Source organism: Bubalus bubalis, chromosome 9 (genome assembly GCF_019923935.1).
Source record: "Bubalus bubalis isolate 160015118507 breed Murrah chromosome 9, NDDB_SH_1, whole genome shotgun sequence".
NCBI classification, from domain to species: domain Eukaryota; kingdom Metazoa; phylum Chordata; class Mammalia; order Artiodactyla; family Bovidae; genus Bubalus; species Bubalus bubalis.
The window spans coordinates 13,872,001-13,944,089 of NC_059165.1; positions in this window are offsets into that span (position 1 = coordinate 13,872,001).

Consider the following 72,089-nt stretch of genomic DNA (forward strand, 5'->3'; position numbering starts at 1 on the left):
TAGTCATCATCAGTCAGTAGGTATTCAACTTGAAGTAATATATAAATTTATTCCAAATATCCAAACAAGAAAATGAAAAAATTACTTTGGCACCTGGATTATCCTACAGTTAATTTATTTACAGTTTATTTCGTTTATTTACAGTTTATTTCCTATCAAGACAGCATTTACCATAAATAAAGTAGTCCCAGCTATACAAACTGTAACAGATAATTTATCATCTAAAGTCTAGCTCATATACAGGCAAAAGATTTAGCACATATGTAACAAACTAATGGGTCCTAAGTCTCAGGAGGTCCTAGAAATGTTAATACTATAAGGATGGGTTCTGATATACATAACTTGGACACTCAGAGCTGTCTCTTAAGAGCGTTTTACACACATCTCTTCCCAACATCACTTTCAGTGACATCATATTATTGGTAACATGAATTAGGCCATGGTGAGATCTGCCCAGATGGCTCTTATTAAAGTGGTGAAATAATGTAAGTAATGACATACTAAAAAGTGATAGGAATATGAAGTAGATCCCATGTTAGAAACATGTTTGGTGACTTATTTTTGTGTTTGTTGTCCATGGCTGCTGCTCTTGACCAGTTCACTATCTTATTTAATGGCATCTCCAACTTTCTGGATGCTCAGGAAAAAAAAAAAAATACCTTAGAATCACCCCTCTCTTTATCTCATGCCCCTTTATCACATCTATCAGGAAATTCAGTAGATGCTACTTTCAAAAGACCTCCAAAATCCAACTACTTCCGGCTCTGTCAGTTACTGCCCTGAACCAAATCTCCAACAGCTCTTCCCTGCTCTTAACTGCTGCCAGTCTCTCTCCCTGCTGTCTACTCTTAGAGCAGCAGCCCCAGGGACACATCATTCATGTCACTCCTTTGCTCAAAACCCTGCTTCCCACCTCATTCATGGTAAAAGCCAAAGTCCCTACAGTGGCCTATTGATCTGTTCCTCCTTTGAACATCATTTTAGCAATTTTCTCTCTGACTCTATTTCAGCTACATTTGCCTCCTGGGTATTCCTTGAACATGCCAGGAAAACTCCCACTTCCTTCCCTTTGTATGAACTGTCCCAGTGGTTAGAATGGTCTGTCCCATTATCTGTACAGCTATCTCTTTTACTCTATTCAAGCCTCTAATCAAATAGCACCTTCTTCATAAGCCCTGTCCTGATTATACTACTTCAAATCTAAATTTCCTCTTTATCCACCAGCCTGTCTAACTTAACATTCCCACTTTCCTTTACCCTGGCTCTACTTTCTCTTTCTTTCCTAAGCACTTATCAGCTTCCATATTATATCATTTATTTATTTTATAAACATAAAGGTAAGTAAAAGGGAAGTGAAAATCGCTCAGTCATGTCCGACTCTTTGAGACCCGGTTGACTATACGGTCCATGGGATTCTCCAGGCCAGAATACTAGAGTGGGTAGCCTTTCCCTTCTCCAGGGGATCTTCCCAACCCAGGGACTGAACCCAGTCTCCCTCATTGCAGACAGATTCTTTATCAGGTGAGCCACAAGGGAAGCCAAAAGTAAGTAAGGTGTACACTTTATAAAGGAAGGGACTTTTGTCTATTTTGTTCACTGATGGATTCCAAGCCTCTGGAAGAATACTTAACACTGCATAGGTGCTCAAAAAAATGTTTTACTAATGGACAACTCAATGGCTGCCTCAAACTGTAAAAAGTGTCAAATGGCTTCATACTTTCTCCCTTGATATTAAGATATCTGACAACATGATAACTGGCTCTGAAAGCTACACTATGTGTTATGGATCTGAAAAAGTTCAAAATTCTTTAATCATATCTGTGATTCTATTCTGTAAACCATTGGAAATCTAATGCTAAAATTGTTATGGGCATTTTCTTGCTCACTGCATCATTTCCAAAAGTAGTTTGAATCACTTCCCTTGACCCTATAGGCTATAAACATACAATCTGCTTCTTAACTAGTAAATAGACTCTAGGTTTGTGAAAAGGCTTTAAACAGATTTTAAGAGATTTTGGCTTAAGGGCTAAAGCTAACCTCTGGTTTACCAGAGCAAAGAAACAAATGATTTTAGCATCAAGATTTTATACTTGCCTGCTGTGTTATTTTATACTTGCACATAAAACTACTTTCCATTTTCTCTACTAGTTACTGTCAAGTCATAAATATAACTCAAAGTTTAGGAGTATAAGATTTTTATAACACCAAAAACAGTATAATGAATATATTTTGTATTGTTCAAAGATGTAGGTGGAGAGTACCTGTATAATTACATTTGAATATTCCAATTCTAAACTTTTGTGAAATAGTTTAAAATTACATGGACATGGAAATAATCATATGCATTTTAAAATAAATTTCTAAAATGACCCCCAAACATAATTTCTCCATAACCATATAGAGATAAAAGCAACAGCTAGCCTAAATTTGCTTTTAAAATGTGTTGCAATGCTATGTATACTTAACATATGCTTTAAAGGCTTAAAATCCATTGCTAATCGCAACAAGCATGACTGATAGCTTCAGCTTGACTTAAAGGAATGAAAAAGAATGTTTACACTCTCATGAATGCCTAATCGGAAGAAATAAAAAAAGAAAACAAATTAACTTCCCCATACCTCCAGAGGGCAAGAGTTGTTTACTTGTTTGTTACTTGGTTGCTTTTTGTCATCATTTAAAAAGAAAAGTGATGACACAAACCACATTTTCATCTGTCAACTTTTGGCAGAAATATCTGAAGTACATAGCACGAAGAGGGGCTTTTGGCTCTTGCTGACATGACTGAAATAAACATTAGCCCTCAGGCTCAACAGTGATGGAAGAAATAGAATCACTTATAGCAACTGAAGTCCACAAGCTTTACCTGGTCCATCTATGTGTTACTCAATGGGCACTGCTCTTCTGGGCAAGCTAAGCTCAAAAGAGGGCAGGTGACTAGAAGATATAACAGAACTACAGGTTTTACTGTGGATCCTAGATGGTTTGAGAGTTCAAGCTGGAAGCATTTCAGCTGAAGAGGAAGTATCATTAGGCAATAACACATATAAAGAGCATGGGTTAATTAAATCCTCAAGTATTTATTGAATTTTCTTGTTGCTTTATACCCTAGCCTAGAAAAAAACCAAGACTTCCCTTGCCTCTAGAATTCCTGTTTCACTGTGAACAAAATAGTCATGACATATGGAAGTTTTCCAGCTTTGCTGTATCTTTCAATTAAATAACAAATATTTAGTGACCACCTACCATTTGCCAGACGCGTGGTGGGAATACAACAATAAACAAGATAAGTGATGCCCAAGATTTGTTATGAGTAGTAATATGTGACCCTCAACCTCGGATCACATAAGTCAATGTATACATTCATTATTTTTTAGACAACAAAGAACATGAATATATTTAAATTCAGAGAGTTCTGAGAATTAACAGTCTAAGATTTTGCCATAAAAGAAGAGATGAGGAAAAGGCAATTTCATGTTACAATCAATGCTTCAGGATAAAATTTACTTCCACAAGGAATTTTAATGTAAGTCTCATTTTCTATGTTTTGTGTTCTGCACATCATACATACATTGATATCCACACACACACACACATCACCTTGGCATTGCAATTCTGAATGCACAGGTTGGCATAACAACTTAATAAGCCTTTGTGAAGAAGAAAACTGGTTCTCAACTTACAGGAACTAATGAGGAAGTGACTTTAGCGGAAGGTAAAGAACTTCAACATATGTAATCCTGATGCCTATTATCTAGTCCACTGTGGAACTGACAAGAGCTGTGATGTTAGCACCAAACCTAAGCATTCACTGCTGCCTGAAGTCTAGTCAAACACTTGACATCTTTTACTTCTTGTAACCCCCTTCTTAATGATTGTGAGGGCCATTTTGAGTCTTTAAGCTCTGTAGAAATTATGTCAATGGCCCTTCATAAAGAAACTGATTGGAATCACCAGTTCAAAAACTAAACTTGTATGTGATCCCATCAACTAGGGACCAGTATTTAATTTCCCTTTTTTGGGTCAAACAATTAACCCACGATGACAGCAGTCCAGAGAAATAAGAGAGAATGACTGGGGCAATTTATAGGGTTATAGCTTGGATTCTACAATTTGAAGAGAGCGTGTATGTAGGTCACATTTTGGAGTGATAAATGGCTGAGAGTTTTATTTTTGCTTTCAAAATAACTATAAGGAAAAAAGTCAACCCAGTATCTAGTAAAAAAAAAAAAAGGACTAAGTCAAATACCAAGATCAGAACTTAATATGTAAGCCACCAGGCTGGTGTCAGTAAGGGAAGTCTGTACTTCCCACTATGAACTCCAAATAGATACCTTATGGACTCAGCTTTCAATTTTGCATCAAAAATATTACCAAAACTATTTTCATAAATCCATAACAGTCTCACTTATTTGGCTTTTATTTGTTTAACAAATATTTATTGAGCAACTATTCTGTGCCAAGAATACTCTAAACAGACAAGGAGCCATTTTCTTACTTTAGCAGGAGTGTTAAACAAGCAATCTATAAATACACAGGTATAAGCTGGATCCTGTCACCTCCCTTCACACTCATGTATTTTATTCCTCTTGAGTTTGGAATATCCCACGATGGAGTCTTTGGATCTATTTCCTCTTTAACCACACTCAGTTTCTTGATTTGCCCAGCTAGTCCTGTGACTCCAATACTTATCCCTCAGACTTACCATTCTTTTTGAACTCCAGTAAATATATCTGTTTAACATCCTCATGTGTCTAGCAGACATCCCTTACTTGACAAGAACAAAAACAAACATCTTACCATCCCTCTCAAATCTGAAACTCCATCCATCAGTGCAAAAATCTTGGCATCCTTGATCTCTCTCTCTCTCTCACTCCCAACACACAGTTTGTTAGGAAATACTGTCTTCTCTACCTTTAAAACAAATCCAAAAATAATCATTTCTCACCACTTCCACCGCTACCTCTTTATTTCAAGCTATCCTCTCTCTTTGATTCTACCATTACCCTCCTCTGTCTACAGCAAAGAAATGAGTTAAAACCTAAGCCAAGTTACACCTTTGCTCACAACCATCCACATCCCCCCATGTTAGTCTTCTAAGCGATCCTCAAGAGTGGTAGCTTTGCCTCCACCTTCCATTGTTTGCACTTTATACCCCGTGCCTGGAATGCTCTTCCCCCAAATGACAGTATGACTGATATCATCTCTTTCAAGTATTTGCTCAAATGATAGCTTCTTAAAGAGGTCCTGAGTAACCTGTGTAAAACTGCCACACATATCTACCTTTTACACTCCTTATTCTCTTGAAAGGTGAAAGGTGAAGTAGCTCAGTCGTGTCCAACTCTTTGCGACCCCATGGACTGTAGCCTACCAGGCTCTTCTGTCCATGGGATTTTCCAGGCGAGAGTACTGGAGTGGGTTGCCATTTCTCCTTTTTCCCTTACCCTGCCCTTTTTTACCCCTTTTTCCCCATAGCATTTATCACCTTTTAACTACCTCTTTATAAGGAAATTGATTGTCTGCCTTGCATTACTAGAAAGTAAGCTCCATACAGGCAGGCATTCTTGCGTCTTTTGTTCACTCAAGTACCTAGAACAGAGCCTGACACATAATTTTCACTCAATTATTTTTTGAGTGAATGCATTTAGTGAAAAAACTATTCCCTCACTCTCCTACAATATCAGTTTCTTTACTGGATTATTCCATCTACAAACTAAAATGGCAAGGAGTTTGAATTTTTATTTTAAATGTGATGAGAAACTGCTAGTGTTTTAAATAACAGTATGACAGGAGCTAAGCTAAGTTTTAAATAGATTACTCCCAATTCTTTATAGAGACGAGATTGTAGGAAGCCTAGGAGAGGAAGATGAAGTTCAGAAACTATTATTAAATAGGTAGCAGAATTACATGCTATATAAAACCAAAAAACCATGTAGAAAATACACTGAAAAAAAGATAGGGCACAAAAAATGTGACTAGTAAGTTTATTGATATTCATTATTATGCAAAACTCTAACTGTCTTTAATAATGACAATAATACTCGCATTCATGGAGTCGCAGAGCCAGACATGACTGAGCGACTGAACAACAAATACTTGGATTTGACCCTCGTTCATTATAAATGGACATGTGACCTCAAATACAATCCTCTGTATATATGTCAACAGAAAGCGAATGAGTTCAGACACATACAACTGAAAATGCGTAAGTGCATAGTACTCTCGTAGTCACCGATGACAAAAGATTTTCTCGTATTCATACTGGTGGCCTATTCCATGCTCATGTGCCAATCTCCATCTGAGCAGAAGAAATAACTGTCCACTTAATGAAATGATCTAAAATTTTCCAGCTTCTAAATTGTTGAAGCATATTACATTTTATTTTATAAAACAATGAATCAATCTACTCTCTCAAAAGAAATGAGCTAGCATTTTTTACAGTTATGTTATGGCTGCTTTAGAAGTTAGTTTTAATACTAAAAATTAAAATTCTAATATGAGAAGCTTTTTTAAAAATGAAATTATCCCACCTTTTCCAAAAGCTTATCTTTAAAACCAAAAAAAAAGCCTTAAATGCAGAAACAAAAGAGTAAGAAACCAATTAATGCATTTTTATAATACCTTCCTTCTTTAAACTATTGCTCAGATTACAGACTGGAATAGTTTTTCAAGAATGTATTTAGCATTTTTAGCTATTCTAACATAAAATTATTAGTATCATTTAAAATCATAAGTATCATTTCTTCTATAATTGGTAATTTTAAAATTGTGGTAAGGAATACTATGTACACAGGGAATTTGAATTATTCTTCTATGGATTCAATATCAAAAGATTTCCAAAGAGTTGGGGGAGAAAGTGGAGGGTTTCACACGCTATTGTGTATTTTTGCTTGTTTATTTGCTTCACTGACCTATAGTCAAAACCAATGGCAAGAGGAAACACAAAGGTGGAAACAACCCTAGGGACACATGCAGTCTGCAAATAAAAGCCCTGCATGATCTTTAGACATGCAAGTAACTTTCAAGCTACAAACACAAGGAGAATAATAAAACACTCCCAGTGCAGCTATATTATTCAGCTGGCAAACACACGTGTGTCTAAATCACCTGAGCAGAGCAGGCAGAGCACAGGAAGAAAAGGTTGATGAGAGTCTGCTGTAAAGAAAGCACTCCACAGAGGAGATGCAATTTGGATAAACAAAATTTAAGGTAAAATCAGAATGTTAGGAGATTAAGATTAGTTTCTATTTTTAAAATAGCCCTTATGCACATCATACATACTAGGAAAATACTGAAAATTTTACCCGAGTCATTTTCTGCCATAATTTACACAGATGTGGATACTAATGGCATTTTTTAATAAAGTTAGTTTAAAATGAATCAAAATGCTATCAAGGTATCTTTTCATTGTTTTAACCCATGCAAATAGAATTTCTGCATATAATAAGGAGTTCCTATTTAAACTTACAGAGGTTAGAAGGGGTCTAATCTAAAATCTTATGAACAATATAGAACTTTATCCTGTGCTTATTTTTGTGGCTTTGTATTTGTGTGCCTGTTTACAGATGCCTTAGGTAACAGATTTTCTGGCAAAGGGAAGATGCACTTTCAAAAGAGAGACAGTATTAGGACACACATTTCCACATCCAGGATCCCAACTACACATGCCCCACCCTAGGAGAAAATGAGGTCCTCTCTGTTTCTTGTCTGGACCATTACAAATGACTCCTCTGACTTTGATCTCTTATCCTTCCAATTAATATTCCATATTATCCTTTTATACCAGTTCACTCATACTAACCAAAATATATTAAAACTATGTTCCCACTGATGCCAGGTTCACTGAATCTCATTTGGAATGACTTTGGAATTTGATTGCATTGTGAATGTTGGGGAAAAATGAAAATCATTATCATAGCCCTGGGATTAGTGGAAAATGAGCTCACAGGGGGAAAAAACAAAGAAGAAGTTCTATAGAATTTTTTTTAATTTATATATGAATGAAAGATATAAGTTAAAACAAATCTTTCTGGGTCATCAATTACTATTCATATATATCTCACAAAATACATGATGTGTATCCCAGAAGAAAACATCAATATCAAGCATTCCCAGAGCTAATCAATCTTTATCAAGTTTACCTCCAGTTAAAAGGAAACCATTAAAGTGTCATTATCCAAATCTATGTTAGTATGGGTTTTTTTTTCTTACAGAAATAAGTTTTACCCTGAAGTAGTTTATTAATCCTTAATACCATCAAGATAGCGTAATAAAATTGCCAACACTTAAATGTGTAGTTCTACCGATCTTTATAATTTAATCCTAAGTATTATATTTCCTATTTTATTATTTATTTTATAATATAATACCATTATATCAGAGCTTTCCTGGTGACTCAGTGGTAAAGAATTTGCCTGCAATGCAAGAGACGCAGGAGAAAATGGGTTCAGTCCCTGGGTCTGCAAGATCCCTTGGAGGAGGGCATGGCAGCTCACTCCAGTATTCTTGCCTGGAGAATCCCATGGACTGAGGAGCCTGGAGGGCTATAGTCACTAACATCACAAAGAGTCAGACTGATGGGACTGAGCACAGCCCACACAGCACTGCTGTATCTGCCAATGTATACCTAAACTTCACCCAGTAATTACCAATCACCACAACATTTATTTTCAATCAGGAAGGAGTACAAAATCACAACTACCATCTTAGCTATGCTTCTTACCGAAATAATTTAATGTGCATTTTTTTCCTCTTTCTAGATCACAGTCATTTCAAAAATAATGTGAAAGATAAAAATTGTCTATGTGGTTCAACAGAAAATTTCAATTTGTCAATCTTGTTAGAACTGGTGCTTTATAGTGCTACTGGAGTGTTTTTGTATACTTTTCAACCATCAATCTAAAGTAGAAATTACTCCACCTAAAAAGTGGAGGATTAGTTTTAAATGAGCTGGTTCTTTCCAAATAATATCCAATCATTAACTCCCCCAAAATGACGATGGTAGTGTGCTTTTTATGTCTCTTCTATCTTCTCTATTTATTCTTAAAGCACCCACATTTGGTCTTTCTCAGTTGGCAATGCACGCCAGTACTCTTGCCTGGAAAATCCCACGGACGGAGGAGCCTGGTGGGCTGCAGTCCATGGGGTCGCTGAGTCCGACATGACTGAGCGACTTCACTTTCACTTTTCACTTGCATGCATTGGAGAAGGAAATGGCAACCCACTCCAGTGTTCTTGCCTGGAGAATCCCAGGGACGGGGGAGCCTGGTAGGCTGCCATCTATGGGGTCACACAGAGTTGGACATGACTGATGCGACTTAGCAGCAGCAGCAGCAGCTGAGATATAAAAGAACTCCTCAAGTATCCTCATAAAATCTCTCTCCTTTCTAATATACTTTACCACCGAGGCTTGATTAAAGTTTGAGAATGCTTTGTATTGAATGCATCTGCTACAGACTGATATGTCCCTCCTAAATTCATATGTTAAAAACTATTTCACAAGGTGATGGTATCTGGAGGTTGGGTTTTGGGGGGATCCACCTCACAAATGGGATTGGTGCCCAAAGACCTAGAGAACTCTCTTGCCCTTTCCATCATGTGAGGACACAGCAAAAGACAGCCATCTGTGAACAGCCCACTTAGGAAGTGGGGTCTCATCAGACACCAAATCTACTGCCTTCCTGATCTTGGACTTCCAGCTTTTAGAACTGTGAGAAATATATTTCTATTGTTTATAAACAACCCAGTCTATGGTATTCCATTATAGCAGCCACAATAGACTAAGATAATACCATTTATATGTTCAAATCAACATCTATGTCCCTCAGTCTCCTCAAAATGTGAGTGTATGTGTATTTAGTCGCTAAGCCATGTCCAACTCTTTGTGACTCCCTGGACTGTAGCCCACCAGGATCCTATGTCCATGGGATTTTCCAGGCAAGAATACTGGAGTGGGTTGCTATTTGCTACTTCAGGGGATCTTCCCAGCCCAAGGATCGAACCTATGTCTCCTGTCTCCTGCACTGGCAGACAGATTCTTTACCACTGAGCCACCTGAGAAGCCCATCCTCAAAATAAAAGTCTAAATTTCATATCAAGGCATAAAAATCCCTTGGGAATTTATCCCAACTTAGTTTCCAGCCATAGCCTCTAAATCTAAATCTCTGAACTCCAATCAGGCCAGATATATCATTTTCCCAACACATCTTTGACTATTTCTATCCTGGCAATTTTGCACCTTTATTTGTATAAAGTGCCTGGCTGTAAAACCATACACTCTAGCCCACTTAAGACGTTGGAGAACATATCCATCTTTATGGCCAAACTCAATTGTCCCCTTCCCTTGCCAAAAAAGGATAACTCATTCTGAATTAGCCTTTCCTTCTTCAATGTTACCAAAACACTTAATCACATGCTTTTTAAAATTCATGTCATATTCAAATTTTGTTTTGTGAAAAAAGTAAAGTGTTTTTCATAAAATATACTCTTAATAAGTATGAATTAATTACACACTTTGATAATGGTTCATAGACTCTAAAGAAAACAAAGTATCCAACCAAAATTCTGATAAAAGAAAGCTTTATGATTCTAATAAATATACAACTCTTACTCTTCATTTTTTAACATTTCTACTAACATTTTGCTAGTAGAAAGTTAAGGTGTATAATGTTGCCTGTTCCTGGATGTAACTACAGCAGACTCCTTGAGCTTTCAGCTCTTCTTTAAGTAACGAACAGTTCTACGGTTGCAAACAATCTCAATGAGTCTCAATTCAGAAAAGGGAAGGTCAATTCCAAGGTATTAATCAATTGTCAGATCATGAGCTCCTTATTGCACAATTAAAGCACATACTGAAGAAAGTAAGGAAAACCACTAGACAATTCAGGTAATACTTTGGCCACCTGATGTGAAGAGCTGACTCATTAGAAAAGACCCTGATGCTGGGAAAGATTGAGGGCAGGAGGAGAAGGGGATGACAGAGGATGAGATGGTTGGATGGCATCACCGACTCAATGGACATGGGTTTGGGTGGACTTCAGCAGTTGGTGATGGACAGGGAGGCCTGGTGTGCTGCAGTTCATGGGGTCGCAAAGAGTCGGACACAACTGAGCAACTGAACTGAACTGAAATGATTCAGTATGACCTAAATCAAATCCCTTATAATTATACTGTGGAGATGACAAATAGATTCATATCTGATAGATAGAGTGCCTTAAGAACAATGGGCAGAGGTTTGTAACATTGTACAGGAGGTGGTGACCAAAAGCTAAGAAAAAGAAATGCAAAAAGGCAAAGTGATTTCCTGAGGAGGTTTTACAAATATCTAAGAAAACAAGAGAAGCAAAATGCAAAGGAGATAGGGAAAGATATACCCAACTGAATGCAGAGTTTCACAGAACATCAAGGAGGGATAAGAAAGCCTTCTTAAGTGAACAATGCAAAGAAATAGAGGAAAATAGCAGAATGGGAAAGACTAGAGATCTCTTCAAGAAAACTGGAGATATCACGGGAAGATTTCATGCAAAGATGACAGCAATAAAGTACAAAAAAAGGCAAAGACCTAACAGAGGAAGAAGATATTAATAAGACGTGCAAAAATACACAGAAGAACTGCACAAAAAAGGTCTTAATGACCCAGATAACCATGATGGTGTGGTCAGTCACCTAGAGCCAGACATTCTGGAGTGTGAAGTCAAGTGGGCCTTAGGAAACATTACTACCAACAAAGTAAGTAGAGGTGATGGAATTCCAGCTGAACTATTTCAAAATCCTAAAAAATTGCACTGTTAAAGTGATGCATTTAATATGCCAACAAATTTGGAAAACTCATCAGTGGCCACTGGACTAGAAAAGGTAAGTTTTCATTCCAATCCCAAAGAAGGGCTATGCCAAAGAATGTTCAAACTACTGCATAATTGTACTCATTTCACATGCTGGAAAGGTAATGCTGAAAATTCTTCAAGCTAGGCTTCAATAGTATATGAACCGAGAACTTATAAATATGTAAACTGGATTTAGAAAAGGCAGAGGAATCATAGATCAAACTGTTCACATCCACTGGATAATAGAAAAAGCAAGAGAATTAAAAAAAAAAAAAAAACTGCTTCATCGACTATGCTAAAGCTTTTGACTGTGTGAATCACAACAAACTGTGGAAAATTCCTAAAGGGATGAGAATACCAGACCACCTTACCTGCCTCCTGAGAAACCTGTATGCAGGACAAGAAACAACAGTTAGAACTGGACATGGAACAATGGATTGGTTCAAAATTGGGAAAGGAGTACATCAAGGTGTATATTGTCACCCTGCTTGTTTAACTTATATGCAGATTACATCATGTGAAATGCCAGGCTGGACGAATCTCAAGCTGGAATCAAGATTGCCAGGAGACAGCTTCAGATGCAAGGTTACTGCTTAGTAATTAACAAGCGGTTCAGTGGCAGTGGTGGAAAAACACTCTGGGGAAATATGAAGACACAGATACCAACCACTGTGCTCTTCCTTCTCCATGAAGAGGCTATAGTGAGCCGGGCACCATGCTCAATTATTCACTTGCTCTCTGAAGGCAAGCTCGGATCCACTGGAGTTCAAGTCTGGCTGAAAGGACAGATATTTGACAATGGTTTATAAGTCAATCCTTTAATGATACAGATATGCCATTTTAATGACCCTTTCAGAGTCCTACTGTCTGGCCGGACTATGAATGCCTAGAGCTGGGGCCAAGTTAAACTGGGATCCATAAGAGATGGGACTGTGAACATGGCTTATGAAGAGAAGAGGCAGCTCTTCAGAACCCTTTATCATGTGCAGCGTCCTGATTCCTCCTTTTCCCTTTAAACTATTTGATTTGGGGGGAGAGGGAAGGGGAGGGACGATGTATGGGTAGGAGGAGGAAAGGGTTACTATGGGATTACATGAAATCATGTGTGTGAAACTAAATTGTAAAGCACTGTAAGTTTTAAAAAATCTTTCATTCAATTAAAAAGAAACTAAAAAAAATATTGCCAGGAGAAATATTGAAACCTCAGATATGCAGATAATACCACCCTAGTGGCAGAAAGTGAAGAGGAACCAGAGTCTCTTGATGAAGATGAAAGGAGAGCGAAAAACTGACTTAAAACTCAACATTCAAAAAACTAAGATCATGGCATCCAGCTCCATCACTTCATGACAAAGAGAACTAGGAAAAGTGGAAGCAACACCAGTACAGTATACTAATGCATATACATGGAATTTAGAAAGATGGTAACAATAACCCTGTATAAGAGACAGCAAAAGAGACACTGATGTATAGAACAGTCTTTTGGACTCTGTGGGAGAGGGAGAGGGTGGGATGATTTGGGAGAATGGCGTTGAAATACGTATAATATCATATATGAAACGAGTCGCCAGTCCAGGTTTGATGCACGATACTGGATGCTTGGGGCTGGTGCACTGGGACGACCCAGAGGGATGGTATGGGGAGGGAGGAGGGAGGAGGGTTCAGGATGGGGAACACATGTATACCCGTGGCAGATTCATTTCAATATTTGGCAAAACCAATACAATATTGTAAAGTTTAAAAATAAAATAAAATAAAAAAAAAAGAAAAGTGGAAGCAGTGACAGATTTTATTTTCTTGGTGTCCAAAATCACTGTGGATGGTGACTGCAGCCACAAAATTATAAGACACTTGCTCCTTGGAATGAAAGCTATGACAAATTTGGACAGTGTATTAAAAAGCAGAGATATCACTTTGCCAGCAAAGGTCCATATAGTTAAAGCTATCATTTTTCCAGTAGTCATGTAAGGAAGTGAGACCATAAAAAAGGCTGAGCACCAAGGAATTGATGCTTTCAAATTGTCAGGCTAGAGAAGACTCTTGAGAGTCTCTTGGGCTGCAAGGAGATCAAAGCAGTCAATCTTAAAGGAAATCAACCATGAATATTCATTGGAAGGACTGATGCTGAAGCTGAAGCCCCAATACTTTGGCCACCTGATGCAAAGAGTCAACCCATTGGAAAAGGCCCTGATGCTGGGAAAGATTGAAGGCAAGAAGATAAGGGGGTGGCAGAGGATGAGATGGTTGGATGGCATCACCGACTCAATGGACACGAGTTTGAGAAAAGTCCAGGAGATAGTGAAGGACAGAGAAGCCTGGCCTGCTGCAGTTCATAGGGTTGCAAAGAGTTGGACATGACTTAGCGACTGAAAAACAACAATGATAATCAGTGGTAACTAAGATCGCCCCTTCCTCTGCTCTGTTCAGATTCGAGCCAGAAGAAAAGAATGGGATGGTGCTTTCCTCTTTTTTCACAATCTGCTTTCCCAACTGGGCAACGCCTTTTGCAGCCCTCCTCTGGTCAGCAGATGGGTGGAGAAACTTACACCATCTTATGCTGATTTTGCACTCCCTGAGACTGGTGAACATTAACCTCTTTGTGTCATGTGATGCTTTCATAAAGTTTGCCCAAGATATCTTGCAGGACCCTTCTCTCCTATGTAACCTGCAACCAGGCAGATGAACGTCTATGCCAGGTGGTCACTTGCCACTCTTTCTTCAGCTTCCAGGCAGTCACTTTTTAGTTCTTTCCTACTGAAATAGTCCCTCTACCACTCCAGGAGGTCCTGGATAAGACCCCAGACAAACTGCATGTCTGCTCCCCTGAGTGACCTAAGTCAGATCCATGAGACAGCATGCATGCTGTTCAGTCATGGCCAACTTTTTTGTGACCCCAGGGACTGTAATCTGCCAGGATCTTCTGTCTATGGAATTTTTTAGGCAAGAGACTAGAGCAGGTTGTTATTTCCTACTCCAGAGAATCTTCCCTGCCCAGGGATCAAACCCACATCGCCTGCATCTTTGCATTGACAGGTAGGCTCTTTACCACTGTGTCACCTGGGAAGCCCCCAGATCCATGAGAAGCATTCCTGTATATCTTGATGGGACAAATTCTCATAGTAGGGGCTGATCCCAACATAGCAGCACTCTCCAGGATTAACTCCCATCACAGTTCATCAAACTAATCTTGTCTTTCAGGTGTCCAGGCAGACTCAAAGCCCAGAATACCAGCTCTAGGTCAGACATCTTTAGCTCTCCATCTAGCCCTGTGCCAAGATACTCTTAAGAAGCAAAGGAGTTAGAATTCCACCCACTTTCCAGGGAAAGGGACTCAGAACAAGGCAGCAGCTATCTCTAAAATAAAAATCTAATGATCCAGCAATCCCACTGCTGGGCATACACACTGATGAAACCAGAAGGGAAAGAGACACGTGTACCCCAATGTGCATCGCAGCACTGTTTATAATAGCCAGGACATGGAAGCAACCTAGATGTCCATCAAGCTATGGTACATATACACAATGGAGTATTACTCAGCCATTAAAAAGAATACATTTGAATCAGTTCTAATGAGGTGGATGAAACTGGAGCCTATTATACAGAGTGAAGTAAGCCAGAAGGAAAAACACCAATACAGTATACTAACGCATATATATGGAATTTAGAAAGATGGTAACGACAACCTTGTATACGAGACAGCAAAAGAGACACTGATGTATAGAACAGTCTTATGGACTCTGTGGGAGAGGGAGAGGGTGGGAAGATTTGGGAGAATAGCATTGAAACATGTAAAATATCATGTATGAAACGAGTTGCCAGTCCAGGTTCGATGCACGATACTGGATGCTTGGGGCTAGTGCACTGGGACAACCCAGAGGGATGGTATGGGGAGGGAGGAGGGAGGAGGGTTCAGGATGGGGAACACATGTATACCTGTGGCAGATTCATTTTGATATTTGGCAAAACTAATACAATTATGTAAAGTTTAAAAATAAAATAAATTAAAAAAATAAATAAAACCTGAAAAAAAATAAAAATAAAATAAAATAAAAATCTCTTCACTAATTATTTCTCCTCTGCTCACTCACAGGTAAACTTGATTGAAGTATACTTCAAGGATCATGACCCATTTCCTTCCAGTATTGCACACTATTTCATCATGCTTCCTAATTTCACATCTATTGCATCTTGATACATAATTAAAACTTTTATTTTAATTCCCTTCAGTTTAAATATCTCATCACACACACATACAAACACACAAAGAATAACTGTGAATCGAGAGAAGATTACAATTCACTAGGTTGAAGGAACACTATTGGAGAATGCTGAATTTAGGTACAATTTTAATATTGATAGAAAGTTTTTTGAAGAGTGTATAATTCTAGGATGAACTGAAAAAATCCCAGCTATATTTAACAATATTAATGTTCCCATATAATCTATTATGCCTATTTAAGAACATTTAATGAATAACATTTATACTGGCTGAGTAACATAAGCATATTAGGTTTTACAGTGAACATAACAGAAGGCTAAGCTCTATTCTTGGGTCTATTTAATAAATATTGACTTCTTGCTTAGGCATTTGACAAGATTTATTGACATGGCAATTTCATATTTTCTGAGAAGGATTAAAATTTTATTAGGTCCCAAAACTAGAAGGCAATGTCAATACTGGTCTTGGTTACATGCATTTATCATGAAATTCATTCAAACAGCAGGTTCCATGAAACTTTTAGCCCTGTTTCTTTTCATAGAAAGAAGAGAGACAGCCCCATTCAAGCATGTCTTTTCAAACCAGAAATAAGCAAAGGATGTCCAAGTCTGGATGCAATGCCGAATCTAATAACAGGGCCCTAAAGGAACGAGACCTCTCGAAACAGCAAGGGCAAGAAAGGGGAAGCACAACAGCAGGGGCAGCCACTGCCCTGCCAAGTGAGAGCAGGGCACCATCACTCTGGCCCACTGTCACGGTGTTGAAGAGGAAAACACTAAATTGATTTATACCCATGAACATCCTCTCTGAGCTCACATGCCGTTGTCATCTAAGGGAATAAAGAACATATTAGAATATTTTGTTTGTCTTTAATCTCCTACTTCACATAGAAAAAGAAGGAAAAAAATCTAAGGAGGACTTGAAATGTTATATCAAACAATAATCAACAACTAGATTGCCAGCAGAAAATAAAAGCCCACAGGTGAGAGTACCTGAAAAGAACGGAGCCACCTGGGGCTTTGATTTATTTGCCTATTTGCCTGGGATAATATACACAAAGATTTTATATGGTGTCCAGTGCATATTAAGTAGGTAATAAATAACAATTGTTATTATTATCATTTGTATTATTGTGACAAATTTCTAGTAAAGGAAGACCTGCAAACTAAATATTCTTGATAAAGCATTATAAGGAAGAACACTCAGAGAAGAAATGACTTCTCCTTATTGAAACACTGTCTTCCGTGTTCTCTTATTGAAAGGGAAGGGGACGAGGACACACAATAAGACTAGAATAATACCATATACACTATAAGGCACAATTAAACTAGAAATAACCTTGAAACTTTTGCTATTTAAGAATTATAGGCTTTCACCAAAGTCAGATACCAAATATTAAGTGATATATTCATGTAATATGTACATTTTAATTCTAACATACATGTGCACATGTGTGCTAAGTCGCTTCAGTCATGTTCAACTCTTTGCTACCCCATGGACTATAGCCCACCAAGCTCCTCTGCCCATGGGATTCTCCAAGCAAGAATACTGGAGTGGGTTGCCACGCCTCATCCAAGGGATCTTCCCAACCCAGGGATCAAACCCATGTCTCTCATGTCTCCTGCATTGGCAGGTGGGTTCTTTACCACTAGGCCACCTAGGAAGCCCTCTAACGTACACACACACACACACACACACACGATGTTACATGCTCCAAATTTCCACTCCATTCAACCCAGAAACTAAAACTGAAAAATAATTATTATGTATTCATCATGTTCTTAACCTCAGAAAAGTAGAGTCTCGCAGACATCCTTGAAAGCAGTAGTTTGATCCTTCTAAGTCACCAAAGCAACAGGTACTTTTAATGTTACTCTAAGGAAACAATGACTTGCCTACTACAGAGTAACTGCTCAGTCAGTATTTGTTAAACGAATGAATGAATTTGGTGGAATAATATGGTTGCATTTGCCAATGATCAGTAAATATATTCTTTTTGAAAGGAATAGTTCTATTTAAACTTAAAAACTGTAAAACCAATCAAGGATGAGTTCCTAACACAGTTTATAAAAGACACTAACCTTGAGGAATCAAGGTATTTAGGTCTGATTTGTCTTGCGATATAAGCAGAATCAAAACAGCTTCCCAAAACTCTGTATGAGAACACCCTTGGCTCACTTCCCTCTCCCTTCAAATCAAGTCTTAATTCATGCTGTCACTAAGATCACTTTTTTGTATTGTGGAAATTTTTATATCTTTGCTTCCAGAAAAGGTGACATGGTTAAATAATTAATCCTGAAAACTACTTCACAAACAAGACACCACCCTATAAAAACATAACTAGTGAAAAAGATTGCTTTCATTCACTTCACTATTTGTGTGCCACCCAAGGAAGAGAGATTTTAGGAGTTTGGGGGAAAATGCTACTTGCTTACAAAGGTGTTTTTCAGACGATAAAACAGATGGTAAAATTTAAAGTTTTATTCCAAACTCTGACTTTTACCCACTTGGAAAATTCAATTGAAATCTAGGGCGCTGTTTTCTACAACTAAAATAAGTATAACACGTGCTTATGTCAGTGACATATCAAAGCTTAGCAATCCTCAGAACATGACAATGTAAGTATGTACAATCTAACTGCAAGAATACATTAGCAGGCAACTGAAAGACATTTAAAATCTAACTGGAGATTTTAGGTTTAAATAAATTAAAAAATCAAGTTTACTTTTTTCTTCAAACATATTTTGGATGGCTTTAATCAGGTCAAAGTCATTTCATACAGGTAATCTATCATAATTTACATTACAGAGTGATAAATATGGTCTGTAAAACAGAAACTTTGAAGTTGAAGAGCATGTCCCTTCTCTGGAACTAGTGTTGCTACATCTATTATAAGAGAAAAATAAATGTACAAAGATAATGTAATAATCTGAAGGTCATTATAAAATAACACACATCCAAAATTGTTATCTGAAAGGAGATAACACATCTTACTAAAAGAAGAGTTAAAAACTAAATCATAAGAATAAAATTCCTTATACTTGAATTTCACCTATGAGAAGATATATCAGAATCTCCAAAAGAGGAAGAATGGGGAATATTTTGAAAATATACTCCTGGTGATGCTAATAATCTTCCTGACTAGTCTCATTACCCTATATAAACACAGCATGATATTGATGATAATAATCTCTTCATATCATCAATATTGTGTTGTAGTTATATAGGGTTATGAGACAGCTCCAATTGGGAAAGGTTATTAGCTATCCATAGCCTCACCTGCTTCTACTCTGGTTCACTCTCTTTAGTGCTCCCAGAATTACATGCATTAGAAAGTATTTATTATATGTCCTTTCTCTTAAAAACTTATTTTAGATCACTATGATCTCTAAGGAGAAGTCTCAAAATCTTTAGCATGTTATATATTACTCTTCAAAATTTAGTCACACACTACAGAATCAATTTCTACCTCCCAAGCCCTTGAACCTAATAAGCCTATTGAATTTCTCACTGATTCACTTTCAAATTATTTATATGTATATGAGTTATTACATATACTATTTTCTCTAAATGGAAGTCCTTTCTGGAAAATACCTACACTTTCTTAAAACCCAAGTCAATTTTCATTTTCTCTGAGAAACATTGTTCAGTTCCTCTGGACTGGGACAGGCACCCTTTCCTTTACAGAGATCCCACTGAATCCAGGAAATCCGCCATGAAAAAAGGAAGCCATAAGATTCTGGAGAAAAGAGGCTGAAAACCCAAGAGAGACAAAGGGGATTTCTAGGAAATGATGACAGGTATTTCCTGAAAGACAACTATGTAGCAAGGAAGGAGAAAAATCAAAAACAAAGAAAGCAAGAAGATAGACATTGCCAGGAGGCAAAGGAGAAACCATGGTACAGATAAATTTCCAGGTGCTTTGACCTACTGAGGAGAATTTTAGAGTTTTGGGGGAGAGTTTACAAGAGAGATGGCGATTACTTCAGTCGCTCAGTCGTTATGACTCTTTGCGACCCCGTGGACTGCAGCATGCCAGGCTTCCCTGCCCATCACCAACTCCTGGAGCTTACTCAAACACATGTTCATTGAGTCAGTGATACCATCCAACCATCTCATCCTCTGTCATCCCCTTCTTCTCCCGCCATCAATCTTTCCCAGCATCAGAGTCTTTTCAAACGATTCAGTTCTTTGAGTCAGCTGGCCAAATTATTGGAGTTTCAGTTTCAGCATCAGTCCTTCCAATTAATATTCAGGACTGGTTTCCTTTAGGATTGACTGGTTGGATCTTCTTGCAGTCCAAGGGACTCTCAAGAGTCTTCTCCAGCACCACAGTTCAAAAGCATCAATTCTTCGCTGCTCATCTTTTTATAGTCCAACTCTCACAACCACACATGACTACTGGAAAAAAAACTACTGGAAAAACCTTAGCCTTGACAAGACAGACCTTTGTTGGCAAAGTAATGTCTCTGCTTTTAATACGCTGTCTAGATTGGTCATAACTTTTCTTCCAAGGAGCAAGTGTCTTTTAAATTCATAGCTGAAGTACCATCTGAAGTGATTTTGGAGCCCAGAAAAATAAAGTCTCTCACTGTTTCAATTGCTTCCTCGTCTATTTCCCATGAAGTTTTGGGACTGGATGCCATGATCTTAGTTTTCTTAATGTTGAGTTTTAAGCCAACTTTTTCACTCTCCTCTTTCACTTTCATCAAGAGGCTCTTTAGTTCTTCTTCACTTTCTGCCATGAGGGTGGTGTCATCTGCATATCTGAGGTTATTGATACTTCTCCCAGCAATCTTGATTTCAGAGTGTGCTTCATTCAGCCCGGCATTTTGCATAATGTACTCTGCATATAAGTTAAATAAGCAGAGGGACAATATGCAGCCTTGAAGTACACCTTTCCTGACTTGGAACCAGTCTGTTGTTCCATGTCCAGTCCACTGTTTCTTCTTGACCAGCATACAGATTTCTCAGGAGGCAGGTCAGGAGCTCTGGTATTCTCATTTCTAGAAGAATTTTTCACTGTTTGTTGTGATCCACATGGTCAAAGTCTTTGGCCTAGTCAATAAAGCAGATGTTTTTCAAGAAATCTCTTGCTTTTTTGATGACCCAGCAGATATTGGCAATTTGATCTCTTGTGCCTCTGCCTTTTCTAAATCCAGCTTGAGCATCTGGAAGCTCACAGTTCCTATACTGTTGAAGCCTGGCGTGGAAAATTTTGAGCATTACTTTGTTAGCATGTGAAATGAGTGCAATTGTGTGGTAGCTTGAACATTCTATGGCATTGCCTTTCTTTGGGAAAGAAATGGAGTAGCCATCATATTCAACAAAAGAGTCCAAAATGCAGTACTTGGATGCAATCTCAAAAATGACAGAATGATCTCTATTTGTTTCCAAGGCAAACCATTCGATATCATAGTAATCCAAGTCTATGCCTCAACCAGTAATGCTGAAGAAGCTGAAGTTGAATGGTTCTATGAAGACCTACAAAACTTAGAACTAATACCCAAAAGAGATGTCTTTTTCATTATAGGGGACTGGAATGCAAAAGTAGAAAGTCAAAAGATACATGGAGTAACAGGCAAATTTGGCCTTGGAGTACAAAACAAAGCAGGGCAAAAGCTAACAGAGTTTTGCCTAGAGAACACACTGAGCATAGCAAACACCCTCTCCCAGCAACACAAGACTCTACACATGGACATCACCAGATGGTCAACACCAAAATCAGATTGATTATATTCTTCACAGCCAAAGATGGTGAAGCTCTATACAGTCAGCAAAACAAGACCAAGAGCTGACTGTGGCTCAGATCATGAACTCCCTATTGCCAAATTCAGACTTAAATGGAAGAAAGTAGGGAAAACCACATGACCATTCAGGTAGGACCTAAATCAAATCCCATACAATTATACAGTGGAAGTGACAAATAGATTCAAGGGATTAGATCTGATAGACAGAGTGCCTGAAGAACTATGGACAGAGGTTCGTGACATTTTACAAGAGGCAGGGATCAAGACCATCCCCAAGAAAAAAAATGTAAAAAGACAAAAAGATTGTCTGAGGAGGCCTTACAAATAGCTGTGAAAAGAAAAGAAGTGAAAAGCAAAAGAGAAAAGAAAAGATATACCCATTTGAATGCAGAGCTCCAAAGAATAGCAAGGAGAGATAAGAAAGCCTTCCTCAGTGATCAATGCAAAGAAATAGAGGAAAACAATAGAATGGGAAAGATCTCTTCAAGAAAATTAGAGATACCACAGGAACATTTCATGCAAAGATGAGCAGAATAAAGGACAGAAATGGTATGGACCTAACAGAAGCACAAAATATTAAGAGGTGGCAAGAATACATAGAGGAACTATACAGAAAAGATCTTCATGACCCAGATAACCACGATGGTGTGATCACTCACCTACAGCCAGTCATCCTGGAATGCAAAGTCAAGTGGGCCTTAGGAAGCACCACTATAAACAAAGCTAGTGAAGGTGATGGAATTCCAGTTGAGCTATTTCAAATCCTAAAAGATGATGCTGTGAAAGTGCTGCACTCATATGTTAGCAAACTTGGAAGACTCAGCAGTGGCCACAGGACTGGAAAAGGTCAGTTTTCATTCCAAGATAATGGTGACCTTCTTCGAAAGGTCCCATGCACTCACTGCTGCAGTCAGTGCCCCCGACCCTGTAGCAGGCCACCACTGACCCACGCCTCTGCCGAAGACTCCTGGACACTCACGGGCAACTCTGGGGCAGTCTCTTGTGGGGTCACTGCTCCTTTCTCCTGGGTCCTGATCCACACAAAATTCTGTTTGTTTCCTCCAAGAGTCTATTTCCCAGTCCTGTGTAAGTTCTGGTGGCTGGGTTAATGGTGACCTCCTCCAAGAGAGCTTATACCATACCCAGGTCTGCTGCACCAGAGCCCCTGCCCCTGGGTCTGCCACTGCAGACCCATACCTTTGCAGGAGACACTCAAACACAGTTCTGGCTCAGTCTCTGTGGACTCCCTGGATCCTGGTGTGCACAAGGTTTGTTTGAGCCCTCTGAGCGCTTCTGGCAAGCAAGGGGTTTGATTCTAAATGTGACTTCGTGAGCTAGAGATAGATATCTAGAAATATTCCCCCCAAAATGAGGTTACTGTTGCTTCCAGGATAAATTGAAATCTGTATAAGAAGGGGAATGTAATAAATTTCTATCTGACTGAGCTCTGAATAATAATTACTAATCATAGTAATATATTCCTGAATATTTAATATACCAAAATTTATGGTAGAATTAAACTGGAGAGAATTCTGTATGAGTTAAATCCTCATCTTCCATAAGGGATTAGACAACAGCAATAAATAAAGGTACAAAGATATTCTTTAAATATCTGAAGGCAAAGGTCACAAGAAATTACAAAAGTGTTGAAACTGCTTTCTCTGAGGATCAGCAAGAGCCTCTGCTCCACAACTGCTAGGGTGTCATTCACATCATGTTCCATGTAAATTGGTCCAGAAGAGAAAAAATCCGGGACTGAGCTCCCAGTGATCAAATCCAACTGGAGGTAGTATGACAAAAAGTGAGGTGCACAGATCTAGGTATTAGACGTAACAAAAAGCAAAATGAATAAATAAGATTAAAAGAAAAAAAAAGATAGAAACAGCTACTTTTAAAATTTTGTTTGCATGAATAGCCAGAAAGTAGGATGAAAACAACCCGATAAAAGTTTTCAAACAAACAGAAATTATAAATTAGATTTACTATAAAATCAATCAAAATGTTTAGAAAACCTAAAGAGACATTTCTCCAAAGAAGACACACAGGTGGCCAATACACACACGAAAAAATACTCAATATCACCGATTATTAAAGAAATGATAATCAAAACTAAAATGAGATATCACCTCACACCAGTCAGAATGGCCATCATCAAAAAATCTACAAACAATAACTGCTAGAAAGAACGTGGAGAAAAGGGAACCCTCTTGAAGTGTTGGTGGGAATGTAGATTGATACAGCCTCCATGGAGAACAGCATGGAGACAACTTTTAAAACTAGGAATAAAACCACCATATGACCAGCAATCCCACTACAGGGATATACCCTGAGAAAAACATAAGTCAAAGAAACTCGTGTATCCCAAAGTTCACTGTAGCACTATTTACAATAATCAGGGCCTGGAAGGAACCTAGATGTCCATCAACAGATGAATGGATAAAGAAGTTGTGGTGCATATATACAGGGGAATATTACTCAGCCATAAAAATTGGGCTTCCCTTGTAGCTCAGTTGGTGAAGAGTCTGCCTGCAATGCAGGAGACCCAGGTTCGATTCCTTGGTCAGGAAGATCCCCTGGAGCAGGAAATAGCAACTCACTCCAGTATTCCTGCCTGGAGAATCCCATGAACAGAGGAGCCTGGCAGGCTACACTGTATGGGGTTGCAAGAGTCAGACACGACTTAGCGACTAAACCATCACCACCTCCATAAAAAGGAATGAATTTGAGTCAGTCGTAGTGAGGTAGATGAACCCAGCACCTGTTAAAAAAGTGAACTAAATCAGAAAGAGAAAAAGAAATACTGATCATTCATGCATGTATATGGAATCTAGGAAAATGGTACTGATGAAGCTATTTGACAGGAATAGAGATGCAGACATAGAGAACAGACTTGCGGACACAGCAGGGAAAGGAGAGGGTAAAACAAATTGAGGAAGTGGCACTAAACACATACATCACCATGTGTAAAATAGATAGCTAGTGGGAAGCCACTGTACAACACAAGGAGCTCAACCCAGTGCTCTGGGACAACCTGGAAGAGTGGGAGGAAGACTCAAAGGGAGGAGACATATGTACACTTACGGCTGATTCACACTGCTGTACTGCAGAAACCAACACAGCATTGTAATGCAATTGTCCTCCATTTAAAACCAAATTTTAAAATATTATATAGAGAAGACACAGTTAATGTACCAAAACATGTTATTCCTCTCTAATGTTCACTTTATTTAGTCATTTTGATACAATGAGATTAGAACTTTAAAGTCAGAAATTTAATTTTGTTTTAACAAAATATTATATACTTTAAGGTAATTTTCATAACACTAAAGAAGAACTTTTAAACATCTACTACAGTATTATCTCATTATGAAAGTGAATTTATATATTTTTTATTATACATATAAATCTATATGTATATTTTATAACTATGAGTAACTTTAATAATAAAATACCTAAATTTTAATAAATAATAGTAAATAAATAACAAAATAAGCTGGATGTATTCAGAATTTTTCATTTTTTCCATATAAAACTCATGAGACTCAGTGGATAAAGTGTCATAAATACAATTTGAATTCATCCAAGTTGGTGCAAAAGTCATTAGACATGCTGTGAAGCAGAAATAGTGCATTAGAAAATGCAATCTTAGCTTGTCAACACATTTTGAAAACACTATATATTAGGTTCTGTTCTAGGTACTGGGATATAAGACTGAGCAAGAGAGGCAAAAATATCTGCCTTCTTGAAACTTATATTCTAGTCAAAAGTAGAAATAACAGTAATAACAAGGAAAAAAATATCTGATTCACTATAGCAACAAAAACTATAAGGTACCTAACAAGAGACCAAATAAAAAGTTTGTGAGAACTCCATGGAGAAAATTATGAAATATTATTGGAAAATGTAAGTAAAATACAGGAATATACTATGTTCATGGTTGAAGCAGTATCATAAAGAAGCCAGTAGCTCTGTAAATAAATAAGTTAAATAAAACCTCAATAAAAATGCAATAATTCTTCAGAAAAAAAATTTAATTTATGTAGAAGATTTGAAATGGCCAAAAATACATCTATTTTTAAGAACAAGAGAGGAAATTGACCTCCAAAAATCAGAATTTTTGGTCACACATACATAAAATATTGCACTGGTCATGGATAGAATAATAAACAAATGAAGTAGAATAAAAAGCCCGGAAATAAACTCTTATATAGTTAATATATACATAATGAAATACTACTCAGTCATATAAAAGAATGAAATAATGCCATTTGCAGCAACATGGATAGATCTAGAGATTATTATGCTAAGGGAAGTAACTCAGACAATAAAAGACAAATACCATATGATATCACTTACATGTGGAATCTAAAGTACAGTACAAAAGAACTTATTTATAAAACAAATAGACCTACTAAGGCAGAAAGCACACTTTTGATTACCAAAGGGGAAAGTGGAGGAGAGATGAATTAGAAACTTGGCATTAGCAGATACAAACTGCTGCGTGTCCGACTCTGTGCGACCCCAGAGACAGCAGGCCCACCAGGCTCCCACGTCCCTGGGATTCTCCAGGCAAGAACACTGGAGTGGGTTGCCATTTCCTTCTCCAATGCATGAAAGTGAAAAGGGAAAGTGAAGTCTCTCAGTCGTGTCCAACTCTTAGCGACCCCATGGACTGCAGCCCACCAGGCTCCTCCGTCCATGGGATTTTCCAGGCAAGAGTACTGGAGTGGGGTGCCCTCACCTTCTCCGAGATACAAACTACTATATATAAAATAGATAAACAACAAGGTTATACTGTATAATACAGGGTACTCTATTCAATATCTTATAATCTACAATGAATAATAATCTATATATATTCTTTTATATATATAATATCTATATGAAAAATAGGTATTATATATGTATAACAGAATCACTTTGTGCACACCAAAGACTAACACAATATTGTGGATCAACTATATTTCAATTTTTAAAAAAATCAATGACAGAAGGATTTGCTATTCAATAAATGAATCTGGGTGAAACAGACTTAATATATGGGGGGAAAAATCTTTAAGGGTCAACTTTTTACTCTTATAGAATCAGATCAGATCAGATCAGTCACTCAGTCGTGTCCGACTCTTTGCGACCCCATGAATCGCAGCACACCAGGCCTCCCTGTCCATCACCAACTCCCGGAGTTCACTCAGTCTCACGTCCATTGAGTCAGTGATGCCATCCAGCCATCTCATCCTCTGTCGTCCCCTTCTCCTCCTGCCCCCAATCCCTCCCAGCATCAGAGTCTTTTCCAATGAATCAACTCTGCACATGAGGTGGCCAAAGTACTGGAGTTCCAGCTTTAGCATCATTCCTTCCAAAGAAATCACAGGGCTGATCTCCTTCAGAATGGACTGGTTGGATCTCCTTGCAGTCCAAGGGACTTTCAAGAGTCTTCTCCAACACCACAGTTCAAAAGCATCAATTCTTCGGCGCTCAGCCTTCTTCACAGTCCAACTCTCACATCCATACATGACCACAGGAAAAATCATAGCCTTGACTAGAATTTTTATAGAATGGTTTCTTACAAAAGATGCTAAATAAGCACAAACAATGAAAGGGAAATTCTTGATACTTTTTAAATTTATTAAAATTATAAGTTTATTTGTTCATATCAACAGATGTTATAAAAATTAAAAAAAAAATAAGCCCACCTGCTGAGAGAAAAACCATTTAAAATGCATACAACCTTTACATAATTAGCATGCAGCATACTTAAAGCACTCCTACAAATCAACATAATAAACAATCCTATTCCCATAGCAAATAATGTAAACAGACAATTCACAGAAGAAACATGAAACATTTTTTCTTTTGTCCAATAAACAAAATAAAACATGCTCATATTCACTGGTAGTCAGAAGAACATAAAAGAAAATAACTCATCAGATTGGCAACAACAACAAAATTTAAGTATCTCTCAATACCAAATGCTGGCCAGGATACAAAGCATCAGGAGCATCCAGTCTGCAGGTAGTATAAATTGTAAAAACTACTGTAGAGGGAAATTTGGTATCATCTAGTAAAGTTAAAAATGCTCATCTCACTACAACCCATGAATTTCAATTCTAGTTTTACAAACTAGGAAAACTGCCACAGAAGATACAAGAAAACATGTATGACCCTAATTTTATCATTTTATCATTGTTCACTCAAATTGTTTATATAAACTTGCTGCTGCTGCTGCTGCTGCTAAGTCGCTTCAATCGTGTCTGACTCTGTGCGACCCCATAGATGGCAGCCCACCAGGCTCCCCTGTCCCTGGGATTCTCCAGGCAAGAACTCTGGAGTGGGTTGCCATTTCCTTCTCCAATGCATGAAAGTGAAAAGGGAAAGTGAAGTCGCTCAGCTGTGTCCTACTCTTATCGACCCCATGGACTGCAGCCTACCAGGCTCCTCCACCCATGGGATTTTCCAGGCAAGAGTACTGGAGTGGGGTGCCATTGCCTTCTCCATTATATAAACTTACTTCACTTGAAAAGTTTAATTCTACATATTCCAGTGTAACAACTGAATCAAATTCACTAAGATAAAATTTTCACTTTTGAACTATTGCCATCCGCTTTAAAGTGCAGTAAGAGACTTTAGTTATGAAACATGCAAGATAAAAAGTGAGTTATATATAATTCAGATTAGGATTAGTGAAATTTTAAATTGCAGCTGGTACTTCTGAGTTTGAGTCTTCCAATAATAATAACTTTTTACAAAAATTTTGTCATTAGATTGTTAATGGAAAAAAATTGAGTGTAGACACTAAATTTTCCAGCTAATTTTTTAAAGAAATCTTAATTATATGAAAATATATATTTATTTCTCTTATTTTGATTTCACGGGTGACAGAGTCTTTGTTTCAATTGTTTTTATTGCTAAAACATAGTTGAATTTCATATGAAAATAAATATAGTTATTGAGAACAATCAATCCTATTATCTTTAAAACAGTCACAATATGTATTTCCAGAAAAAGCTGTTATGAACTTAGCAACTTAAAAATCAAACTTTTTTTTTTTTTTTAACTTAGAGCAATATTTGACTATGGGGCCTCCCTGTATCTCAGTGGTAAAGAATCTGCCTGCCAATGCAGGAGACTCAGGTTCTATCCCTGGGTTGGGAAGATCACCTGGAGAAGCAAACAGCAAACTACTCCAGTGTTCTTGCTTGGGAAATCCCATAGACTGAGGAGCCTGGCAGGTTACAGTCCGTAGGGTCGCAAAAGTGTCGGACGACTTAGTGACTAAACAAACAGCAACTTTGTGACTAAACAACAATAATATGTGACTATGGAAAAATATGCCACAGAGCAGAAAATTGTGTCACATACTGACAATGACACGCATAGTGATAATTTATGGGAAAATGTGTAAAAACTAGATTGAGAAAGAATTAACTCTCCATCAGATTGGATCTCGAAGAGTCGGGTATGACTGAAGTGAATTAACATACACACACAGATTAACGTAAGGCTTTTCCTTCAGAGATTATTCTATAAAATTAGTTTTTGCTCCCAAGTAAATTTGCACTTATTAAAAGGAATAAACCAAAAGAGATGATAATATTACAACTTTCAGGGCACTCAAACAATGTTCCCATACACTTTCCAAGTTAAAATATTAGGTAGAATATTTTTGCTCAAAAAATTAAATTTGAAAATTCATAAATTCTTCAAAAACAAAACTATAAATTAGCTACTTTCAGCAATTAAATTTGATTCAACTGTCAGACTACATGGGTAGAGGAATGGGGAAAGTTGTCATAATATTTAAAAAGCAAAAATTCAAAAAAGATCCCTAAAAGGTGGTTCCAAGGATGTGATATAAGGACAAATACCAAGGGCAATAATATGTTCAGAAAAACATTAACAAGAATAAATAGTAAGGAAGTATAACGTAGTTCTGGTAATTAAATCTTAATTTAAAATAAAATACTCAAAATTAAATTGATCAGAACTTTAATCACTATAGCCACCAAGTGGAGAAAGCTTGGCATTGCATCATAAAAACAAAATTACTTCCCAAAACCACTGATGCTGCTAAGTCACTTCAGTCGTGTCCGACTCTGTGCGACCCCATAGACAGCAGCCCACCAGGCTCCCCCATCCCTGGGATTCTCCAGGCAAGAACACTGGAGCAGGTTGCCATTTCCTTCTCCAATGCATGAAAGTGAAAGTGAAAGTGAAGTCGTCAGTCGTGTCCAACTCTGTGCGACCCCGTGGACTGCCGCCTACCAGGCTCCTCCGTCCATGGGATTTTCCAGGCAAGAGTACTGGAGTGGGGTGCCATTGCCTTCTCCTCCCAAAACCACTAGGCCATTCATATATGACCAAAATTAAATCCCTTGTAAGTGCAGGTGACAAATAGATTCAAGGGACTAGACCTGGGAGACAGAGTGCCTGAAGAACTATGGGTAGAGGTTGATAACATTGTCCAGGAGGTGGTGACCAAAACCATCCCTAAGAAAAAGAAATGCAAGAAGGTAAAGTGGTTGTCTGAGGAGGTCTTACGCTGAGAAAAAAAAAGAAGCAAAATGCAAAGGAGATAAGGAAAATACACCCAACTGAACACACAGTTCCAGAGAATAGCAAGGATAAATAAGAAAGCCTTATTAAGTGAACAATGCAAAGAAATAGAGGAAAACAATAGAATGGGAAAGACTAGAGGTATCTTTAAAAATTTGGAGATACCAAAGGAACATTTCATGTAAAGATGGGCTGGATAAAGAACAGAAATGGTATGGACCTCACAGAAGCAGTAGAGATTAAGAGGTGGCAAGAATACACAGAACTGTACAAAAACTCTTAATGACGCAAATAACCACAAAGGTGTGGTCACTCACCTAGAGCCAGACATCCTGGAGTGTGAATTCAAGTGGGCCTTAGGCAGCATTATTACCAACAAAGTAGGTGACGATGATGAAATTCCAGCTGAGCTATTTCAAATCCTAAAAAACGATGCTGTTAAAGCACTGCACTCATTACGCCAGTAAATCTGGAAAACTCAGCAGTGGCTATAGGACTGGAAAAGGTCAATATTCATTCTAATCCCAAAGAACAGCAATGCCAGAGAATGTTCAAATTACCATACAATGGTACTCATTTCACATGCTAGCAAGATTATGCTCAAAATCCTTCAAGCTAGGCTTTAGCAGTATATGAACTAAGAACTTCCAGATGTACAAGCTGGATTTAGAAAAGGCAGAGGAACCAGAGATCAATTGCCAACATACACTGGATCATAGAAAAAGCAAGGGAATTACAAAAAAAATCTACTTCTGGTTCATTGACTACACTAAAGCCTATGACTAGATGGATCACAACCAACTGTGGAATATTCTTAAACATATTGGAATGCCGGACCACATTCCTTGCCTCCTGAGAAACCTTGTATGCAGGACAAGAAGCAACAATTGGAACTGGACATGGAACAATGGAGTTGTTCAAAATTGGGAAAGGAATACATCAAGGCTGTAAATTGTCACCTGCTTATTCAACTTATATGCAGAATACATCAAATGAAATTCTGGGCTGGATAACTCACAAACTGGAATCAAGATGGCCAGGAGAATATCAACAACCTCAGATATGCAGATGATAACACCCTAATGGCAGAAAGTGAGGAGGAACTAAAAAGCCTCCTGATAAAAGTGAAGGAGGAGAGTCAAAAAAACTAGCTTAAAACTCAATATTCAAAAAACAAAGATCATGGCATCCAGTCCTATCACTTAATGGCAAATAGATAGGGAAAAAGTAGAAACAGTGTCAGATTTTCTTGCACTCCAAAATCAATGTGGATGTTGACTGCAGCCACAAAATTAAAAGACACTAGTTCTTTGGAAGAAAAGCTTTAACAAACCTAGACAGTGTATTAAAAAGCAGAGACATCATTTTGCCAACAAAGGTCATATAGTCAAAGCTATGGTTTTTTTCCAGTTGTCATGTATGAATGTGAAAGTTGGACCATAAAGAAGCCTGAGAGCTGAAGAATTGATGTTTTCAAATTGTGGTGTTGGGAGAAGACTCTTGAGAGTCCCTTTGACTGCAAGGAGATCAAACTAGTCAATCCTAAAGGAAATCAACCCTGAATATTCATTGGAAGGACTGATACTGAAGCTGAGGCTCCAATACTGTGGCCACTTGATGCAAAAAGCCAACTCATTGGAAAAGACCCTGATGTTGGGCAAGATTGAGGGCAAGAAAAGGGGGCAATAGAGGATGAGATGGTTGGATGGCATCACTGACTCAATGGACATGAGTTTGAGCAAACTCAGCGATATCGTGAAGGACAGGGAAGCCTGGCCTGCTGCAATTCATGAGGTGGCAAAGAGTCAGACACTACTTAGCAACTAAACAGCAACTACTCAAATACTGTTGGGCTTCCCTGGTAGCTCAGACAGTAAAGAATCCACCTACAATGCAGGAGACCTGGTTTGATTCCGAGGTTGGGAAGATCCCCTGAAGAAGGGAATGACAACCCATTGTAGACATGACTAAAAGATGTGTAATCCCAGAAAACTAAATAAATAATTTATTCCATGTAATCGATTAATCTACCTAAAATTTAGGAGTTACATGAATTAATAGTATGGTATTATGAAATAAATATATCTCAAATCAAATGAATAAATACAAAAGCAATTTAAATAGAACACAGGTAAATGTCAAGCCTTCCCCATAATACTCAGTACAAATGTTCATAAATGTTAAATGGTTAAAAATTGAATAGCAAAGTATGAGGTGACAAATTCTTTCGAAATAAGTATCTACAAATTAAGGAGAATAGTTGGCAACAGACTTACATATAATCTGTTAACTAAGGTGAACTTTGAAAGTCAAGTGAAAGTGAAAGTTGCTCAGTCGTGTCCAACTCTTTGCAACCCCATGGTCTATACAGTCCATGGAATTCTCCAGGCCAGAATACTGGAGTGGGTAGCCTTTCCCTTCTCCAAGGAATCTTCCCAATCCAGGAATCGAACCAAGGTCTCCTGCATTGCAGGTGCTCACTCCTATTTTACCTATGGGCTTCCCAGCTGGCTCAGCGGTAAAGAATCTGCTTAACCAGCAGGAGACACAGATTCAGTCCCTGTGTCGGGAAGATCCCCTGGAGAAGGAAATGGCAACCCCCCCTCCCAGTGTAATTGCCTGGGAAATCCCATGGACGGGGAGTCTCTTGGGTTACAGTCCATGTGGTCGCAAAGACTTAGTAACTAAACAGCAGCAGCAGCTGCACCTATGCCAGCTGGACCTGTGGAGGGCCCTGTTGCCCAGAGGAGTAAGACTCTGTCTATACCACCTAGTAAGCCATGCAGCAGTTTTACAGCTAAAAAAGAATAGCAACAGCAACAACACTCAGTATTTAATAGCACATTTCTAAATACTTATACCCCTTCACAGATCACTGCCTTGTCATGGTGAAGGGGCTTGCATAACTCAAAGAAGCTATGAACCATGCCATGTAGGGCCACCCAAGATGGACAGATCATAGTGGAGAGTTCTGACAAAACGTGATCCACTGAGGAGAGAATGGCAAACCACACCAGTATACTTGCCGTGAGAACATCAAGAACTGTATATAAGGACAAAAAGATATGCCAACGAAGTATGAGCCGTCCAGATCAGAAGGAAGCACTGCTGTTAAAGCTAGAGAACGTGATGGAATTCCAATAGAGCTATTCAAAGCTAAAGGATGATGCCATCGAGGTGTTGCATTCAATATGTCAACAAATCTGGAAAACCCAGCTGTGGCCACAGGAATGGAAAAGGTCAATCTTCATCCCAGTTTCCAAGAAGGGTAGAATGTGCAATTGGACAGTTGCACTCATCTCCCATGCTAGTAATGTCATGCTTAAAATCTTGCATGCTAAGCTTCAGCATTATGTGAACCAAGAACTTGCAGTTGTCCAAACTGGGTTTAGAAAAGGAAGAGGAAACAGAGATCAAATTGCCAACATTTGCTGGATCATAGAGAAAGCCAGGGAATTCTAGAGAAACATCTACCTCTGTTTCATCAACTACACTAAAGCCTTTGACTGTGTGGATCATAAAAAAACTGTGAGAATCTCTTAGAGAGATGGGAATACCAGACCATCTTACCTGTCTCCCGAGAAACCTGTACGTGGGTCAAGAAGCAACAGTTCCCTGTATGGAACAACTGATTGTTTCAAGTTTGGGAAAGGAGTTTGCTGTCATCCTGTTTGTTTAACCTATACGCTGAGTACATTATGAAAAATGCTGGGCTGAATGAGTTACAAGCGGGAATCAAGGTAGGCAGGAGAGACTCAACAACGTCAGATATGTGGGTGATACCACTCTAATGGCAGGAAGTGAAGGGGAACTAAAGAGGCTCTTGATGAGGGTAAAAGAAGTGAGTGAAAGAGCTGACTTAAAACTAAATATTAAAAAAAAAAACTAAGATCATAGCATCCAGCCCCATTACTTCATGGCAAATAGAAGGGGGGAAAGGTGGAAGTAGTGACAGACTTCCTCTTCTTTGGCTCTGAAATCACTGCAGATGGTGACTGTAGCCATGAAATCAGAAGATGATTCTTCTTGGCAGGAAAGCTATGACAAACTAGACACTGTGTTGAAAAGCAGAGACATCACTCTGCCGACAACGGTCTGTAGTGTCAAGGCTATTGCCTTCCCAGTGGTCACATATGGTTGTGAGAGCTGAATCGTAAAGAAGGCAGAGTGCCAAAGAACTGATGCTTTTGAACTGTGGTGCTAGAGAAGACTCCTGAAAGTCCCTTGGGCAGCAAGGAGATCAAACCAGTCAATCTTAAGGGAAATCAACCCTGAATATTAGTTGCAAAGACTGATGCTGAAGCTGAAGCTCAACTCATTGGAAAAGTCCCTGATGCAGGGAAAGATTGAGGGCAGGAGGAGAAGAGGGTGTCAGAGGATGAGATGGATGGATGGCATCACCAATGCAATGGACATGAACTTGGGCAAACTTCAGGAGATGGTGAGGGACAGGGAGGCCTGCACTCCATGGGCTCGCAAAGAGTTGGACACAACTGGAGACTGAACAACAATAAATATTTATATGTATTCATTAATTAATCTTCATAATAACAAGTAAATTACTGTAGTGGACTGAATAATGGCACTCAAAGATGTCAGGACCTAATCCACAGCACCTGTAAATGTTTTAAGGTAAAAGGGATGTGATTTGCAGACGTGATTAAATTAAGAGTCCCCAGATAGGGAGATGATCCTAGATCATATGAATGGGCCCACATGCAGTCACAAACGTCCTTATAAGATAGAGGCAGAGGGAGATATGACACACAAATAAGAAAAGGCAATGTGAAGACAGAGACAGAAGATCGGCCACAAGCCAAAAAATGCCAGCAGTCACTGGAAGCTAGCTGAGGCCAGGAAGGGATTCTTTCAAGAGCCTCTAGAGCCTTGATTTCAACCCCATGATGCTGATTTCAGACTTCTGGTTTCCAGAATTGTGAGAGAATAAATTCTTGTTGTTCAAAAGCACCAAATTTGTGGCAATATATGATAGCAGCCACAGGAAACTAATACAGTTACTATTCCTCTTTTTTTTTTTTTTTTTTTTTTTTTTAACAGATGAGCAAACTGTATTGAGGTTCATATGGAACCTGTCCTCCTTCTGGACTTTTTGGTTACATGATACATTAAACATTTTTTATTATTTGAGTTAACTTTTCTGTTACTTGCAATAAAAGAGATCTAGCTGATAGAGACACTATTTTATAATCTTCTCTGATTATATTACATATGTGAGCCTTGGATGCCAAAGTAAGTTAGCTTGGATTACAAGTAATTTGCAAGCAATTTTTATATTTTTCACTTTATTTTTATAAACAGCATATATTCAGTTCCGTTCAGTCGCTCAGTCATGTCCAACTCTTTGCAACCCCATGGACTGCAGCACGTCAGGCTTTCCTGTCTATCACCAACTCCAGAGCTTGCTTAAACTCATGTGCATCGAGTCAGTGATATCATCTAACCATCACATCCTCTGTCATCCCCTTCTCCTCCTGCCTTCAATCTTTCCCAGCATCAGGGTCTTTTCCAGTGAGTCAGTTCTTTGCATCAGGTAGCCAAAGTATTGGAGCTTCAGCTTCAGCATCAGTCCTTTCAATGAATATTTCAGGACTGAATAAACAGCATATATTATTATATTTGAAATGAGGAAAATATTTTAATTTCAAAACCCAGATTTCTACCTAAGTGCACACAAAACCTATATATGAATATTTTTAGTAAATGTATTCAAAATACCACAACATGGAAACAATTCAAATGTTTATTACCTGATAAATGTATGAACAAAGTGGTATACCCACAAAATTGAATGCTACTGAGTACTGAGATAAAAGCAAAGCTAGTGACGGCACCCCACTCCAGTACTCTTGCCTGGAAAATCCCATGGACGGAGGAGCCTGGTGGGCTGCAGTCCATGGGGTCGCTAAGAGTCGGACACGACTGAGTGACTTCACTTTCACTTTTCACTTTCATGCATTGGAGAAGGAAATGGCAACCCACTCCAGTGTTCTTGCCTGGAGAATCCCAGGGACGGGGGAGCCTGGTGGGCTGCTGTCTATGGGGTCGCACAGAGTCGGACACGACTGAAGCGACTTAGCAGCAGTGACATAAAGGTATAGATGAGTATCAAATGAATATCAAATGCATTATGCTAAGTGAAAGAAGTACAACTCAGCTCAAAAGGTCTCATTTGATTCTTATATGTGAAAAAAATAGATCAGTGATTACCAGGGTCTCATCATAAAGGGAGGGATTAGCTTAAAAAAAAAAAAGAGGGCAAAGAAAAATAATTTTGATGTGATTGAACTGCTCAATTTCTTGATGATGGTGGTTACTTACACTTATCAAAACTTAAAAAACTGTAATTTAAAGGGTGAATTTACAAAAACCTCACCCTAAAATTTTTAAAAATAATGACAAAAATAAAACCTGACCCAATGTTTTCTAATAAAAATTAAATTGAAATACATAAAAATAAAAAGCCAAATTTCTAATAGCTTTGCATCAGAAATATATTGAGGTCATAGAATCAGTTGTTCATAGAGCCCATGATGATTTCATAAATAACTGAAGCTAGAAAATATAAGAAAACAGAATCAGCGTCACTGTCAAATGAGCAAGGTAGATTGGTGATTGGTGATGGTCACTCAGTCGTATCCAACTCTTTGCTACCCCATAGACAGCAGCACGCCAGGCTTCCCCGTCCTTTCACCATCTCCCAGAGTTTGCTCAAACTCAGGTCCATTGAGTCGGTGATGCCATCCAACAATCTCATTCTCTGTCATCCCCTTCTCCTCCTTCCTTCAATCTTTTCCAGCATCAGGGTCTTTTGCAATGAATCGGCTCTTTGCATCAGGTGGTCAAAGTATTGGAGCTTCAGCTTCAGCATCAGTCCTTCCAGTGAATATTCAAGGTTGATTTCTTTTAGGATTGACTGGTCTGATCTCCTTTGATCTCCAAGGGACTCTCAGGAGTTTTCTCCAACACTACAGTTCAAAAGCAACAGTTCTTCAGCACTCAACCTTCTTTATGGTCCAACTCTCACATCCATACATGACTACTGGAAAAACCGTAGCTTTGACTATATGGACCTTTGTCAGCAAAGTAATGTCTCTGCTTTTTAATAAGCTGTCTAGAAGAGAAGACAGAGATTCTGCTCAGTCGTGTCTGACTCTCTGCAACCCCACAGACTAGCCTGCCAGGCTCCTGTCACGGACTTCTCCAGGCAAGAATACTGGAGTGGGTTGCCAGTTCCTTCTCTAGGGGATCGTCCTGACCCAGGGATTGATCCTGGATCTTCCGCATTACAGGCAGATTCTTTACCATCTGAGTCACCAGGGAAATCCAATACATGTATTAAAAAGCAGAGTGTATCATACAACAGTATATTAGTGAAAGTATTTTGATAACATTTGGAAGATAATCTGGAAGCTCATTCAAATGCTGGGTTTTGATGGCCCCATGATTCTAAAAATAATTGTGTGCAAATACTCAGACACAATATGTGAAAAACAGCCATGACTATTATGTTATTATATGACATACTATATTATACATATATAATACATATTATAGTCATGCTATATACATATTATATATATACACATACACATTATAGCCATACTATTATATGACTATGAGACAGATCAAAGGGTGACACAAATATATCAATACAATCCATTGGACCTAAGTGTGCATACTTAAGCAAGGGCTATGTCTTGTAGAAAAACATTACATATGGAAACAAACTACTACTGCTTTTTACATCTTTGGGTACAGCCTTCTTTTTTAATTATAAAATATACTGTGTGAAATACATCTCATGACTATGATTATTTGTTGTTCCCATTACCATCTTCCCATCCCTCAAATTCACATTTTTGTGTGTGTGTGAAGCAATGTTTATTATTTTGGGTATAAAGTTTGATGACAAGACATAAAATTATTGCCTCACCTAAGAAATATGCAACAGAGACAAACTATAGTGAATATGATGCATCCATGCAGACCAACTTCAGTGTCAGGTCCAGCCATCCCCCAACCCAGCTGATACTGTCTTCTGCTGACACAGCCCTTGGACACAGGGAACTGCACCACTCATGTTCAAACCCTCTCCCACAAGAAGGAAGGCCTTCAGTGAGGGCCATGACATGAAGGTATAAAGGCCACGCCCCTCATATTAGTTTGCAACAAATCTAAGGGCCAATCCAGTCCAAGGACACTCCTGTCCGAGTCCCTGTTGGATACTATCAGATGCAACCACATTGCAAATAAGCTTCTCCTCCTGCTCAAGCCTGTCTTTCTCACTTCCAAGGGACTCCTCAGTAAATCTCATACATGCAACTCTCCATCTCAGATTCTATTTTCAGGCAAGCCACCCTAAGACAAAAGTTCTCTGGAATAAAATCCTGTTCTGAAATTACATTACGAATAAAATGCTTGAAAAGAGATGTGCTTGATATATGTCAACAAACTACTTACTGAATGCTATTCCAATTTTTTCCAAAAGATACATGTGGTTCTTCAGCGATAAAATAATAGTATATCAGCACTTAGATGTAAGCCTACCTAACCAAATATCCTAAATCTACATTTGGGATAATTTTTTGAATAGTTTCAAGAAACTCTCTAGGATATTCAAATATATGAAAAGGCTTATATTTTGTTAATAATTGTGTATTTTGGAAATTTTTTTAAAGCATTAAACACCTAGCATGGCTCTTTGATATAAACATAATTATTTGAATTTTTATTCAACTAAAATTTTCTTAATACTGTTATGTTTAAAAAATAAAAAGTGCTATTCAATAAAAACATCACCTTAAAACTACTGCAATTAAATATCATTTACTGAATAGCTTATGTATTAGACATTCACTCTATTAGTCCTCTTTATATCAATATTTATGTCTACATCTGTATTTATATGTATATTTGTGTGTCTAACAAAGGATAGATTCTTTTCTCTCTTTCACAGATGAGAAAACTGAGATTATTTACAAATGGAAAAAATGAAATTCTAAGTAATTTTCCTGAGATCATACAACTCCTAGATATCAAAGATCAAATTGAAAATCAGGTTTGTGTGACTCTTAAAACTATATCTTTTATAACAATATACTTCATCTCCAAAATGACACATTCCAAAAATACATCCACAGATCACACAAAAGGAGTATAATTGTGTGAAAAATTCCAGGGAAGTAACAGTGGGAGTTGGGGCTTTAATTATTAAGCCAAACTCTATTACTAAACAAACTGTATGACCTAGATGAATACAATACTCTAAATTTCCATCTACTAAATTGCTACATGTGCTGTGCTATGCTTAGTCACTCAGTTGTGTCCAACTCTTTGTGACCCCATAGACTGCAGCTGGCCAGGTTCCTCTGTTCATGGGGATTCTCCAGGCAAGAATATTGGAGCAGGTTGCCCAACCCTCCTCCAGGGGATCTTCCCAACCCAGGAATCAAACCCAGGTCTCCTGCATTGCACGCAGATTCTTTACCAACTGAGCTACCAGGGAAAGCATTAATAGATATCAATAGCTCAGTGCGTGTTATCGATCTAAAACTCTGCTAAACATTATACACACATCTCATTTAATCCTCACAAAACTACAGGAAATAGATACTCTACCCATTTTGGAGATGGGAAACTGAGGTTTAGAGATGACAAGAAAATTGTCCAAACTTATCTACTGCATTAGTCTGCTCAGACTGCCATAACAAAATACCATTGACTGAGTGGTTTAAACTGCAGAAATTTATTTCTCACAGTTCTGAAAGCTATTAAGTCCTGATGAATGTTCTACAGGGTCAGTTTTTGGTGAGAGTTCAGTGTGTGCCTGTGGAGAGAAATGCTTCTTCATCTAGATAGAACAGAATCTAGTTTTCAATAGATAACTGAGAAAAAAGGATATCATATTTGATAAGTTGGTATTATGCTTTAGATAAAATGAGACTTTTCTTCTAAAACCTACCTAGTAATATCAACATATGTATTTAGACAACAGTAAATCAACTGATCAGTCACTTTTCCTACCAATCTTAAAAGACTGATAAAAGATTCAGCTAAAAGATTTAAAAGATACAAAAACTCATAGCCCAATTAAGTAGCATGCCATTCGTTTTAGCTATTCAAAATATGTGTCTCTTTCACTTTTTTCATACACAAACCAGTTCGGAGGCCTCTTGATTTTAGATCAGTGACTTTAATTTGCCTGTTGTGCAAAGAATATGGCTGCTAATACCTCCTTAATAGCTGTTACTCCCACTGAGTCCTAATAAATTAATCAAGATACCACTTTGTCTTAGTTATCTTCCCACCATCTAGAGCACCTTTTTCTCTTCTTCCTCTGAACTGCTCTAATGCTTAAAATGTTACCTACAGCAGAAGCCAACACAATATTGTAAAGCAATTATCCTTCAGTTAAAAATAAATTAATTAATTTTTTAATGCTCTTAAATCTGTCCCAACTTTGTTCCTAACTTTAGTGTAGGTTTCTCACTCACAATGATCAACAGTCATTTGCCACCTACTTCATTTGCATGCATGCATGCTAAGTCACTTCAGTAGTGTTCAACTCTGTGTGACCACATGGACTGCAGCCTGCCAGGCTCCTCTGTCCATGGGATTCTCCATGTAAGAATACTGGAGTGGGTTGCTGTGACCTCCTCCAGAGGGCCTTCCTGACGCAGGGATCAAACCCATGTCTCTTACTTCTAACCTGCATTGGCAGGCAGGTAAGGACATTTACAGAGCGCGGTCGAGAGGAGCTACCCCACGTCCGAGGTCAGGGGCAGAAGCCAGGAGTGCCAGGCTGCGACGGCGCAGGAACGGCTGAGACAAGCTACCCCATGCCCGAGGTCAGGGGCGATGGACGAGAGTGCCAGGCTGCGACGGCGCAGGGGCAGCCCAGAGGAGCTACCCCTGCCCAAGGCCAGGGGCGGCGGCCGGGAGGAGCTACCCCACATCCAAGGAGCAGTGGCTGCGCGGGCCCAGGAGGGCCTAGAGGAGCTATACCACGTTCAAGGTCAGGAGAGGTGGCGGTGAGGAGATACCCTTCATCCAAGGTAAGGAGCAGTGGCTGTGCCTTGCTGGAGCAGCCATGAAGAGATACCCCACGTCCAAGGTAAGAGAAACCCAAGTAAGATGGTAGGTATTGCGAGAGGGCATCAGAGGGCAGACGCACTGAAACCATAATCATAGAAAACTAGTCAATCTAATCACAGGGACCACAGGCTTGTCTAATGCAATGAAACTAAGCCATGCCCGTGGGGCCACCCAAGAGAGCAGGTCATGGTGGAGAGGAGAGGAGTCACTAAGGCCTCCCCAGTCAGATCTTAGAAGCCCAGGCAAAATTAGTAGGCTTGATGAGCTTCCCCACCTCAGAGGAAAAATTCAGCCAGAAAGAGAAAGAAAGAACGACATGGGGAGACCAAATTTCAGTGAACAAGGCCCGCACTTTATTTTCCAAAGTAGTTTTTATACCTTAAGTTATGCATAGAGGATAATGGGGGAAGGGGTAGAGTCATGCAGTAAGCCAGGCTTTCTTCCTGCAAACTTATCATATGCAAAAGTTTAGGTGATTTGCATCATCTTCTGGCCCAGAGGCCTGTTAACATTTTAAGACCCTTTCTTCAGAACACTTATTTTTCTCTAAAGGTGATTAGTCAAGCGCCACCCTCCAAAAGCATTAAAGTTGCATTCCTACAGAGCAAAGGTGTGGTGGGCTATAACAAGAAAAAGAATTAACTCAAGGGTCCCAGGTTACAAACATTAAAGCTACTACTTACACCAATTATATTAATCAATACACTGCCAGGAACACAGCAGGTAAGGGATATGGAGACTTAGCAGCAAACATTGGCCCAAAAAGTGAAAAACCCTTCACCAATACAATTTCTAATCAATCTTTTAACTGCTCAAAGGAATCTGTATTCAGACAGTTTAGAACATCTCATGCCTCTCACAGTTGGGAGGCTCTGAGCAATCACATGTGGCCGGAAAAACCTATTCAGAGGCAGGCTAGAGGACTTTCAAAGGAGTCTGTAGGTTGAAACACTATCACACCCAGGAACTTTATTAACTGGAGCTGTAAGTTAACTCTTTTTTTCAGAGAGAGGTAGTGGGAGACAGCCCCCCGTAAAGTCAGAGGTGTAGGTGGGAGCACAAAGCAGAAAGTAGGCAGACTCTGGTTTTGGGGGTAGATGCTTGAGAATTTCCAGGGGGACTCCTGAGGCTCGATCCCGCCTTTGCATATGCCGAGCCTCCTTCCTCATGACCTTTGCCATGGGCGGAGTTCCTCACGCTGGCTCCTGGCAGTGATAGACTTCCAGTAGAGCTATTCTAGATCCTGAAAGATTATGCTGTGAAAGTGCTGCACTCAATATGCAATATGCTGGGAGATGGCTCCCGGCAGTGAGACATTCTAGGAATCAGGGAACTTAAATGGACTGGAATGGGTGAATTTAACTGAGATGACCATTATATCTACTACTGTGGGCAGGAATCCCTTAGAAGAAATGGAGTAGCCATCGTGGTCAACAAAAGAGTCCAAATGCAGTACTTGGATGCAATCTCAAAAACGACAGAATGATCTCTGTTCATTTCCAAGGCAAACCATTCAATATCACAGTAATCCAAGTCTATGCCCCAACCAGTAACGCTGAAGAAGCTGAAGTTGAATGGTTCTATGAAGACCTACAAGACCTTTTACAACTAACACCCAAAAAAGATGTCCTTTTCATTATAGGGGACTGGAATGCAAAAGTAGGAAGTCAAGAAACACCTGGAGTAACACGCAAATTTGGCCTTGGAATACGGAATGAAGCAGGGCAAAGACTAATAGAGTTTTGCCAAGAAAATGCACTGGTCATAACACACACCCTCTTCCAACAACACAAGAGAAGACTTTACACATGGACATCACCAGATGGTCGACACCAAAATCAGACTGATTATATTCTTTGCAGCCAAAGATGGAGAAGCTCTATACAGTCAACAAAAACAAGACCAGAAGCTGCCTGTGGCTCAGACCATGAACTCCTTATTGCCAAATTCAGACTGAAATTGAAGAAAGTAGGGAAAACCACTAGACCATTCAGGTATGACCTAAATCAAATCCCTTATGATTATACAGTGGAAGTGAGAAATAGATTTAAGGGCCTAGATCTGATAGATAGAGTGCCTGATGAACTATGGAATGAGGTTCGTGACATTGTACAGGAGACTGGGATCAAGACCATTCCCATGGAAAAGAAATGCAAAATTGCAAAATGGCTGTCTGGGGAGGCCTTACAAATAGCTGTGAAAAGAAGAGAAGTGAAAAGCAAAGGAGAAAAGGAAAGATATAAGCATCTGAATGCAGAGTTCCAAAGAATAGCAAGAAGAGATAAGAAAGCCTTCCTCAGAGACCAATGCAAAGAAATAGAGGGAAACAACAGAATGGGAAAGACTAGAGATCTCTTCAAGAAAATTAGAGATACCAAGGGAACATTTCATGCAAAGATGGACTCGATAAAGGACAGAAATGGTATGGACCTAATAGAAGCAGAAGATATTAAGAAGAGGTGGCAGGTATACACAGAAGAACTGTACAAAAAAGATCTTCACGACCCAGATAATCACAATGATGTTATCACTCACCTAGAGCCAGACATCCTGGAATGCAAAGTCAAGTGGGCCTTAGAAAGCATCACTACGAACAAAGCTAGTGGAGGTGATGGAATTCCAGTTGAGCTGTTTCAAATGCGGAAAGATGATGTTGTGAAAGTGCGGCACTCAATATGCCAGCAAATTTGGAAAATTCAGCAGTGGCCACAGGACTGGAAAAGGTCAGTTTTCATTCCAATCCCAAAGAAAGGCAATGCCAAAGAATGCTCAAACTACCGCACAATTGCACTCATCTCACATGCTAGTAAAGTAATGCTCAAAATTCTCCAAGCCAGGCTTCAGCAGTATGTGAACCGTGAACTTCCAGATGTTCAAGCTGGTTTTAGAAAAGGCAGAGGAACCAGAGATCCAATTGCCAACATCTGCTGGATCGTGGAAAAATCAACAGAGTTCCAGAAAAACATCTGTTTCTGCTTTATTGACTATGCCAAAGCCTTTGACTGTGTGGATCACAATAAACTGTGGAAAATTCTGAAAGAGATGGGAATACCAGACCACCTGAACTGCCTCTTGAGAAACTTATATGCAGGTCAGGAAGCAGCAGTTAGAACTGAACATGGAACAACAGACTGGTTCCAAATAGGAAAAGGAGTACGTCAAAGCTGCATATTGTCACCCTGCTTATTTAATTTATATGCAGAGTACATCATTAGAAACGCTGGGCTGGAAGAAGCACAAGCTGGAATCAAGATTGCCAGGAGAAATATCAATAAACTCAGATGTTCAGATGACACCAACCTTATGGCAGAAAGTGAAGAGGAACTAAAAAGCCTCTTGATGAAAGTGAAAGTGGAGGGTGAAAAAGTTGGCTTAAAGCTCAACATTCAGAAAACGAAGATCATGGCATCTGGTCCCATCATTTCATGGGAAATAGATGGGGAAACAGTGGAAATAGGGTCAGACTTTTATTTTGGGGGGCTCCAAAATCACTGCAGATGGTGACTGCAGCCATGAAATTAAAAGACGCTTACTCCTTGGATGGAAAGTTATAACCAACCTAGATAGCATATTGAAAAGCAGAGTCATTACTTTGCCAACAAAGGTCCATCTAGTCAAGGCTATGGTTTTTCCAGTGGTCATGTATGGATGTAAGAGTTGGACTATGAAGAAAGCTAAGCACCAAAGAATTGATGCTTTTGAACTGTGGTGTTGGAGAAGACTCTTGCGAGTCCCTTGGACTACAAGGAGATCCAACCAGCCCATTCTAAAGGAGATCAGTCCTGGGTGTTCTTTGGAAAGAATGATGCTAAAGCTGAAACTCCAGTATTTTGGCCACCTTATGCGAAGCGTTGACTCATTGGAAAAGACTCTGATGCTGGGAGGGATTGGGGGCAGGAGGAAAAGGGGACGACAGAGGATGAGATGGCTGGATGGCATCACTGACTCGATGGACGTGAGTCTGAGTGAACTCCGGGAGTTGGTGATGGACAGGGAGGCCTGGCGTGCTGCGATTCACAGGATCGCAGAGTCGGAGACGACTGAGCAACTGAACTGAACTGAAGGGCATTTAACTTTTAAGGGCATTCACACACAGAGTCGGACACAACTGAACCGACTTAGCAGAAGCAGCAGCAGCAAACTTCCTCTACTTTAAAATCACCTAGCAAATCAAAAATTTTTAAAAAAAAATTAAAGTGATTTTTTATGGAGTCATTTCTGTTAAGTCAAGCTTTAATCAAAGGTGAACTATTTTAAGAAAAGGGGCAAGTCTCAAAGTTCAGATTAGGAGATTATGTAAAAACACTATCTCATCAATTTTACAATGAAAATGTTTTCACAGTTTAACAACTCAAAACTGGGATTAGTCTTTCAGCCTAAGGTATGTCCTGGTTTATCTGGCAATGCTTTTTCTGACTTGGAAGTACATAAATGAGTAGTGAGACTTAAAATCAAAAGCATTTTAGATTTTATCAAATACAGTAGCATTAAGTATCTCTACATTTCCCTAATCTTTTTACAATAAAAGCTTATTTCAAAAATAAAAGCCTTGTATCACAATCTCAGCAAGATGGTGTAACAGAATTAAGCATCAGATAAGAGTGTATCATTGAATACTATCGATATTTATATATCCAACACAGTGTTTATCAGTCTCTGACATATTATTTTTAATTCCTACTTTCAGAAAACCGTAATTCTAAGATTAGTTTTCTGACACTGTCCATTAGGAATTTATATTAAGATTCAATACATAAATTATGATGAAATATTAGACTCTGAGATATATGTGTGTGTGTGTGTGTGTATGGTTAGCACATTGGAAAAGTCCCTGGTGCTAGGCTTGAGGGCAGAAGGAAAAGAGCACGTCAGAGGATCAGATGGTTGAACAGCATCACCGATGCAATACACATGAACTTGGGCGAACGTCAGGAGATGGTGAGGAACAAGGAGGCCTGGCATGCTGCCGTCCACGGGGTGGCAAAGAGTCAGACATGACTGGGTGACTGAACAACAACAATGGTTAGCTTAGAAAATGCCGCACTTGAAATGTAGATTTTTAGGGTTTTTTTTTTATTTGAAGGCTCATAACTCACTTTTGTTACATAATAGATACTTTTATGAAACATAAAGCATACCAAATTCTAATTATGCTAAATAAAGAAGTACCTGACAGTTTCTATGTAGTTTACCTTATAGGTCCTGATATAATTCAACACTTTATTACTTCAGATAAGACAACAGGAATTTCAAAAGTTGGGTTTGTCTAGCCACGTAAGAATTCTTTTTTGTATAATAGGTGGAGAGATTCCATTGAAGGCATAACATGAACTTCAGAGGTTCAGCTATTAATCACAAAACATTTCCAAGCAATTCAACTAGAAAGATAATAAATTTCAAGATGATCATGTAAGCCTGTGTTTTGCTTTAGACAAACTCAGCTTTCAAGCTCCTTTCTGCATCGTTCCAAAGACAACAACAAAATACTGATGATGAATCTATGTTCAGAAAAATTAATTTATTTGAGATGACTTAAATTAAGTGATTGCTTCTTATTAAAAAGTAAATAACAAGAATTTAACATGTTTTAGAAATACAGGGCTTCCCAGGTGGCGCTAGTGGTAAAGAATCGGCCTACCAATGCAGGAGGCAAAAGAGACACAGGTTCCATCCCCGGATCTAAACAATTTTCTCCATTAAGACTGGTTGTGTAAAATATAAGGAAGTCCCAAGAATTTCATAATATTGGATTTACATTCCTAAAAAGCTTTGTATAGGATTTTCCAGTTAGACTTAAAGTGTAAATAAAGTAGAAAACTAAGTTAATATTATTGTAATCCACTTTGCACACATAATTAATGCCAGATTCTCCATTGATTTGATATATCTATTTCATTTCCATTGATGAAGAAATAGCCATCATCTTTAAAGAATGTAGAAATTGAAGGAAATTGCAAGTGTGGAGAAAAAAGTTCTCGACTTTCTCTTGAATTTACCATTTCAATGTAGTCTTATTTAAAGCCAGAAATTATATAAGGTGGGAGAAACTGTAAATAATTTAGAATAAATAATTCTAAAATATGCAAATGCCCTCAGTGAATAAAAATTATAACAATGCCATAAAAACTTTCATCTGAAAATTAATAATAATAAAAGAAAAGAAATATATGAAGAATCTTCAGTTCAGTTCAGTTCATTTTAGCCTCTCAGTCGTGTCTGACTCTTTGCAACCCCATGAAATTTAGCCCCCATGAAGAATCTTGGTCAGTATCAAAGCAAAAATTTAGCTATTGTGATAATAAGTATGAAAAATGACATGAAACTGTTAGCAATTAGAAGTACTCTATCTAAAATGAGATCATTATCTCAGTCTGTCCAGAACTGATTAGAACTCCACATATCAAAAGAAAGCAAGTTGCTTTCTTGCATTCTGTTTTGAGCAGAACACTCTGATACAGGGATGAAAAAGATCAAACAGTCTGAGACCCAAGAAGATAGCTTTATAAAAGAGCAGTTTCAGTTCAGTGAGGAATGAATTATCAAAAGATTATATTCAACAAACACTTTAGATGAATGACCTAACAGGACATTTGTTCAGAAAATGTGTCATGGAACTATATATTCTTTTTTAATGAATACATTCATGAAAAGTAAGTGAGAAGATGCTAAAATTTAAACATACATTTCCATTTGTAGTAAAGGAAGGAGTAAAGGAATTTTCTGTGTATCAATTTGGAGACTACAAGCTGTGTAGAAGTAAGAAGATCTTACAAATGTGTATGACCTAAAGGGCATAAGTGATGAACAATACTAAATTTTTAAAGGTTTATCTATGAGAGTTTTCATTCAGGTAACACAGGATAGCTGATAATTTACCTTACTATAACATACCTGTATTTCTTTTCTTCTTCATGCATTTCATAAAGGGCCTGCTTCGAGTAAAATAATTTAACTGAAAGAATTATATCAGCATAAATTGTAATTTATAGTTAACTTGTAGGCTTATTTTAGTCACTGAGAGAGAATATTTAGGAGAGTGCCAAACATATCAAGTCATACAACTTTTTCATGCTGATTTCTGTTCCTAGCATAATGAATTATAAAACATGTACTTATATTTCTAAGTTACTTGCTAAACATATTAATGAATGTTGTAAAAGTTATATATAGTCATTGAGCACTGGACATGTGATAGTCTGACTTGAGATATGCTCTAAGCATAAAATGCAAACTGGATTTCAAAGACTACAAAAAATATAAAGTATCTCATTAGTATTGACATACTAATAATTTGGATATATTGATATGAATACAACATAAAAAAAATAAAATCAATTTTTACTTTTTATGCTTTTAATGTTGCTATTAGACAATTTGAAATCATATATGTGGTCATATTATTAATATATTTCTATGAGAAAATGAAGAGTTTGCAAACATACACCAATGAAATGATATGATAGAAGACTACTGTGAAATGATAGAATTAAGAACTACTGTGGTAACTGCACACATGTAGTAAATTGGAAGGAAATATTAGAGAGAAAAAACAGTATTTCAGTAAGTAGGACAGGGGTGATGACCTCAAGAGCTTGAGATTGGTCACTAGTTCTTAACTGGTAGAAAGTTCATAGGTGGGGAATAAATATGCAAAGAATCACTTCAGTTCAGTTCAGTCGCTCAGTCATGCCCGAGTCTTTGCAACCCCATGAACTGCAGCACACCAGGCCTCCCTGTCCATCACCATCTCCCGGAGTTCACTCAGACTCACGTCCATCGAGTCAGTGATGCCATCCAGCCATCTCATCCTCTGTCGTCCCCTTTTCCTCCTGCCCCCAATCCCTCCTAGCATCAGAGTCTTTTCCAATGAGTCAACTCTTCGCATGAGGTGGCCAAAGTACTGGAGTTTCAGCTTTAGCATCATTCCTTCCAAAGAAATCCCAGGGCTAATCTCCTTCAGAATGGACTGGTTGGATCTCCTTGCAGTCCAAGGGACTCTCAAGAGTATTTTCCAACACCACAGTTCAAAAGCATCAATTCTTCGGTACTCAGCTTTCTTCATAGTCCAACTGTCACATCCATACATGACCACTGGAAAAACCATAGCCTTGACTAGATGGACCTTTGTTGGCAAAGTAATGTCTCTGCTTTTCAATATGCTATATAGGTTGGTCATAACTTTTCTTCCAAGGAGTAAGTGTCTTTTAATTTCATGGCTGCAGTCACCATCTGCAGTGATTTTTAAGTCCCCTAAAATAAAGTCTGACACTGTTTCCACTGTTTCCCCATCTATTTCCCATGAAATGATGGGACCAGATGCCATGATCTTCGTTTTCTGAATGTTGAGCTTTAAGCCAACTTTTTCACTCTCCTCTTTCACTCTCATCAAGAGGCTTTTTAGTTCCTCTTCACTTCTGCCATAGGGTGGTGTCATCTGAAAATCTGAGGTTATTGATATTTCTCCCGGCAATCTTGATTCCAGCTTGTGCTTCTCCAGCCCAGCATTTCTCATGATGTACTCTGCACAGAAGTTAAATAAGCAGGGTGACAATATACAGCCTTGACGTACTCCTTTTCCTATTTGGAATCAGTCTGTTCATCCATGTCCAGTTCTAACTGTTGCTTCCTGGCCTGCATACAAATTTCTACTAGAATAATTATTTTTAGACATGATTTTCAGATGGTGGTAGGATATGCAAAAACAGACAAAGAGTACAAAATCACTAAATATTGCAAGAAGGGCATGTGAATATGCTGAGCAATATATCAGTAAGATTATGAGGATAAAAGCAAGATTGTAAAAGGATGAGGAATGAAGAGGAAATCAGTTCATTTCACTTCAGTCACTCAGTCGTGTCTGACTCTCTGAGACCCCATGGACTGCAGCACACCAAGCCTCCTTGTTCATACCAACTCCTGGAGTTTACTTGAACTCATGTCCTATTGGTCAGTGATGGTACCCAACCATCTCATCTTCTATCATCCCCTTCTCCCACCTTCAATCTTTCCCAGCATCAGGTGGCCAAAGTAATGGAGTTTCAGCTTCAGCATCAGTCCTTCCAGTGAATATTTGGGACTGCTTTCCTTTAGGATGGACTGGTTGTATCTCCTTGCTGTCGAAGGGACTCTCAAGAGTCTTCTCCAACACCACAGTTCAAAAGCATCAATTTTTTGGCACTCAGCTGCCTTTAGAGTTCAACTCTCACATTCATACATGACTACTGGAAAAACCATAGCCTTGACTAGACGAACCTTTGTTGGCAAAGTAATGTCTCTGCCTTACCCTTTCTTCCAAGGAGCAAGTATCTTTTAATTTCATGGCTGCAGTCACCATCTGCAGTGATTTTCAGTTCAGTTCAGTTCAGTTATTCAGTTGTGTCTGAATCTTTGCAACCCCATGAATCACAGCATGCCAGGCCTCCCTGTCCATCACCAACTCCCAGAGTTCACTCAAACTCATGTCCATCCAGCCAGTGATGCCATCCAGCCAGTGATTTTAGAGCCCCCAAAAATAAAGTCTGTCCCTGTTTCCACTGTTTCCCCATAAATTTGCCATGAAATGAGAGGAGCAACCCCACGTCCAAGGAGCAGAGGCTGCGCAGGTGCAGGAGGGTCAGGAGGAGCTACTCCACGCTCAAGGTCAGGAGGGGTGACCTCATCCAAGGTAAGGAGCAGCTGGGCTTTGGTGGAGCAGCCGTGAAGAGATACCCCACCACCAAGGTAAGAGAAACCCAAGTAAGATGGTAGGTGTTGCGAGAGGGCATCAGAGGGCAGACACACTGAAATCATAATCACAGAAAACTAGCCAATCTGATCACACGGACCACAGCCTTATCTAACAAAATAAAAACAAGCCGTACGGTGTGGGGCCACCCAAGACGGGAGGGTCATGGTGGAGAGATCTGACAGAATGTGGTCCACTGAAGAAGGGAATGGCAAACCACTTCAGTATTCTTGCCTTGAGAACCCCATGAACAGTATGAAAAGGCAAAATGATAGGATACTGAAAGGGGAACTCCTCAGAACGTAAGTGCCCAATATGCTACTGGAGATCGGTGGAGAAATAACTCCAGAAAGAATGACGGGATGGAGCCAAACCAAAAACAATACCCAGCTGTGGATGTGACTGGTGATAGAAGCAAGGTCTGATGCTGTAAAGAGCAATATTGCATAGGAACCTGGAATATTAGGTCCATGAATCAAGGCAAATTGGAAGTGGTCAAACAGGAGATAGCAAGAGTGAACGTCGACATTCTAGGAATCAGCAAACTAGAATGGACTGGAATGGGTGAATTTAACTGAGATGACCATTAGATCTACTACTGTGGGCAGGAATCCCTTAGAAGAAATGGAGTAGCCATCATGGTCAACAAAAGAGTCCAAAATGCAGTATTTGGATGAAATCTCAAAAATGACAGAATGATCTCTGTTCATTTCCACGGCAAACCATTCAATATCACGGTAATACAAGCCTATGCCCCAACCAGTAACGCTGAAGACGGTGAAGTTGAATGGTTCTATGAAGACCGACAAGGCCTTTTAGAACTAACACACAAAAAAGATGTCCCTTTCATTATAGGGGACTGGAATGCAAAAGGAGGAAGCCAAAAAACACCTGGGGTAACAGGCAAATTTGGCCTTGGAGTACGGAATGAAGCAGGGCAAAGGCTAATAGAGTTTTGCCAAGAGAACGCACTGGTCATAGCAAACACCCTCTTCCAACAACACAAGGGAAGACTCTACACATGGACATCACCAGATGGTTGACACCAAAATCAGATTGATTAAATTCTTTGCAGCCAAAGATGGAGAAGCTCTATACAGTCAACAAAAACGAGACCAGGAGCTGACTGTGGCTCAGATCATGAACTCCTTATTGCCAAATTCAGGCTTAAATTGAAGAAAGTAGGGAAAACCACTAGACCATTCAGCTATGACCTAAATCAAATCCCTTATGATTATACAGTGGAAGTGAGAAATAGATTTAAGGGACTAGATCTGATAGACAGAGTGCCTGATGAACTAAGGATGGAGGTTCATGACTGTGTGCAGGAGACAGGGATCAAGACCATCCCCATGGAAAAGAAATGCAAAAAAGCAAAATGGCTGTCTGGGGAGGCCTTACAAATAGCTGTGAAAAGAAGAGAAGTGAAAAGCAAAGGAGAAAAGGAAAGATATAAGCATCTGAATGCAGAGTTCCAAAGAATAGCAAGGAGAGATAAGAAAGTCTTCCTCAGCGATCAATGCAAAGAAACAGAGGAAAACAACAGAGTGGGAAAGACTAGAGAGCTCTTCAAGAAAATTAGAGATACCAAAGGAACATTTCATGCAAAGATGGGCTCGATAAAGAACAGAATGGTATGGACCTAAGAGAGGCAGAAGAGAAGGCAATGGCACCCCACTCCAGTACTCTTGCCTGGAAAATCCCATGGGGGGAGGAGCCTGGTGGGCTGCAGTCCATGGGGTTGCTAGGAGTCAGACACGACTGAGCAACTTCACTTTCACTTTTCACTTTCATGCATTGGAGAAGGAAATGGCAACCCATTCCAGTGTTCTTGCCTGGAGAATCCCAGGGATGGGGGAGCCTGGTGGCCTGCCATCTCTAGGGTCACACAGAGTTGGACACAACTGAAGCGACTTAGCAGCAGCAGCACCAGCAACAGAGGCAGAAGATATTAAGAAGAGGTGGCAAGAATACACAGAAGAACTGTACAAAAAAGATCTTCACAACCCAGATGTCACGATGATGTGATCACTGACCTAGAGCCAGACATCCTGGAATGCGAAGTCAAGTGGGCCTTAGAAAGCATCACTAAGAACAAAGCTAGTGGAGGTGATGGAATTCCAATTGAGCTATTTCAAATTCTGAAAGATGATTCTGTGAAAGTGCTGCACTCAATATGCCAGCAAATTTGGAAAACTCAGCAGTGGCCACAGGACTGGAAAAGGTCAGTTTTCATTCCAATCCCAATGAAAGGCAATGCCAAAGAATGTTCAAACTACTGTACAATTGCACTCATCTCACACACTAGTAAAGTAATGCTCAAAATTCTCCAAGCCAGGCTTCAGCAATACGTGAACCGTGAACTTCCAGATGTTCAAGCTGGTTTTAGAAAAGGCAGAGGGACCAGAGATCAAATTGCCAACATCTGCTGGATCATGGAAAAAGCAAGAGAGTTCCAGAAAAACATCTGTTTCTGCTTTATTGACTATGCCAAAGCCTTTGACTGTGTGGATCACAATAAACTGTAGAAAATTCTGAAAGAGATGGGAATACCAAACCATCTGATCTGCCTCTTGAGAAATTTGTATGCAGGTCAGGAAGCAAGAGTTAGAACTGGACATGGATGAACAGACTGGTTCCAAATAGGAAAAGGAGTACATCAAGGCTGTATATTGTCACCCTGCTAATTTAATTTATATGCAGAGTACATCATGAGAAACCCTTGGCTGGAGAAGCACAAGCTGGAATCAAGATTGCCGGGAGAAACATCAATAACCTCAGATGTTCAGATGACACCACTCTTATGGCAGAAAGTGAAGAGGAACTAAAAAGCCTCTTGATGAAAGTGAAAGAGGAGAGTGAAAAAGTTGGCTTAAAGCTCAACATTCAGAAAACGAAGATCATGGCATCTGGTCCCATCATTTCATGGGAAATAGATGGGGAAACAGTGGAAACAGTGTCAGACTTTATTTTAGGGGGCTCCAAAATCACTGCAGATGGTGACTTCAGCCATGAAATTAAAAGACGCTTACTCCTTGGAAGGAAAGTTATGACCACCCTAGATAGCATAGTAAAAAGCAGAGACATTACTTTGCCAACAAAGGTTCATCTAGTCAAGGCTATGGTTTTTCCAGTGGTCATGTATGGATGTGAGAGTTGCATTGTAAAGAAAACTGAGCACCAAAGAATTGATGTTTTTGAACTGTGGTGTTGGAAAAGACCCTTGAGAGTCCCTTGGACCACATAGAGATCCAACCTGTCCATCCTAAAGGAGATCAGTCCCGGCTGTTCATTGGAAGGACTGATGCTGAAGCTGAAACTCCAGCATTTTGGCCACCTCATGCGAAGAGTTGACTCATTGGAAAAGACCCTGATTTTTGGAGGGATTGGGGGCAGGAGGAGAAAGGGAGAACAGAGGATGAGATGGCTGGATGGCATCACCGACTCGATGGACATGGGTCTGGTAACTCTCCAGGAGTTGGTGATGGACAGGGAGGCCTGGCATGCTGCAATTCATGAGGTAGCAAAGAGTCGGACATAACTGAGCGACTGAACTGACTGATGGGACTAGATGCCTAAAGAACATGGATGGAGGTTCATAACACTGTACATTAGACAGGGATCAAGACCATCCACAAGAAAAAGAAATGCAAAAAGGCAAAACGGTTGTCTGAGGAGGCCTTACAAATAGCTGCAAAAAGAAGAAAAGCGAAAGGCAAAGGAGAAAAGAAAAGATATACCCATTTGAATGCAGAGCTCCAAAGAATAGCAAGGAGAGATAAGAAAGCCTTCTTCAGTGATCAATGCAAAGAAATAGAGGAAAACAATAAAATGGGAAAGACTAGAGATCTCTTCAAGAAAATTAAAGACACCAAAGGCACTTTTCATGCAAAGATGGGCACAGTAAAGGACAGAAATGGTATGGACCTAACAGAAGCAGAAGAAGAAATAAACAGAGGCAGATTACTCTTTTGAGAGGTTGTCACTGAGTGGAAAATAAGAACATTAAAGTGAGGGCAAAAAACAAACACTGTCAAGGAAAGGATTTGAGTTTTGGCTTTGCTTTCTAAGAGGGAATGGAATCTATATGCTAATCTTTTCATTTGTTGCATCAGTCAGTCTTTGAAAAATCATGATTAAACAGTTCCTATATGTCAGGAACCCAAGGCCTTCCAGCTCTGTAATGGAAGTCAGAAAAATCGTAGAGAAAAAGGTGATAATGGAAAGGAAGGGTCGAATAAGTGGGATGAACAAAGGCACAAAAACAACCCAGCCTTTTTGGGGAAGTGCAAGCACCTGGGGTGATGGAAGCAAGAAATAAGAGCGTAATGAGAGCTCTGAATGGAGAAGCAGGCAGAGACCAGACCACGGAGTGACTCAGCCACAAGGAAAATGTTTGCACTGCATCCTCAGCATCCAGATGAGCAATTAGTAAGTTTTAAATAAGAAATAACAAGATTAGACCTGTTCTTTTTAAAATGTCTTTGCCAACAGATTGAAGGATAGACCGGAGAAGACGGGAAACAGAAATACCAGGTAGGAAACTACTGCGATCATCATGCAAAATCATAAAGGCCTTAATTTGCCTCGGGAGGACTTTGTTGCCCATTAGAGCCTCATCAATTTGCCGTGGCCCTAACCCATTGTGGCCACTCCCTTATTCTCCATGAGTTGAAAGGATGCAGAAAATATTTAGATATTAAAGAAAAAGGAGCATGGAGTGACCCAACCACACCAAATCAGCCTCTTTGGAGAATCTGATGAAGCAATCAGAGGAATGCTCAAAACTGTTTCAAGCAAACCCAAACCTGTTTATTTGAGGTAAACCCAAAATCCTAGCCACACATTTATATTTAATTCAGTAGCTATATGTTCAGTTCTGTATGGTTATAACTTAAAGCATAGCCTGAGAAAGGGGTGGTAAAAGATGAATGACAGACAGTGACAGATGTTTGTAATGAATGTTAAGGAGTTTGGACTTTGGCCCAAGAGAAGTAGGAGCCCCACTAAAGGGTTTTAAGAATGACCTAGTCAGATTTTCATTTCACTATGTAGCAAACTGATTGGAACTGGGTAACCAGACAGAAAACCGATTAGAATATTCTGAATATGAACTGGGAGAGAGATAAGAACTCTCTAGCCTAAACCAGGAGAAATGGAGATAAAAGAATATGCATATTCTAGAAAATATTTAAGAGGTAGAATTAGCAGGTCTTTGTGACTGATGGAAAATGAAGGAGTCCAAGGAGGACATTATGATGCTTAGATTTCTGGCTTGACCAGAGGAGCTGACACATTTGGTAAGACAGGAAATGCAGGAGAGGAGCAGGTTGGGAGTTAAGGAGAGGCTGGACTCAGTTATGATTATGTAGGTTTATAATACATATGGAACATCAGAGGGAAAGATCTAGTAGGTTATCAATATCTGGGTCTAATACTTAGGAGAGTTCTGGATTGAAGATGATTTTGGAGTAAGCATGGAGATAGTAACTGAAGCCACTGAAATGGGTAAGGCCACACAGGAAGCACAGGAAGAATATACAGAGTTAGAAGAAAAAGAAACCTGAGAACATTAAAGAAAGGAATAGGCAGAACTAAGGAAAAAGGAGATAAAGAATAAGCAACCAAATAGAAGGAAAGCCATCAGAATGTGGTGCCGAGAAAATTTATTTTGGAAAGGTAGAAATAGTCAACATAGTCATATGCTGCTAAAAGACCAGTAAGAATTGAAAAGGATCCACTGAACTCTTAATTATAGGTATTTAGTCTGATTGGGAGAAGGCAATGGCACCCCACTCCAGTACTCTTGCCTTAAAAGTCCCATGGGCGGAAGAGCATGGTGGGCTGCAGTCCATGGGGTCGCTAGGAGTCAGACACGACTAAGCAACTTCACTTTCACTTTTCACTTTCCTGCACTGGAGAAGGAAATGGCAACCCACTCCAGTGTTCTCTCCTGGAGAATCCCAGGGATGGGGGAGCCTGGTGGGCTGCCATCTATGGGGTCGCACAGAGTTGGACACGACTGAAGCGACTTAGCAGCAGCAGCAGCAGCAGTCTGATTGAGGAGAAGGCAATGGCACCCCACTCCAGTACTCTTGCCTGGAAAATCCCATGGGCAGAGGAGCCTGGTGGGCTGCAGTCCATGGGTCTGCGAAGAGTCGGACACGACTGAGCGACTTCACTTTCACTTTTCACTTTCCTGCATTGGAGAAGGAAATGGCAACCCACTCCAGTGTTCTTGCCTGGAGAATCGCAGGGATCGGGGAGCCTGGTGGGCTGCCGTCTATGGGGTCTCACAGAGTTGGACACGGCTGAAGCGACTTAGCAGCAGCAGCAGTCTGATTGAACTTGTCCCACAGCTCACTAATGCTGTTTATTCTCTTATTTCTGTGTTTTCATTTTAATCATTTCAACTGCCATGTCTTCAAGTTCACTAATATTTTTCTTCTGAAACATCTAATCCGTCATTAATCCCATCTGTGATGGTTACTTTTATGTATCAATTTTGCTAGGCTCCAGTACCCAGTTGGTTAGTGAGACACCAGTCTGGATATTTTTGTTAAAGTATTTTTTAGATGTGATTGACATTTGAATCGTTTTTTTGTTCAGTCACTAAGTCATGTCCACTCTTTGTGACCCTGTGAACTGCAGCACGCCAGGCTTCCCTGTCCTTCACTAACTCCTGGAGTTTGCTCAAACTCACATCCATTGAGTTGGTGATGCCATCCAACCATCTCATCCTCTGCCACCCCCTTCTCCTCTTTCCCTCAACCTGTGGTGCTCAGCCTTCTTTGTGGTCCAACTCTCACATCCATACATGACTACTGGATCATTAGACTCTGAGTAAAGCAGATTATCCACCACAATGTAGGTGGATACCATTCAATCAATTGAAAACTTTAAGAGAAAAAAAACTGAGGCTCATCAAGGGAGAAGAAGAAATTCTCTCTTCAAACTGACTTGAACATCAACTTTTGCTGAAATTTGTAGCCTGATGCCCTGCTTTAATGATGTCAGACTTGCCAGCCCCCTCAATCATGTGAGCTAGTGCCTTAAAATAAATTTTATACACACACACACATACACACATGCACAGAGCCTATTGATTCTGTTTCTCTGGAAAACCCTAGTTAATATACCATCCACTTTATCTCACACATAACTGTTTTAATGTCTAGAATTTGGGTCTTTTACTTTCCATCTACTTAACTTTTTGAACACATAAAATGCAGTTACAATAATAATTTTAATGTTCTACTAGTTATAGCATCTATATAAATTATGGATTGGTTTAAGTTCATTGATTTTACTTCTCATTATGGAAGTGGAAGTTTGTGGAATTTTGCCTTGTTGGGTGCTTGGTATTCCTGAATGCCTAGAAATCTGCTTAAGCTTTGTTCTAAGTGTAGTTAAGTTTATTGAAGGCAACTTGATTCTTTCAGGTCTTGTTTTTAAGATGTGTTATCTGAGGCCAAAACAGTATTTAGCCCAGAAGCAACATAATGGAATTTGACAATTGATTTGAAGCTGACTCAGGGGAGTAAAAATGGTGAGGTGACTCTGAAGTTCTCAACATAGAAAAGTGAGAGAAAGCTTCCAGAAATAGAGAGTAAGAAAGACCATTGTATCTGAAGAAAAAAAAAAAGTTTCTTTGTGACAAAGTAATACTTGAAAATAATAAAATGAAAAATCAAATTCTGTGCTTAGAATGAAATCTGAGAATCTCAAATTCTGCCCCTCCTCCATTCTAAAGTCCATAGTCAAACTTTGTTAACTGGTTCTGCATGAGTTCTTCTGGTAGTTAATTCCACTATTCTAAATAATACCTGCATCTCTCTTTTTCTTTACTTAGAAGGTGAGGTGCCATTTACTGACTCTGCTATAAAAGGTAAGGCTTGGGCTGACTTATACAAAGCTTCTTCCCTCCTGTGTTACAAATATTGATAACTATATTGTTATTCTTAGCTCTTCCACCATTTAGTAAACTTGGTAGCTATTCAATGGATCCAATATAACTACTTCTGGGACTCTCAAAGGAAGGCATTTCTAGAATCACAGTAAAATAGATTTTATTATATTAAGTGCTTCAAATTAAGTATGACTTAATTTTTCAGCTTTTGGTTTTTTTTCCTAGAGTTTCTGAGTATCTCCATGTTTCTTTAAAAGGGGATTGGGCAGTTACAAACCTTCATTATATCTTCATATTTATCTTCGCTTCCTTTCAGTTATTTGGTTTGTTACATACAGGTTCATTTTCTGCAGGGGACACTCACTCCAGACCTTCCTGATTTCCTGCTTCAATATAGCTTAGTTTCTCCCTTGGCCTGCTACAGATTCCAGGAGATTCTCTCTTTTTTTGTTTGTTTGTTTTGTTTTTTTAGTTTGGAGACAGCATTTCATGGATCCTATATATTTCTCTTTACTGGTCTTTCCCAATGCTCAACTCTCTCTCTTATCCTTCATGCTTCAGTCCTGTGAGACTTTTCTTCATATATGAATATACCATGTTTTCTCTTAGTTTGGAGTCATCAAATGGCTCTTGCCTCTGCCACGAGCACTTTCCTATCCCCTTGTTTTAGCTAAGTTCTAGCTCTATTCACATTTTGGAGGAGGAAATGGCAACCCACTCCAGTACTCTTGCCCGGAGAATCCCAGGGATGGGGGAGCCTGGTGGGCTGCCGTCTATGGGGTCGCACAGAGTCGGACACGACTGAAGCAACTTAGCAGTAGCAGCTATTCACATGTGGGGTCTCAGTTTAAAAGAACACTTGCTCTGTGATATTTTATTACCTCTCTGCTCCTTCCATGACCACACCATTTAGATTCTGCCCCTCTGCTGTGGAAGCCACAAAACACTGACCTTTCCCTGCCATAATACTTTCCACTGCTTATTAAATTACTTATAAACTCTAAACAGGCAAGAAACTATGTTTACCTTATCGTCAGAGCTGCTGCCTGATAACCATGGCACTTAATAAACAACTAATCATTTTATATAAATGATTTAATGAATAAAAGATATTCTACAATCAAAGAATAGTTAAATAACTGAAGTTAGGCCAACTTAATGAAATGTTCTAGTCATTAACATGATCATTTTTAAAGGAAAGGTAATAAAAAATATATATGTCAAATTTATAAAAATACACTTTGACTGAAACAATATAAAACAGTTGGCAGGTTTAGGAGTATTTTCTACTTTTACCCTCAACCATTTTGTTTTTTCTTTAACAATACTTTGTTTTCTTTTTTAAAAACTTTTTATTTTGTATTCAGGCATAGCCGATTAACAATGCTGTGATAGTTTCAGCTGAAGAGTGAAGGGATTCAATCATACATATATATGTATCCATTCTCCCCCAAACTAATGCTTTCAAATACAGCTTCCATGTTCTTAAAACAGTTAAGCAATTATTAAACAAATATACCCTGTGAATTCTTTGATCATTATAAATATTTATAAGTATGAAATGTAAGAATAAAATAAAATAAAAATCTTAGCAAACTAAGATTTTTTCTTTTAAATATTTATAGCTTTGATTAAACCTAAATAATGAAAGAAGTTTTGGAGTATCCATAATTGATATATCTTCACATATTCCCATAGTTAGCCCTTTAAAAAATTAATATAAACACTGCTCTAACCACTATGATATGGTAGAAGTATTACAATACTCTTCTAATTCAAACTTTCCTGAAGTTTCTAGAAGGAAGAAAGCAAAGAAAGAAAATAGGAATAAATAAGGAAATTATCAGGCTAAAATTCTTTAAAAATAATTGTGCAAATGAGTATAATTCTACAATTAAATATAGAGATTTTTTATCTTGAATAATATGATTAAAAATTTTCATTATAGTGACCTTTTAGCCACCTAGCACTTGACTAAGACAAACACTTAGCCTTAGTTAAGAGTGGCTCACAGCAACAAGAGCTGGAATGCCGAGATGTGCACTTGTAAGGGCATGATCCCGTAAAAGGGGTCAAAGGCAATACCCAAAATCCAAGTGACAGGCAAGGGTGAGAAGTGCAGCAAACACAGTGGAAGCATACAGCAAGCTGGCTGAATGAACTGGAAAAAGAGCCAAAATGTAAACCAAACCCAAAGCAGGGTCTCAAGTCAGAATGAGGGCCAGGTCAGGCGAGAAGGAGGCATCAGTTGAGGACTTGTGGACAGCATGGGCAGGAATGGGCTTTCCTCCTTCCTCTCTCAGAAGGAATATCTTTTCCCCATCCATGGATATGTGTGGGTTACTTGATATTATGAGCCTAGAAATTTAGCTGCTGGCCAATCTGCTTCAGTAAGACAATTCACATCTCCCACACTCACTCATAATGTTATGTTTAGGTGTATCTTCTTGACAAGGAAAAGATATCAGAACGATTAAGATGCTGAGTAGCTTACCAAAGTCATAACATGAGTCAAAGTTGAACCCGAGTGTAAGATCCATTTCCTCACTCCCAGCATCATTTACAGCTGCCGGTTATGCTGCTTCCCATCAGAATGATTTAAAGTCATTCTTTTTTTCCCCTAATGCTATGCACCAATGATGCCACATAAATCTCAAGGTAATATTAAAGTTATATTTCTTTTCAGAATGTAAAGGCAATCTTTACTTTATAGCAGATGGAAAAACAATATTAAATGACAGGGGTTTTTGTTTGTTTTTTTTTTTAAGTTAAAGAGATAATCCTTACATGTTACCTTTTTCTTTTCCCTGTTTGGCCATGCCACACAGTTTTGCAGGATCTCAGTTCCCTGACAAAGGATTGAATGTGGGCCACATCAGTGAAGGCCCATAATCCTAAGCACCAGGCCACCAGGGAACTACCCTACATTTTACTTTTTATATCTGAAAAATATACATATTTTTAAAATATGAGCTAAGTCTTAGCAACAATACAGTCTGTCTCCCTATATATTACACAAACCCTTATATAGAGTACACAGAATAAAACTTAACCCTGTGGGATTTAAAGTCAAACACACAAATATTTTCATCACCATTCTGAAAAACCACGTGATCTTGGGCAAAAGACTTACCTCCTTAAGTTATAGCTTCTCCACCCATACAATGGGGATAACAACAGCCCTCCCTCAGGGGGCTGTTTGTTGTAAGGATTCAGTGAAAAAGGCACTTAAAGGCTTAGCACAGTTCCTAGCACCACAGTCCGTGCTCACTTGGTGTGTATTAATACTAGTAGTAATAGTACCCCTCAGATTTATGGCAGGGGGCTCACAAGCTGGAGCTGAGACTCTCCTTTGGGCTCTTCTGTTATGCTGGTATCCATGACATGGAACTTACGTCATATTTGAGAGCATGTCAGGGACATGGCATGCCTCCCACTGTTTTTCAGGAGCACTGGTGTTACACCACACACACAGCTCTGAAAATCTAAGCAGATTTCAAAGTTGCTTAAATAGCTTTCTTGGCCAAGAGTCACGTAAGTTGCCAACTGGCAATGGAATGATTTTCCACTCAAACTTGGCAGCAAAAGAATTTAAACAGAAAACTGGGAGGAAGGCAAGGGAAATAATATGCTTCCTTCCTCAAGGTAGTTTTGGACTCTTTGGCACCAGAGAAATATTTTAAAGAAGAGAGAGAAATTTTGCATGAATATTACAGTATTTATTTTTTAACTCATTAATTTTTAATTGGAGGAAAATTGTTTTACAATGCTGGTTGGTTTCTGCCATACACCAACATGAATCAGCCATAGGTATACATATGTTGCCTCCCCCTTGAACCCCCCTCCCACCTCCCACCACATCGCACCCTTCTAGGTTTCACACAGCACTGGGTGGAGCTCCCTGCCTCATACAGCAAATTCCCACTGGTCATCTATTTATGTATGGTAATCTATATGTTTCACTGCTATTCTCTCAGTGGGAAGTAAGTCAGCAAAAGAAAAACAAACATCATATATTAATGCATATATATGGAATCTAGAAAAATGGTACCTATGAACCTATTTGCAGGGCAGGAATAGAGACACAGACACAGAGAACAGACTTGTGGACTCAGTGGGGGAAGGAGAGGGAGGGACAAATTGAGGCAGTATTTATTTTTAATCTATCAAAAATAAATTGAAAAGGAATTTGTTGGTTATCATCTTTCCCTTTCTAACATTTTTTTTTTTCATATTTGGTGAACTCTTTTTTAGAAGATACTGGAATTTCTTCATTTGGGTGCTCTAATTCAGGTGCAGTGAATTTGGATTTTTAATTAATTTATTTTTATTGCAGTAGAATTGATTTACAATGCTTCAGGTGTACAGAAAAGGGATTCAGTTATAAATGTATTTTTTATTTTTTAGATTATTTTCCACTATAGATTATAAAATATTGAATATAGGTCCCTGTGCTATACTTCACTTTAGAGTTTGGGTCAGAGCCACAAGCTCCACTAACTGAACACTCGTTCCCTGGGGGAGACATTTTGTTTCTAAAACCTGTTCAGCCATCACCATGGCGTAACCTGCTTTACACTTCCCATCCAGAACAAAAGAACTGCCATCTGTAAATATTTCTGGGTCAGGATTGTCTAATGGGGTATCCATCAGATCTTCCAGAGCTTCATAGTTTAAAGATAGAAATTGAGAACAATCGTGATCAGGTGTTTCAATTTCCTTCTCAGGAAGGAAAGTGGCAGGATAGAAGTTCCCACAAACTTTAAGCTTAGTTATTGGTCCTTCTAACAACAATGACTGATATTTAAGAAGCCGACTGTCTGTCATCCAAATATTAGCCTTAGAGTTTAAGATTCCACTGTATAGGATGCTGGTGAGGCCCTCAGCATTGTGTCAAGTCCTTGCCGTTTATCTGTTTTATACATAGTAGTGTGTATTTATTAATCCCAAATTCCTAATTTCCCTCTCCCTGTTCCCCTTTGGTAAGAGAAGGCAATGGCACCCCACTCCAGTACTCTTGCCTGGGAAATCCCATGGATGGAGGAGCCTGGTAGGCTGCAGTCCATGGGGTCGCTGAGGGTCGGACACCACTGAGCGACTTCACTTTCACTTTTCACTTACATGCACTGGAGAAGGAAATGGCACCCACTCCAGTGTTCTTGCCTGGAGAATCCCAGGGACGGGGAAGCCTGGTGGGCTGCCGTCTATGGGGTCACACAGAGTCAGACACAACTGAGGCAACTTAGCAGTTCCCCTTCGGTAACCACAAGTTTGTTTTCTATGGGGAGTGAGTCTGTTTCTGTTTTGTAAATAAGTTATTTTGCATCTTTTTTTTTTTTAGTGAATCTGAATATTTTGAGTCAAATAACAGACATTTTACTTCAGTGATCCTGCAGAATTCCTTCTCTTCCTTTAAAACATAAAGTAGAACCTAATGAAATAAGTTTTTTCATATTTCTATTATTCTTGAGAGTAAGATGGTAAGAGGAATCAGAGTAAATGCCAGTGGATGTCTAAATCTTCTCGAAGAGGAACTCCAACTCAAAGGATTCTGACGGCATTCTAACCACACTAGGAAACTTGCAAGGATGAAGTTTCTACATGCTTCCTCAGAAAAGACTACTCCAAAGTACTAAGAGGAAATGTTTTCTTATTTATGTATACATGGCTTAATTCCAAAAAAGATTTGAGGCAAGGCATAACAATACATACAGTATATTGAGATCAAGAAAATGAGAAACTGTAAAATAATTTTTAAAAAATTATAAAAAAAAAAACATCAATGCAAAGTGTGGGCCTTAAACTGCTCTAAGCATCCTAGCAGTCAATAGAAGGAAATGAATTATATTATTTGATGTCTATAAGATTAACAACAATCATGTGCCTAAGAAAACTACTTTTATCTAATATATTCCTCCTGCTAGGGTTTGTAACAATTTCCTTACATTTACTTGTAAACAAGAACACTATTACTCAGGCTAAAGAAGAGATAGAGAATGTTCTTATATTTCACAGATTTCTACTGCCATATTTAAGGGAAGGATGTCATGGTATCAACAAAATTAAATAAGTATACCTAGTTAAAACAAAGAACACCCAGTAAACATACTCCATAATAATATTTCCATGTATAATTTTTAGTAATTGATGCCCCTTAAGAAAATCTGTAAGAAAGGAAATCATTGATGTCAATGATGAATGACCTACCATTTAGATACTTTAAATGGGAGACTAGAACTTTTTTATTTCATAGAGTTATAAATGTCTGTGGTAGACGGAATAATGGCTCTCCAAAAGTGTCCATGTCTTAATACCAGAAACCTGTGAATGTTGCAAGTCAAAAGGTACTTTGCAGATGTCATTAAGGAACATGAGATGGTGAAATTATTCTGCATTATCTGGATTGGTTTATATAATCACAAGCATCCTTATAAGAGGGAGAGAGGAGGGGCAGAACTGGAGAGGGGAAGAGGGATTAGAGAGACGCAGAGGCTGGAGTGATACAAGGAAGGTGACACAAGCCAGGGAAGGAGGTGACCCTCAGACACTGCAAAGGGAAAGAAAATGAATTCCCCAAAACTTTCAGGAGGAATGCAGCCCTGCTGATATCTTCATTTGAGGACTTCTGGCCTCTAAAACTATAAGACAGTAACTTTGTGCTGTTTTAAGATCACCAAATCTGTGGCAATTTGTTAGAGAAACAATAGGCAACTAATTCAGTGACTACAAAGTCAATATATTACTAATCAATCTTGTGAATTTCTATCCAGATATTATTAGTAAGCAAAAATGTATTAGCCATAAATAGAACAAAATAATGCCATTTGCAGCAACATAGATGGACCTAGAGATTGTCATACTGAGTGATGTATGTCTTCACAGAGAAAGACAAATATCATATGGTATCATGTACATGTAGAACCTAAAAAAATGGTACAAATGAACTTATTTATAAAATAGAAATACAGTCACGGATGTAGAAAACAAACTTATGGTGGGGGGGAGGTGAGGGGATAAATTGGAAGACTGGGATGACATATACACATTACTATATATAAAATAGATAACTAATAAAGACTTACTGGGTATCACAAGGAACTCTACTCAACATAATGACCTATAAGGGGAAAGAAACTAAAAAAGCATGGATATATATGCATATGTATAACTGATTCACTTTGCTGTACACTTAAACTAACACATTGTAAATCAACTAAACTCCAATAAAAATTATTTTTAAAATGAAATAATGCTCACTTTAATACATATCTCCTATATTTTAGTTAAGCCACAAAATGAGCCCAAAGTATATCTTGAATATTCTGAATATCACAATTTTCAAAGTGTGCTTCATAATATACTGGTTCTATGGGATGTTAAAAGGTATTAAGCACACACACAAAAAATTTCTAAAGTCAAATAACTTGAAAAAACTATACCATGTAATTGTAGAACAATTTAAACTTTTTTTTTTTTAATTATCTCAAGAGTCTAGATTTACCAGGAAACTTTTTGGGTTATTCAAAGGATCCACATCTACCACCACCCCACTATCAGGAACAGGTAAAAGATGAAGGCAAAATAGTAGAATAAATGCACTAAATGACAGAATGAAAGTATCCTTCCAGCTTTACAAAATCTGGCTAACCAACCCTGTTCACAATTTCATACTCTCCAGCTCATGTTCATGCACGCCCTGTTCACCAAGCACAGGCCTGCTCAGCAAGGAGATTCTCAGATAACATAGCTGCTTCCTGATGTCTCTGCCACTGCCACTCTCATGCCAGAAGCCATGAGAGCTTCCCCAAGACTTTATTTGGAGGAAAGACACAGGGACTACTCACCAATCAAATTGAAAAACATAAGCCATTTACCTCCCTCATTTAACCCTGTCCCAAGTATGTGATTCATTCTCCCAACATACTTCACCCTCCCCTGTCCAATTCTTTCCAACAATGGACAGGAAAACATTTGCCAAAAATATAAGTTTAGTTGAACACAAATTTCCAACATGGACACCGCAGGAACTTCAGATTTACCCCTAAGGAACAAGATTTCTGGGGGCACAGAATGTCAACAAGAGCCAAAGCTTGGTCTCTTATAAATACTACAGTAAAAATTTCAACAGATCTCTTCACTGCAGAGCTAATGAGTACCATGTATCTTTAAGAGAAAAGGAAAACAGTAGAGTGTTTTTCACATATTTATGACCCAGAAACCTTCTTTTCTGGAACATTTACAGAATAGCATTTGGAAAATAGTTTGCTAGTTATATATGAAATTTCCTAAAATCAGTCAATTCCTTTGAGTATTATCATGTGAAAAGGGAAAAATAAAGAGCCTATTTAAAAAAAATTGTACATGGGAAAATTGAGAATTCATTTTAGCCAAATAACAAGATAAAGAAGCCTGTTTCTAGATATCAAGCAGGATATTTGGGCCCTTACTGATGAACCAGCATAACCAGGTTAACTCAGGTAAGGATAAATTAAGAATAGTCAGTTGTCAGGTGAATAATTAAAGCAGAAATTGAGGCCCTGAGGCCAAGACAGGATCAGCATCAAAGAGGTCAACATTTGGCATGAAACTGACACAGTTAATAGAAAGAAAGGTCACCCAAAGTCACCCCTACTTGCCAACTCAAAGTACAGAAGATAAAACAACATGATTCAAAATCAGTACCTCAGCACCATCCCAAGTAGTAAAAGTTTAAAAATGTAAGGAAAAAATATTTCAGGCAAAACAAATGACATCTGAAAAATGACTGTCATTATTTTTTAAACCATAGAAAATAGCCATATATATCTAACAAGCGAATAATAGCTCATCTACTGGGAATTGCATAGGCCTTTGGCCCAGAATAACTTCCTTACTTATAATCCTCTTGTTTTTCCTAAAGAAGCTTAAAAAATACTATTTTTGAGAACTTTCCAAAAAATTAGCATAAAAAACTTTTTTTCCACAGAAAGTTATCAACCAAACTTCCCTGTTTCACAATAATTTTAAAAGTTATCCCCCAAATGTTTATATTCCAGGAAGAAAAACATAATTAAGAAGTCTTTTTTTTAACTTAGGAAAGTCTATAAACACCCACAACTACACCCACTAACACATAAAACCCAAATTAGTGTAACACATTTTAGTCTTTAGAAAAGAACTTCCCAGCAAAGGGCAGACATTATTGTCTTAGATGAACTTATCTGTCTTTTGGTCATTAAGATGGTGTCATTACTTATATTTTCACAAAACACACTTTAAATATAATCTCAATATATTTTGTCATTAAAACTCACCCATTCAACAGATATTTATTGAATCTCTTCTCTAAACAATGAGCTAACAATGGTGAATATTAATCTATGTGTCCGTCCCATAATTTCATGCATTAAATTCCTCTCCCCACAAATATAAAGTTACTAGTGATCCCAAAAATACTATTTTAGAGTTATGCATCTTTAGTTCTTTATGGAGATACATAAAGGGAAGGTAATTTTTCTACATCTTAAAGTGAGACAATCTTTTAAGTCCTGTATTCTGGGAGGTTTACTACATTTTTATATGATTTTGGAGGACAGGCTTTCTTAAAATGTGGAATTAGTTTACCTGTTTTGTGAGGTTTGTGAGTAGTACATAATTTGGTCAGGTATTTTGAGACCAAAGAAATAATGTCAAAGAGAAAAAAATCATTTTAGTACATGCTGTCTTAGTATAAAGATCTATTTTAAAAGTTAAGCAATTGATTTTTAAAAAATAAAACTAAATCTACAGAGGTTTTATTTTGTTTAAAAATATGTCTATTTTTACTTAATGTTAAAGTAGGATAGTATTTCCACTTGATAAAGCATTTTAGCAGAAACACTTACCATAAAAGTAACCATGAAAACTGAAATGGTACTTTGCAACCTGGAATATTTCAAAAGAAACTTGCTTAAACAAAAGATTTTTCAATAGCTAGACAAGCAGCTCTATTTGTTAAAAGGAAATTGCTTCCCAAAGAAATAACAGGAATGAACCCTAAATTCTTACAACTGTAAATTGTTTTTCTAAAAATATTGTGGTCTAGACCCTTAATATGAAGATTAGACCAGATATTTTTGGAAAGTGTTTTAACTGTTGATCTAATAGATATATTTATCACTACAGTTATCTTTTAGATGTAATGTCATATTACATAAGTAATCTCAGCACACAAAGAGAGAGCACTGACATTTTTGTAGGAGCAGTTAAATGACAGTATTTTGTAATTTAAGCAACACTCAGGCAAATCTTTTAACAACCAACAGTGTTTTCTAACTATGTAATCAACATTTGTATTAGAGATAAAAATATTAACCCTCCTCCTATGAATCCTTAGCACTGAGGATTCAGTACAGTTTTGTTTTCTCCTTTTTTTTTTTTAATGTTTAATGAAGGAGGTTTTATTTTTTATCTTTTGCATAAAGATATTAAGATTTATCTTAATTCAAAAAATTACTCATTGTAAAGAACTGGGTACACTGAGAGTAGTTTCCTTAAAAATAAAGTTATTTGGACATGAAATTTGTGTAGAGAAATTGGATTAAATCTACAGCTCATTCATTCTAGTAATTTACAAACAACATCATATGCTATTATTCACATTCATGCACAAGAAGAAACTGAAATTGAGAGATATTAAGAAACTAGCCCAAGACCATATAGCTTGTGAATAGCAGAATTGGGCCTCAGTCACCTTCAGTAGCCAAGAGTACCACCTGGGCCTTTCCAATACCAAAATTTCCTGTTTCACTCCACAGTGGACATCAAATTTCAATGTACTCTAAAAATAAACAAAATTTCAGAGCAAAGTCTATAAACCAGTTATGCTCAGCCTTGCAAAATCATTATTGGAAGTATTTATGTTTTCTTGGGCTAGAAAAATATTTCATAATTCACTAAGTTTTTGTTCTAACAAACTATTTTAAGCATAAGTTTCCTTTCAGGAAAAAATATACACACCCTTATTCATATACATAGAAAAGGAAAATTAAGAGAGCTGAGCATGCATCTCCCCCAAATTCACACAGGATAGAATCTCTAGTTCCATTCCCATCGGACAAAAAGCTCTTGCCCAGTCATGATTCTCAAGCCTACTGAACGGTGTCTTCCCCAGGTCAAACCTCTTGGTCCTACAGGGTGTGTCACAGAGGCAATCTCAAAGGCACCAAAGTGGGAGAAAACTCTCTTCAGTAATGCTCTTCACTAATTTTTCTAAAATTAAAAAGAAACAGAAAAGCATTCTATATATAAAGAATAACTTCCCTTTCTCTTTTATTCAGAGGTTTGTTATGCTTACTCCAAGTATAAATTTTAAAAAAAGCATACCCATTATAAAATATTTAGGACTTCATTTCAAATTCTTTTTTGTTGTTGTAGTAATTCATATTCAGGCAGATTCCAGGCCCTCAAAGCAACATGAATTCATTTTAAAACCAGTTTCCTCGTTTAGTGGGAAGGCATGCTGCTGCTGCTGCTAAGTCGCTTCAGTCGTGTCCGACTCTGTGCAACCCCATAGACGGCAACCCACCAGGCTCCCCCATCCCTGGGATTCTCCAGGCAAGAACACTGGAGTAGGTTGCCATTTCCTTCTCCAATGCATGAAAGTTAAAAGTGAAAGTGAAGTCGCTCAGTTGTGTCCGACTCTTAGCGACCCCATGGACTGTAGCCCACCAGGCTCCTCCATACATGGGATTTTCCAGGCGAGAGTACTGGAGTGGGGTGCCATTGCCTTCTCCGAGTGGGAAGGCATACAAGGTCCCAACTCCTCATGTAATGAGACTTTTTCATCAAGAAAGGCTTTTAAATAAATTAAATCTAAGTGTTTTCCTAGTAATCCTAACACTTGTAATATGATGCTTATTTCAAACACTAAAGAATCTGATATCAATGTTAGTGTGAGTTCATCAACCTACCCCGGCCTCCTTTTCACCTGTTTATATTCTTCTGTTCCTTATAGATTGAACTCCTTTATCACCACCTCCCAAAGGTCTCTGCTAACTTTGGTAGGTTGGAATAGGTGTCCTTCCAACCTGACATTATAGCATCCTAGTGAAAAGCTCTCTTAGCATATTGTTCTATGATAATATCTTTACACGCTTGTCCTCACTTACAGAATGCAAACCTGTGGAAGGCAGGAATCTTATCTTATTTGCCTCTTAATTGCATTTAATGAATACATTTGGAGGAAAGGAAGATTTTTAACAATTCAAATACAGTTCCTTTCCTTCCCTTCTCTTCCCTTATCCTCTTCTTCCTTTCTTTTCTGGATAATTCAGACCATTATCACGTGGGGCAGAACAAGACAGGCATCAAAGTATAAAACTCAAGCAGGGTGAGGAAGGTATCCAAGTAAGAGGGCTCCCATTCTGACAGTCAGCTCTTGAGTGAGGTCAGGAAAGCATTCAGGTGAGGGACTGACTTGGGGCAGGAAGTTGGAAGCCAAGTGGAGTAACACGGGGGGTGCCTGCAGGAAGTACAGGTTATCTGAGCCACAGCAGGGAAAGGAAGGAGTCCATGGATTGTGGTAGCTGCTCAGTGTGAAGTCAGAGCCTAAAAAGAGTAAAGAAGGGAAGAGCGCATCCACTGAACCTGGGCATTAGAGCTGTAGTTGGGTAAGCGGGTGGCCACATGGAGCGGCACCCTGGATGGGGTATCAGGGTCCAGGATATCCCACAAGATATCCTGCAGGAGGATATCCCACAGAGGGTCAGAGCCTGAGTGGAGTGATATGGGCATCTATGCAGGAGTGGCAACACAGTGTGGAGATCAGAGTACCTAAGCCAGTGAGGAGGATGAAAGGAGTGACATTCGGGAGCAGGAGTCTAGCCTGCACAGACTGAAGAAATGCTTCCGTGCCAGGGGGTGGGGAGGTGTTGGGAGGTGCTGCCTAAACACTGTGAGAAGAGTACTCGCACAGGTGTTCAGGGGATGCTGGCCAAGTCCCCTTAGTGATGGACACTAGGACCTGGCCTGGGGCATCAGA